This window comes from Prionailurus bengalensis, chromosome B1 (genome assembly GCF_016509475.1).
Source record: "Prionailurus bengalensis isolate Pbe53 chromosome B1, Fcat_Pben_1.1_paternal_pri, whole genome shotgun sequence".
In the NCBI taxonomy this organism is placed as follows: Eukaryota; Metazoa; Chordata; class Mammalia; order Carnivora; family Felidae; genus Prionailurus; species Prionailurus bengalensis.
Window position 1 is genome coordinate 37,972,674 of NC_057344.1, and position 72,089 is coordinate 38,044,762.

The window sequence follows — 72,089 nt, forward strand, 5'->3', positions numbered from 1 at the left end:
GATGATTAGTGGTGTTCATCTTTTCATGTGTCTGTTGGCCATATGTATGTCTTCCAAGTTTATTCTTGTGGCTGCTGAGAAGAGGTGTTAGTCTTTCACTACAATAGGCTTCTCCATAGGGACACTCACAACATGGTTTCCTCCAGAGTGAGTGACCCAAGAGCAGAGACAGCACGAGAGAACAACCAAAACAGAGCTTGTGCTTTTATAGCCATCACTTTTAGAAATAACGTACCTTTTCCAACTGTTACTGTTCACATAGGTCAACGTGGGAGGTGACTACCCAAGGATGGGAATATCAAAGCATGGGAATTTTGAGGGCCAATTTAATGGCCAATTGCTACACTATTCCAGTTGTTCTATATATGTGTTTGATCTGCAGACACATAGTTCTATGCGTACAATACTGTGATAACAAAATTAAGAATTGAGGTGTAATTAACTACTGGTATCCATGGTAGAGAGTGTACTTAGTGGGAAGCTTCACCATTACATGCATGCTGTGTCAATAGTCACAAAAGGTGTGATGGGATTAATGTAAATCCATCTTATCCTAGTAGAAGTCCCAGAATGTATCTTCTAATGGTGAATTAACTGTGCTCTGTATATGAGGCAAATTTAAACCTAAGCACATATTTTTAATGTATTTGGGAGGCCAGATAATGTAAACATAAGTTATTAACCAGTAAAAATCCATTCTAGTTTCATGTGTGTATACTTGCAGTATAACATCAGGCAAATCACTTAACCTCTCTGAGCTGATTATATCAACTAAAAAATGAGAATATTGTATTAAGTGATTTCTAAAAAGATGCTACTTGTAAAAATGTGTGTTTGATGACATTCTAAATATAGGAAATTCCCAATAAGATTCATTTAGAGGATGGTTATCTTTATGATAGCATTTCTACAGTATGATCAATGCATCATAAATGGGCCCATTTATGTCTAACTGAATCAGGGCTAAAATAAAACATCTTTAATAGAACAAGGATATGGCAGTGTTTACTTATAACAAACTGCCATGTGTTGGGCCTTTGGATAAACAAGGCTGGTGTTAGAGGATACTAGATAAACACTGCAGATTCCTTCTGTAAGGGCAAGAGGGGAGTGCCCCTAAATTATAATTTTCATAGGTTATATATGTAAAGTGGTTGTGTCTATCCCCACAGTTCTATGCATATACATTTTTAAGACCTTTATTGAGGCATGCTATAAAAGTCACCTACTTTAAGTGTATAATATAATATTTTTTAGTGAAGTACAGAGTTGTGCACTCATCACCACCATCTAATTTTCATCATCCCCAAAAAGATCCTTTATATCCATTTGTAGTCAATTGTTTTTCTAACTCCCATTCCCAAGCAACAGCTAAATCTACTTTTTGTCTCTATAAATTTGCCTTTTCTGGATTTCATACAAATGAAATCATACAATATGGAGTCTTTCATATCTGGTCCTTTCATACAGCAAAAGTGTTTGAGATGCACCCAATTTGTAGCAGATATCAGCAGTTTGTTCTTTTACTTTTCAACAATATTCCTTTGTATGAACATACCACATTTTCTTTATGTCTTCACCCATTGATGGATGTTTGGGTTCCTTCCCATTTGGAGCTCTTATGAATAATGCTGCTATGAATATTTTGTGTAAAGCTTTGTGGAGATATGGTTCACTCCTCTTGGGTGTATACCTAGTAGTGGGATCAGTGGGTCATATGGGTTAAACTCTATAATTAATTTTTCAAAACACTGCCAAACTATTTTCCACATCGGCCACACCACTTTACATCCCCCTCAGCAATATATGCAGGCTTACATTTCTCCGCAGCCTCACCAACTCCTGTTATTATTTTTCTTTTTGGTTATATCAATATGCATTAATGGGCTGTGAGCAAAATTTAAACTGGAGAGTCTCTTCCTGTCAGGGAGACCCCAGTCCAGAAGGTCTTATGCCTAACTAACCATGAAATTTTGGGTCAGTGGCCAATGAAACAATTGTTTTCTAGATTAAATTCTTCCTGATTGTACTAAGAAGCAATCCCTACGTAGATGCATATATGGCTGTATGTTATTCTTTTCCCCAAAAAAAGTTTATAAAAAATTCACCTTCCAATATCAAATAGTTGATTTTATCACACAAACTCACTTTGTAGGTAATAATTAGACCTCAGAAATAAAAATAATTCATTCTAGAAAATGGTCAAAAATTTTTTAATTAATCTAATATTTTACTACTTAAAAAGTAAGTGTAGACAAGTAAAATTCATGTATTTTATTTAGGGAAAAAATCTGTATTCTTTTCTTTTATAGTTGGTTTAAAGGATCTCTAAGGCTTTGTACAAATGTAAATATAAAAATAAAACACAATGTGCACTGTAATTCTTAGAAGCTATATTTTTTTCACCAAGCATAATAATTTTACTCAGCAAATTTTACTCAGTAAAAAATATGCTGAATGAATCTGTCCTAAGAATAAATATCTATTTAGGGGACTAAAACAATACAAAATAATCACTTAGTGTTAAAATAACATTTTGTCAATTTTATTAAAAGCAGATTCCATTTCTGAGCATAGTTAATTAAGTTTCCTTAAAGAAAAAAGAAGCCTACTTTATGGTATTATTTCATCAGAGTAAGTTGGCTCATTGAGACTATCACTGATAAAGACATGTACAAAAGTTAGCACCACCTGTCTATAAATGCAGATAGCCACAGCCATTCCAATATATATAATCTCCCTTTACTTATACACACATATATTTACAGCTAATAAATAACATTTAAAGCCAAAGCATTGTTAATATACATATATAGTGAAGTCTGCAAAAGTCAGAGTTCCTAGGCCCATACACTGATTTGATCCATATTTTCTCAAGTTTATGTATCCTTGTTCAAAACCCAAATCCAGGAAATTAATGAATTAGCAATAAAGGGGGAAGACAACAACAAATCTCCAACATTTTATTTTTAGAGAAAATTCATTCCAAGTTGGCTGACATTAATCACAGTGTTTGTATTACTTTATATAGGCATAACTATATTTCTCAAAAGAAAGGCTGAAGTTTTGGCATTTCTGGAATAATTTCTACTCCAATATGTCCCAATACTATATCTCTTGATTTTTTACTTTCCAAGCTATGCTGAATAATAAACACATATGCAGGGCTTCATATGTGAATATATGTTAAGATATCCACACACGTTTACAGTTTGGATTCCCAGCAAGAGCCTTTGAGATATTTTACTCATATTAATATAGAGAAAATCATTCTGAAAGTATGATACCTAATTTATAAATAACTGTTCACTCACTATTGACTAGTTGTTAAAAACAATAACTCTCATGGCATTTCATGTAACTATGGTGATTGAGGATTCTTTTAATTGCCCACAATGGTTTTAACCACTGTTTATGGAAATATACTTTTTCATCTCCTAACTTAGTAAAAATGGTCCTTGTCTAAAACTTGCATGATTCAAAATTTGATCTTGAACACATATTTTCTTATCAAAACCAGGGAAGAAAGAGACATCCTCAAAGTATGACTAAAGCATGACTGAGATAAACCTAAAATTGAATAGGGCTTATAAGATATTAAATGACCCCAAACTGATGAAAACAATTTCAGAAATCTGATAATGAAATTGTGGTATCATTTTCTTTCCCCGTGTTTAAAATTATGTGTGAGCTGGCAATAGCAGGCTCATAGAAGATGCTGTTAAAATACAATCTTGAGACAAAGGAGGGGGAAAGATTAAACTATAAAGCCTATTAAGACTGAATTGGTCTAAATTTTATATTTCTTTTAATTAGTAACTTAGAAATGATGCAACCAACTGCAGGGATGTTTTAAAGTTTCAGTGATTTATCAACTTCATCTTCTATTCCTCTCTCCAAGTCACTAGTCCCTGGCTAAATCTGGGAAAACACAGAAACCAAAACAAACAAACAAAAAAAAACATATTTTGCACTAATGGGTGCAACTCATGCCACCAAAAAAAAATCATTTTCTATATTCAGACTTGGAGAAAACTTTGAGAAGGTATCAGTCCAGAAAATGCAGAATTTCAAATAAAATATGAAATTCTACTCAACTTTAGGCTATTGACTAAACTTACTATATAAAGAAGGTTTATTATTTTACCATGGGCCCAAATGGCTCTCAATTCTTTCTCAAAGGACAAAACAGTGATTTTCAAATCTGCTATCTTTTGATGTTGGAGGATGTGCTATTTGGCCACTATACCCTTCAAATTGAATTAGTCACTTTTTTGTGTGTGTGTATTTTAGATTATATCCTAAAATAACAAAGCAGAGCTGGGATTAATACTCAGGGAACTTGTCTTTGAAACAGCCAAAGCACTGGGCATCTGATGTAAAAGTTACTCCATTCTTCATGGAATTCGTGTTCTGTTCTTCCTTCTGTAGATTTGCCCAGTTTCTGAGAAAAAGCAGAAGAGGAGGAGCAATTTATTACCTCTTTAGTGTTCTACAATCATCCCTCCTCCCACCTTCATGATATAAAAGCATTCAACTGGAAGATCAGAACAAAGGTTGTGAATATATACCCAGGAAAGATGTAGACGATGGATCACATGTCCACATGTCCACTCTAATACCTACTTAGCTATATCCCAATAAGGACTATCATTTTCAGAGGACTGAACCAAATGATTTCAAACAAGATATGATTTAAGATTTCTTAATTCTAAAACTTGCCAAATGAAATGACTGATTATTTTCTTTTCTTGAGGAATGAGACTTCTGAAGAGTTTTATCAGAAGAAAAGAGACAGAGAACTTTTGATTAATATAGTCACAGAAGAGAAAAACTGCAGAATGTTACAAGCCTTGTTCATAATTACTTCCGCATAAAGTTCAAATGTATAAAAACAGCTGCCTAAATATCTGTGGTCTCAGTAATCTTATTATCAGATAAGGAATGTACCCTTAGATTTTCTCAGATATATTATTGTGACTTATATAAATAGTATGACCAGAAATACTTTTAAAATAGCTGGAGATATTTCCTAATCTTTCAGGTTTTGCTTTTACATTTACACAGAGATTTAAAGTTGTATTTGATTTGGGGAGAACATACAAGTACATGTGATTTTGTGTATGTTTGTATGTGACATAAATGCATGTTTAAAGCTTCATATAGGATTCCTTTTCTAAAAGTTAAAGTAAATGTGAAATTGTCTCAGATTTTTGATGAGGGAAAACAAAGCAATGAGCCTCTGAGTAGAACAGTCTCCACTTAGGTATTCAGTTATTCTGCCTGGCTGAATACCATTAACTAACTACTCTATTTCAAATTTATCTTGAGTGCTCTTACTAAGGTTAATGTTTTTCATGAAGTGGCTTCATCTTATCGTTCAAAGTATGTCATAATTCTATTTTTGTAAAAAATGAAAAAAATATATAAATATTATATATACATAGAGAAGGTCTAAAACAATATACATTTAATGTTAATTGGGAGTTGTCCCTGGAGGAGAGAGTCAGAGTGATTGTATTTTCTTTTTGCCTATTTTTTCCTAATCTATATATAATCCATAATTACCCATGGATAAATTACATCATAAAATAGAAATTTACAATAATAGAGATATTCCCTATAGGGTTTTTAATATGATTTTCTGATTAGGAAATTCTTATTCTGTACTTTTGTCTATAAATGTAACTGAGAGAAGACAAACCAGAAGTAAGTGTTTTTCTTACATCAGGATTATGTTGTGCCTAGCCTTTCCTCTCTTTTCTTGTGCCACTGGTTTGTATGACATGATCAAAGTTTTCCTCCCCTTTTACTTTAACCCATTAGTACTCAGAATCTGGCAGGAGAATGAGCAGAGAAATTAAAGTAGGATAATGTGAGAATTCAGGAGGGGCTGGGAAAGGTCACATGTGAATCTCCACTTAATATTACACTCTAGAAAGATTCGGCTGACAACTGTCATGTGGATTAGTCTTAAAGATCATGTAGGTAAGGGCCAGGGGATTGTTTTGAAATAGAAAAGAGAATCGTCTCCTGAATCCTGAATTCTAACTCCATTAGCTCCCCATCTTTGGTGATTTTGAGATGGGTACTTGATGGCTGCCCTTTTGGCTCTCTGTCCTAGAGTCTGCTGCCACTTGGAGCATCAAGAAGGACTATGTGAGGGCACCTGGGTGGCTCAGTTGACTAAGCATCTGATTCTTGATTTCGGCTCAGGTCATGATCTCAGGGTTTGTGAGTTGAAGCCCCACATGGGGCTCCATGCTAACAGCATATGGAGCTCTGTGTTGTCAGCACAGAGATTCTCTCTCTCCCTCTGTCTCTGACCCTCCCCCACTTTTTCTTGCATGTGCGTGCATGCGCATACTCTCTCTCTCTCTCACTCTCTCTCTCTCAAAATAAAAATAAATAAACTTAAAAAAAGAAGGACTATGTATTGCAGCTGATGTTTTGCTCCCCTGGGTACATCTGGGGAGGGGCTACACCCTCAGCCATGATTGTGTCATATGCTCTGTATACGGGATCCATAAAGTTAGCAGAGATACAATACAGAAAATGCAGCAGTGAAGATTTTGTGGCAGCCCAAAAAGTAAAATAAAAGAACAGAAAGAGGAAGAAAAAAGAGGAAGTATTGAGAAAAGTAAATGGGTAAGTCTGATGTGTAAATATGGAAGGGCTAAGAAAGACCACCTGAAGATTCTAACAAGAATCAGTGCAAGTCTTTAGTCATAAGATGAAGAGCAATGTATGAAGCAGTGTCTCTCAGAGGGCAAGCTCAGGATATCCAGAGAGCTTTAGTCCATAATGCTCACCAGCCAGACTTTTTATTCAGGGACTTGTCATGGCATTTCACAAATACCACAGATGCCTTTCCTTTCTGCAGATGAGATACTTTCTCCCTGGAACAGAAGATTACCCTGTAGAATAAAATGGATGTAAACATATAAGGGAAAATAGAAACAACTGTTCACAAATATATGGTTTGGTCAAGGATCTTTAAATCCTACATGATCAGTCTGATTAATTGTTTTGATATTTCTAATAGCTCACTGTTTAAAGTTAGGTCATTCTGGTCAGCAATACATCTGAATCATAGGGTTATTTGAGGGCCTAATCACAGTTCAGCAATAAAGGTAGTCAATCTGGATAGCTTGGAGCAACCTTAAAATCACAAGGCTTTCACCATGAGATAATACAAGATCCACTTTACCACTTCTTTGTATCTACATTAAGGAATTCACAAATCATCCTTCAACTGGCCCTGTTAGAGAAACAAATGCTCTGCAGAGCCTCTCCATCCACAACCTCCTTTTTGTTTGTTTTGTTTTGTTTGTTATAAAAGAAAATGACCAGAGGGAAATAATTTATCAATCCTAATTTAAAGAGTCATTTTTATATGAAATTTATTGTCAAATTGGTTACCATACAACACCCAGTGCTCATCCCAACAGGTGTTTCCTCAATGCCCATCAGCCACTTTCCCCTCTCTCCCACCCCCCCATCAACCCTCAGTTTATTCTCAGTTTTGAAGAGTCTCTTATGCTTTGGCTCCCTCCCTCGCTAACTTTTTTTTTTCTTCCCCTCCCCATGGTTTCTGTTAAGTTTCTCAGGATCCACATAAGAGTGAAAACATATGGTATCTGTCTTTCTCTGTATGACTTATTTCACTAAGAGTCATTTTTATTACCAATAATGGAACACTTATAGTTTGCAAAAATCCCTATAAATTTAGTGTACAAGTTTTAAAATCCCTGGGGCTCTCTATTCAATTTCTCTATAGATATATGTGAGGTGGGGTTGGGGAGATGGATGAAGATGCCTTGGAATCTCATTCTTCTTGAAGATGTTGGTTTTAATCTTTGAATGTCAAAGTAACATCTCTGAGGTTCTTTCCACAACTGTTCTGTACTTGCAAGAAACAGTGCTAAAATAGGGACATTTGTACCCCAATGTTTATAGCAGCACTCTCAATAATAGCCAAATTATGGAAAGAGCCTAAATGTCCATCAACTGATGAATGCATAAAGAAATTGTGGTTTATATACACAATGGAGTACTATGTGGCAATGAGAAAGAATGAAATATGGCCCTTTGTAGCAACGTGGATGGAACTGGAGAGTGTTATGCTAAGTTAAATAAGCCACACAGAGAAAGACAGATACCATATGTTTTCACTCTTTTGTGGATCCTGAGAAACTTAACAGAAACCCATGGGGGAGGGGAAGGAAAAAAAAAGAGGTTAGAGTGGGAGAGAGCCAAAGCATAAGAGACTCTTAAAAACTGAGAATAAACTGAGGGTTGATTGGGGGTGGGAGGGAGGGAGGGTGGGTGATGGGTATTGAGGAGGGCACCTTTTGGGATGAGCACTGGGTGTTGTATGGAAACCAATTTGACAATAAATTTCATATATTGAAAAAAAGAAACAGTGCTAAAATAGAAGCTGAGATCCTCATCTCAGCTCTCGGTCAATAATCGTGACCAGTTCAGGGCTTATGTTTTCTTTCATGAAATTCAGAAATACTATTACTTCCCTAGTAATGATAATAAAAGAACACTCCTCCCCCAAATTATAGGTGTAATTATCTAGATGATATAGTTTTAAATACAAAGCTTACTAAAGTTCCACCTGAACGTTGAAGGCTCCAAGAGTACCCTCCCAAGGTAATGACAGGGTAAGCCTAACGTGAATGGAAAGAAATTGATTTAATTACTTTTTTTGAGTCTCTCCTGCTTTTACTCTGATCTTCTCAATAGTAAACCCAGGGCTGCTCCACCAGTCTGACCAGCTGAAGTATGAATCGCTCTTCCATTTGAGTTTCAACATTAGCAGTTCCCCAATATCCACCTCCGTGTAAATTAGAAAGGAGTATGTCTTATTCGCAGAAATTTCAGGCCTGAATAAAAAATCAGCATATTTGGTTAGTTCTGTGTGGTTTTTTTTTTGGGGGGGGGGGGTTGGTTTTTTGTTTTGTTTTTTTTTGTTGTTTTTTTGGGTTTTTTTGCTTTTTTTTTCCATTTTTCTTCCTCCCAAGGCATAAATAGCTTTGTTGTTTGGGAGATATCTTAAAAATACAAAAAGTGTCCAAAAAAATATTCCAGATGAAGATCAATGGCATTTAGTGACTTTTAAAAGACATCTACACCCTTTTAATCTATTCTAACTTTTACACTAAAAGTGTGAACTATTTAATACAATTCTTAAGAAAAAATCCATAAATGAATCATTCAGAAACATTATATTCATTTTCATATATCCCCTTTCAATCTGTACGGCTATGTGAACATTTTTACTTTGTTACAATCATAGCATACATACAATTCTCTATTCTTTCTTTGTTTACTTCATATTTTACCTTCCATTTTTCACCATGTTTTACCTGTTTTTCTATAATTATAGGTTTTAGAAACTAGATAGATTTTAGTGACTTATTAAACCACAATTCATTTAACCATTGCCTCAATGTTGGGTACTTATTTATTTCTAATTTATGCTATTGTATGCACAATGTGAGTATCTTTTGTCATAAAGTATTTTTTTAAATTTTTTAATGTTTATTTTATTTTTGAGAGAGAGACAGAACATGAGTAGGGGAGGGGCAGACACACAGAATCTGAAGCAGGCTCCAGGCTCTGAGCTATCAGCACAGAGCCCAACACAGGGCTCGAACTCACGAACCGCGAGATCATGACCTGAGCCGAAGGCAGACGCTTAACCGAATGAGCCACCCAGGTGTCTCCATAAAGCTTTTTTTTTAAAAAAAATTCTGTTGTGGGGCCCTTGGGTGGTTTAGTTGGTTAAGCATCTGACTTTTGATTTTGGCTCAGGTCATGATCTCACAGTTTGTGAGATTGAGCCCTGTGTCAGGTTCTGTACTGGCAGCGCATAGCCTGCTTGGGATTCTCTCTCTCCTTCTCTCTCTGTCTCTCCCCTGCTTATGCTCTTTCTCTCTCTCAAATTGCATAAATAAAACACTTTTTAAAAATTCTGTTGAATATCTCTTTTTCTACTCTTCTTCTAGGGACCAAAGGCAGTTAGCAGTGCCATGATAAACCCACATGCTGGAGGTAATGCCAAATAGTTACTCACAGGGTGAAAGGAATGTTCTCACTCTCAGCCACAGTGCCATACAGAGAAATCTCAAAGACCTGGTTGGTCTGTGTATCACTCTCAGTCCCAGAAAAATGTATCTTTACTTGGTAATGGAAGACTATAAGGAAAAAATTGGAACAAGTGCTAATCAGTTTTTATGGAAACATCACAGCCCCCAAATAAGCAGGCAATTCAGAACCACAGACTACCTCACTAGTGATTAAATAAGAAGTGCTCACACACAACCATCACTGTGGCTTGGAAAGATTTCTTCACATCTGCACAGTGTTTGTTACTCAAATTTTCAGACCTTGAATTCCACTCCTTTTTAGAAAAGTGTGATTTCAGTGCATAGGAAGAATCTAGGTATATCTGAATTGTCAAGCAGCCCTAGATTGTAGTCATCTTTGATTGGGTACAAGGGAAATCAAATCAAGAAACCAAACTACACATGATTCTTTCTTCACGAACTATACCCTTCCTTGGCCATCTTGTCCCTGAATATCTGTATAAAGCATATTTGGCATTTGTTAATGGAACACTGTGATTGTGTTTTTTCATGCTTTATGAGTATGTCTGACACTCTACCCTATGTGTAAATTCCTTCAGGTCAGAGGATCATGTTTATCCTCTTTATCCCCCCATCATCTAGCACAGAGTAGGTATTATAGCAGGCTCACAATAAAACTTATTCATTGAATCATCAGTGAGGCTATAAAGACTGCCAGTTCTTAAAGTGTTTGGGAGAGCTTCTGGAAGCAAGTACTTGAACTTCTACATCTTCTCCTCCCTGTTCTCTCTATCTCTACTAAAACCCCTGTGTAGATGGAATGGAGGGAAGTTAAGGAGATAAGAAACACAGCAGGCTTAACACACAGCTACTAACGAGTAGAAGAGAAACTGTTTCTCTTCAGTGGAGCCCTTGCAGGACTCACCATAGACCAGAGCAGGAGAAGTTGATACTGCTGCAGTGACCCCAAGAACAGTGATGGAGCACTGCATGGCACTGAGCAAGATGCCTGGGGATGAGTAATACCCACCAGGTCTCCAAAAGATTCCACCCTCCTTTCTACCTCACACACATTTTCTCATTCTGAAAAGTCAAGGAAACTAAGGGTTTCCTCGTTGCTTAAAAGGTTTCCTTGAACTATTGCTGCTCTAAACCTCTGGGCAACCAAATGCACCTCTACAGAAGTTCTAACACACTTTACAAGTGGGTGCCTCTATCAGATACATTTTTACCTTGGAAAACTGTATTTCAGTATCATCCCTTCCCCTGGACTTCTCCCTGGACTCCACATAAATTAGCTTTTCTGGATTAGTTCCTCTTGCTAGATTTACCTAATTATCTCCTTTCTTGTCTCCCCTCAATCTGTATAAATCTTGCTCTAAATAAGCTGCCAAGTTTGAAATTCACCTGGGAACAAATTAATGACAAAATGGAAATATCTTACAGGTTTGGCATATTCTCTCTCCCAGGAATAGTTGAATTTTAAAATACAGATAGCTCTTGCCTAAAGCAAACTTTAGGAGTTGGCAAACCTTTTCTGTGAGGGGCCAGATGGTAAATAATTTAGGCTTTGTGGGCCATACAGTCTCTGTCCCAATTACTTAACTGTGGTAGCACAAAATCACCCTTAGTCAATTAAAAACAAAAAATGAATGTGTGTAGTTGTGTTCTAATAAAACTTTATTTACAAAAGCAGGTAAGGGGCTAGATTTGGCCTCCTGGGCCTTGGTTTTCTGGCCCTGGATAGATAGATGGTTTCAAATGAGCTCTGAGCCTGGTTCTAATGGGCTAGCCCATGCTAATGGTCACAATTACAGAGAAGGGTGGCAAGCAAGACTATTACAGAGGTTAATGCAGGTTGTACCCTGGGCCTTACTGGCAATGTGAATTGAGAGCTTCAGTAAAATGGACCAGTACAACTCCCTCTCTAGCAACAGAAATACAGTGAGGGTTCAGGGTTTAATAAAATCATTGCACTACTTCTGTTGTAATGGACAGACTCAGTACATGTGATGCAATGAGTGTGATAAAAAAATATGATCAAACTGATTTTCCTCATTTACAACATTCTCCAGCCTACCTTTGTAAGGCATCTGAGACCGAGTCTTCAGGTACATTTTGCTGCTTCTTTTGGCTCTGACCTTATTGATCTCATAACCCAAATTGTTGCAACGGTTTTTTCTACAACTCAGGCAAAGCCCTTTCTCAAAGGCTTCCTTTGAATTGCACCGGTAGGCCTTACTCGGGTTTTCTTCATTCAACAGAGAATCAATAAAGAGATGAATGGAGCGCTCATGGGAACACTTCACTAGCTGGTCCACATCTGGAGAACAAGAGACAAAAAGAAAATTTAATTCCATGAAAGTCCACAATGAGTGTTTCATCTCACATGTCTAAACTAGTTAAATGTGGTGTCAGAATAAAATTACCTAAGAATCTAGTCCTATGACTCCTTGATGTAAGTCCTATTCAAGGAGGTACTCTTGATGGGAGTTTCTTACCTATCTCTAAGAGTGTTAAAATTGCAAATTTGCAGAGAACTTTTGACTTTTCTGCTGTCTTATATTTGTATGTTTATGAGGATCTAAGTAAGAGACATTCAAGGCAGAAGTTGACTTCCCCCAGTTTGTCACATCCTTCTCTTATATTGAAAACATAAAATACTTCTACATGGACCTAGAAACAATATCACAAAAGGCAGAATTATTAAATGAATAGTATTTTAACATAGATACTATGTATAATTGGAGGTTGTGTCACTACTGATTTTTGCATTAAATGAATCACAGAAATAATCAGTAATGTAATAAAAGTGTATCTATTACCATAAGCTTCTATAACAATTAAAAATAGTAGCATTATGCTGTAAGTCCTATAACATGTGCACAAAAGACCTATAGTCAATATCTACAGGTAAGTTTAATTGCCCACAAAGGATGCAAAGATCCCTTAAAACAAATTATAAATTTAACACAAACATGATTATTGAAGTAAATATTAAGACAATATTAAATCATATTTTCTTCTTTAAATTTTGGAATATTTATTTTTAGAGAATGGCGATTTGTTTCTTATTTTTACTTTCTCTCTAAAAGGCTAACAAAATTAATTTGGACTAATTAACATGCCCTTTATTTTCAATCAATTCAAAATAAACCTTATGGTTTCAAAACTATATTCAGAATATAACAACATGTGCCAGAAGTCATTTTATGCTGCTATTATCCAAGGCAATGGAGTTTTCTTGTATAGATCTCACCTTTCTTTTCTTTTATCTCTGGAAGCTAGGTACTCACTCACTCAGTATTGTAGTCTATAATATAACACATAAAAGAAAAAAAATGTTTGTCTATCTGATCAAAGGAAGTACTAAGGTATAAAGGCGATTATGCTGAATATGATAGCTTCTTCAGAAATTATCTTGGCTAAATGTGTATACTTTAATATACACATTTGCATACACATTGCATACTTATGGGTAATGGGTAGAAGACTGGGTCAATAAGAATTAAGAACAACACTTATGTTTAATTAACTTCTAAATCATATTTACCTCCAAGGCCTCTCTCTGCAATCACACGGATAGCTTCCCCAATGTTACATCCTGGTTGAAAAGTGCCTCCATTAGGATAAATGTCAACATGTCCTACTGGTTTCTGGATTCCAATACTTCGGCCAGGTGACCCTCTGGTGAATGTGTGTAAGACATCTACAAAATCTGCATCATCAGGAGAAAGGCGACTTGGAGCTTCTGCATATTCAAAGTTAGGTCCAGCTGGATCTAGTCCTTAATGAGGGGGAAAAAAAAAGACCTCACATATTTTTTAATTCCCATTAATTTTAGTCTCCATTAGCATTAGACAATGCTAATGTCACCCTGGCATTCGATTGTTCATCATTTGAATGTAACTGGCAGCCACATAGATATTTATTAGCTCCTTATCCTAGTGATTGGATCATTAAGTTACTGAGAGTCATAGAAGTAGGCTTAGCTCTTTCTGAAAGGAATTTGAGTCTCTGAAACTTGCTATTAAATAGCAATTTCATTCAGAACAGCTAGATCTCCTTTTGTAAATTATTTTTGAACCTGTTGAGAAGGACTTCAAAGAGTGGTAAGTTCGTTCTTTTTCTTTATGCATGCCAAATCATCTACTACCTTTGCCCTGGTTGACTGTCTTCTTTTTTCCAAACAGGCTCTGGTGTTGGTCCTTTTTCATTTATCCCAGTACTGATGTGAAATGTGACATACATAACACCAAAGCACAGAGCCCGGGAGGATGGAAATGAGCTTCCCAGAGACCACTGGGCTTTTTGTGCTTAACTCTGCTCTATCTTTCTTCTGACAGTAGGTGGTATGTCTAGGACAGCTAGTGCCCATATTCTCTCCTTCTCCAGAAAAAAAGTGCTCCCATAATATAATCAAATGGCTTGGCAAGCAGAGAGGAACACCACACACATATAGATATATTTGACAAACATTTTTATTCTATTTCCAAATGACAGGCATCTCGACTCTTCTGTGATAGACTACTGGCACTGCTTTCTTACCAGTAATTCTATTGACCTTCTTATTGGTCAGACTTCCTGCAATGCCAGCAGCATGGGCTCCAAGGCTGTATCCCAAGAGATGGACATTGTCCAGAGGATAGTGAAATTCCTCCTTTGGAAGAGAAAAAGAAAAAAGGGGTTCTTACAGTTCTGTACAAAAGATCAAAACTAAATGAAAAATATTGTTTTGGAAATGCAGGCTATACTGAAAATTAATTCTACTTATTTAAATTTTGTGGTATAGATCAAAGAAACACTTTAGTGTTGAGATTTTCTCTTTCTTTAACAACATATTTAAGTTACAAACTTTTTCCATACATCTGATATTGAAATGTATGGAAATGTGAATTTTCATTTATCTGAAAATATATGTATGCATGTACATGTGTATGTATAGCTGTATATTTATATGTAGATATATGTATATGTGTGTGTATATGTAGATACACACATATATTAAATATATACTTAACTTTAAGCCAGTATTCCCTACTCTAAATACCCTACATCACTTTATTCTTTAAGTTAGCCAGGAAATGTCTTAAAACCAGAAAGTATTATAGCAGGAATGGATCGCAGACACATATAGTCCATCCTCTTTATTCAATAGATAATAAGCTTGAGGTCGAGGCAGGTGATCTGATTTTCCCAGGTTCACTTTCTTGATAGGGTTAGAGTCAAGAAAAGAGCTTTAATCTTTTTTTTTTCTTTAGTTTTAGAGACAGGGAGTGTGCTTAAGTTGGGGAGAGGGGGAGAGAGAGAGAGAGGGAGAGAATCTCTAGCAGGCTCCACACTCAGGGCAAGAGCCCAATGCGGGGCTCAATCCCACAACCCTGGGCCCATGACCTGAGCTACAATCAAGAGTTGGATACTCAACCGACTGAACCACACAGGTACCCCAAGAACTTTTATCTTCTAACAGTCAGTCCAATAAACACAGCTTATTTTTTACCTCCACATATCTGGCTTAAATATTTTGGCCCTGTCAGAGTATTAGCTTCCTTTCAACCAATGCCAAGATACATTTCAAAGATAATTTTCAGAGGATGACCTCAGGAAAAAAGTGAATAAAAGTGGCAGCTAAGTCAGAAGTCCTGACCCTTAGCCATCTCATATCTACAGACTTTTCTTGCCAGTTTCTTCCCATCTCAAATCCATCACTCCCCTAACCCTCAACAAAAATCTGGATCTTTAATCTACACTAAGCAATAGGTATTATTAATACTTTCATGAAAGATATTGGTATTCTAATGGGTCAAAGCCAAGATAACATTTCCATGTGCCAGTCAACTGGTAAGGAAGGATTTGGCTGAACCTGACATCTTCCCTTTGCCCTGAAATAACAAGCTTTTGTCTGTTTTGCCCAGTCACTTCTTGGTCTCACCAGATCTATTCACTATGAGAATATCGATAGGGAAGGGCAGGACTATGCTTTGGCTTTACAGTTTTATCATTCTTATCATAATACTGTTTTCTGGCTGAAAAATAACCATGCTTATTCTGAAGATTTGAATTGCCCCAGATGAAAAGTAACCAAGACCAGCCATTTGTCCCACTCTGGCCAAGAGATCTGTTTTGGACATGTAAGGCTTCTTCCCCCAATCTTACCGCCATCCAGTTGATAAACTTGGCCACATCCTTTCCCACCAGCTTGGTGTATCCCGCAGACACCGGATAATGCTGCTGGGCCCGTGACAGCCAGTCCACCACAATGACATTGGAATCTGGTTCCCTCTTGTACAGGGCAGCCACAAGTTTTGGCACCCAACTCTCATACATTCCTGTCACCTGAAAAGGATGATGCAAGTTTTCTTAAAATACCCACATACAACTTGTTATAGATACGACAGCCTAATATACTTACGCTGAATGGAAAGAAAACAAACAAATCTGAAAGGTTGTCCATTAACTCAGGAAGAAAACTCAAACTATGCAAAACAGTGTTCAGAGACTTGTGACTCCCCTTTATGAGGCAAATTTGAGTATGCCAAAGAAGGGTGTTGAGGTGAGGAATGGCAGACTAGGGTTTACACCACCAATTTTTAAAAGCTTGGTTTATGAATTCTGTAAAACCAGTAATTTATATGAAAGATCAATCTGAATAAGTTAAAATTTTGCACTGGAGCTATAGACTATTTTATAATAATTTAATTCAATTACTTTCAACTAGGCTAATAACTTATTCCCAACAAAATTAGTTTGGAGGATGTGAATGCACTCTTTTTTTCTTAAGAGTCGTTTATTTACATACATTTGATGTGCTGATGAAAAAAAGTTTTAAGCATGCTAATTCTAACAGAAGGTAAATTTATTTATCAATCTGTTTGTTAATACATAAAAAAATGATCAGTTTCAGTTCAGATTTTTTTTTTACAGTTCTCTCAAATTCTTAATTTTCAGAGTGGAAATTAATGAGGTTTAATAGTCACATTTCTCAAATTAGATTGGCTCTGTTTGGAGATAAGGAGACTGCCAACTGTAATTCTTTACCTCTTGTTTAAGAAAGCCCCAAAATTCAAAGTCAAAAGAACTATAGAGTTCTCACATTAACTTTTTTTATGTAATATTTTAATTTATGCTTTCAGAGAGGACATCAGACACTTCTGCAAAGATGCACACTTTAAAATAATCAAAACACATTTTTAAAAAAGCACATTATAAAATTCTCCACCATCGTTCCATGAGCCTGCATGTAGCAGTAACTTGATTCAAATCCCCAAATCTCCGCACCTCTACCATGACCTGATAGAAATCATATTGTAGCCATAGTAAAAGTTACTCAAATACGTACTCAACAAAGAAGGTTCTGAAATATATGTTTAAGGCAGCTTTTGAAGGGAGATCTATAAAACCTATATTCTTCTTAGAATAATTCCAAAAGCAAACATAGGAGTCTTGAATTCCCAAACCAGTGGGCTTCATTTGGAACTTTGATCTTATATGGTGGATTCTTTCAGATTTATGCTTCCATTTTGTTTACTTTATTCTCTAGACTAAAACTATCAAAACCTGAGTTCTTGTTTCACTCCTGACACTAACAACTGCACAATTTTTCACCTCATTGCTGTGGTAGGAAAAAGCAAGCCTGAAACTCAGGAGATCTTGGTTCCAGTCCCAGCTCTTCCAATAATTACTTCTATGAATGTAGGCACTGTTTTAACCTTTTAGGACACCTACAAAACAAAGGAGTTGGATTCAGATGATCTTGAAGTTACCCACCACCTCATAAATGTCTTCTTGCAACCATTCTGACTTCCAGTCTACTTGCAGTGATATAATTAAAGCTATTGCCATTTCAAGCATAAAGAGAAAAAGAAAAAAAAAAGAAAAAAAGGTACAAAGGTGACGTTGGCTCATTAGAAACTCATTTAATAAACCTTCTTTGAACATGTTTCGGTGAGGCTGCTTTAAGTCTAAGCACAGTCTGGGTCTTTGAGGAAACAGGCTAGAACACCGACCTAGCCTCAAATTCCTGTGAATTGGTCCTGTCTTCTCTTCTCCTCTCTTAGTGGTTGGGGGTTTGCCACACTTTTCAACTGCCTTTCAAGAGAGGATGATGTCAGTTCTTCAGAATGAAACATTAACCACTCCTCCTTTCAGCTGGCGTGAGGGCCTCCTACCACAATGAGAACTCTGTGCTTAGTGCACTGGTCTATGAAACCTAAGCAGGTGGCAAAGCTCCAGGACAGCTGTGTCTAAACAGCTTTCTGGGATGTGCCCTAAGCATACTACATGCTAAGCATTCTTTTGGATTTTCCATGGCAAAACTAAAGAATTTACCCATTTCCCTTAGTCTTATGACCTTGAGTTGCTGAACAGCTTACCTCAGATAAGGCAGAAAAATCTTGCTTGCTCTAAGCTCCTATTATAAGTTTTTCCGTACTATCAATGTTTCCAAGTTAAGCAATCTATCAAAGAGCAAAAAACCCAACTTATTTCTATAGTGACTGATACTTTTATTAACTGTCTAAAAATGAATCTACTCCTTTCTCTTTTTTTAATCATAGGAAGAACTTTATTTTTTGTATTATTTTATTTTATTTATTTATTTTTTAATAAGAGATTTATTGTCAAATTGGTTTCCATACAACACTCAGTGCTCATCCCAACAGATACTCCTTTCTTTTTTAATTCAACATAAAATACTGCTGTAAGTACCCCTGAACAAAGGGGTGTAAAAGAAACCTACTTTAACTCTAAAAAGTTTTTCTAGGGTTTTTTCTAAGGTTCCTTAAATCAGCACAAAATTTTTAAATCTTTGATTCTCAGATTCACAGTTGAACTGAAGCCTTTCTATGGCTAGATTCGTTACTGAATAGACCAACCAGCTAGCTTTTTATGATGAAAGTCAGTCCCACAGCCAATGGCCTAGCCTCTGAGCTCAGGCACTCAAAATGTCAGGACACATGATATGAAGAATATGGTGGGTTTAGTGGGCAGAAGGACCCATAATAGAAATTGGCACTATATACTGATACTGGGTTAGTTATGTCATCTTTGCATGAGAAGGAACTATGCTTTTTAAAAATTCTTAAAGCATCAAGTTCTCTCAGGGGATAAGAATGTGAGGTCTGAGACATTCAATTTATTGTGCCATATAAAATGTTTATTAAGCTTATTATACTTTTTACAAAGGTATTTAAACTCTATATACAATCAAAACATCTCTAAAACTACCAACAATTACTTTTTCTTATTGAATCTATTAAATATAAAAAGATCCATGTTAATAATTTGAATATATAATTTTATCATAAGATATGTAATTTATGTTAACTTAGTAAATAGATGTTTAAAAAATAAACATCCATCTAAATTCTGTTAGTAGTTGCCTTCATCTCCATAAAGTTATAGCAATTATCCTATATTGTTAATAAGAATGGTACTTAAGTTACACAGGAAAATAAGTCAAGACTAGAAGTCTATCAATCCTTCTCTAATTCATCTCATTAGGATATATTTAGTATCTTTACTATATTCACAAGCTCCGACATAATGGAAAGATAATTTCTCTTTAACGTCCCATTTTATATAACTCCTTTTTATATAAAAGATGAAATCTGCTAACTGGGGTTTTAAAATATTAAAAACCAACTGAAGTAGTTAAGTAAGAACTGAACCATGTAAAGTGACGGCCACATATTTAGAGAGTACTACTTTATTCACATTCTTTATTTTGTTGTTGTTGTTTTCTTTTTTTTAAGCTTTAATTTAATTTCCAGTTACTTAACATACAGTGTAATATTAGTTTCATGTGTAAAATTTAGTGATTCAACATTTCCATACAACATCTTGTGCTCATCACAAGTGCACTCCTTAATCCACATCACCTATTCACATTCTTTAAATGTAACCACAGTTTTCACCTTTTCTAATCATTTTGCATGACACTTCCCTGGCTAGCCCTCTGTCATCTATAAAAAAGTTCCCTAAAGTTTACAATTGGAGAATGTTGGAAGTAGAGGGACAACTAGTCTAACCTCTTTGTCTTACACATCAGTCAACTGAGGCCCAGAGATAAGAAGTAGCATCAGTCACTTCACAGAGCTGGAGAATGGCAAAGCCAGAGCCAGAATCAATACTTCCTCACTCCACTCTAACCCTCTCCTCCCTCTGACAGGTTGTTTCCCTTAGGAAAGCATGTGCCTTGGCAATGTGCTACATGAATCAGGATCATACCAGGTGTGTACTGGTTTACTAAACTGAAAATGTACATTCTGCTCTGTAGGTGAGCAAAGCCTTGTTTTCCCAACTCACAAGAATGGCTGATTCAAGGGCACCAACTAGGGACTGTAGTAAAATGAAGGTAGGCACTATCTGGGGGAAAATACTCATGAACCTGTGATTTTAGATTCCATAATCCCACCCTGAGCCAGAATTGCCTGTACTCAAGTTTAAAGTAAAGCCATAGGAGGGGCGCTTGGGTGGCTCAGGTCATGATCTCATGGTCCATGGGTTTGAGCCCCGCACCAGGCTCTGTGCTAACAGCCCAGAGCCTGGAGCCTGCTTTGGATTCTGTGTCTCCCTCTCCCTCTGCCCCTCCCCCACTCATGCTCTGTCTCTCAAAAAGTGAATAAACATTAAAAAAAAATTTTTTAAATAAAAATGAAGTAAGGCCATAGGAAAGCAAGCAGAAGTACAGGATATATGAAGACTCATCACGGGGTTCCCAACAACTCATCACGGGGTCAAGATGCCTGGGTCACCCCAATCTCTTTTCTAAAAAGACTGTCTTACCGTCCAGCCATGGATCACCACAAAGGTTTTGCTGGTGTGGTTGAAGTGGCAGTTAGCTACAGATTCTGTCACTCCAGGAATGAGGTGGCAAGTATCTTCAGCTATGTCTTCAGGGGTCCTTAGAGCAAATTTACTTTCGATATCTATAAAATCTCTTCCTCCTGTAATTCCTGAAAAGGAAAAATTGGATAGGTGGCTAATTGGAGGGTTGTTTGTTTTATTTGTTGTTATGGTATGTTTTAGGTTTGTAAGCAACTACCACCAATGATATTTTTATTTCTATTTTTTTTAATAAATGTAGATTGAAAGAGAATGACTTGGGGTGCCTGGGTGGCTCAGTCAGTTAAGCAAGAGAATGACTAATTCTCCATTAGTAATAGAAGTTGACAGAGACCAGAATCCAGGTCTCTTGGTTACAATTCAAAACTCATTCTTCTAAAGAACATTGGTTCATGGCTCTTGCATTGTAAAATTCATATATTATTTTTCACCCTCTTTCAATATTGGATTATATCAACATAATGCTTTTCCCAAAATGTATAATAGGCTTGAGAAAAGGTTGTTTCCTTTGCAATAACATAACTTTAAAAAATAGTAGCAGTAAGAAAATTTGGAAGCTTGAGGAAGTTTTTATATGAAGTTGTTCCCACCCCCATAGCAAGGTACCTCAGTTAAAAATATTTTTGAAAAATCATTTAGTGGGTTGTTCAAAAATGCATATACTATGTGTGAACTGGTTAATACTTTACCCAAATATTTTTTTCTATTATTTCTTATGTCTTTACTGTCTTTTAAACAAAGTCATAGCTTATAGCTTTGTAATTACAAAACTACAGCAGAGCAGGTTTGGGAAAGAATCCACTTTGATTCTTCATAGTCAATCCCAAAGTGAATAAGGAGAGAAATAAGCTTCAGCCTACCATTTGAATCTCTTGACAATAACTCTAAATTTTGATAAAACTTCATCTAATACCACAGTGAATGCTTGAAATAAATTTTGCTGCAAATAAAATCAAACTCTTCTACAAAGCAAACACAATCAAAGGGAAGTTATATTAGGGGAAATTATTTACTTTCTTGTCAAGAAAAAAATTAAAAATTATTTACTATAAAATGGTAATAATTTGTAGATTTTAGATTCCTCTACTTAAAACTCAGATGGTAAATAATTGGTACTTCTAATTTCTTAATCTAAATTTACTCTTTTCACAATTCAAATGCTGAAAATCTGTAATTTCAAATAACATTGCAAAATCCAGGCCAAAATAAAAACAAGAATGATATGGTATAATGAATATACAGGTATTCATGTAGCTAGCTGAGTACTGGTCAACTTTTTCCTTTTTAATTATTTTCTAAAATTCCTAAAGCAATATTGTGGCTACTTGCTAAGTCATTCATTATAGGTGACAAGTTGATCTCTCTCTCTCTCTCTCTCTCTCTCTCATCTCTAGCACCTGAACATTCTAAGATAATTTATTCAAATAAGAGAGTGTGGTAAACTATTGCTATTTAAGGTTTTTTTAATTTACAGATAGTAAAATTGCACTTGAAAGCCATTCACCCATCAAAAATACACTTGGCCTTCCATCTTATTTGAAGATGCAGGTCTTCCTTTTCCTTCCTAACCAGGTAGTACTCTGATGGCCTTATTATTTGCCTGATAGTAGAAAAAAATGTAGATTTTTAAATCTTATTCTGCTCTAAATACCCAAGAATGTTTTTTTTAATTGTTAGGAAGCACTTTAGAAAATTTCAAACTAAATTAGTTTCACCTTGTCTCATCTCTCCACATCAAATAACTCATCCCTCCTCAATAATCTTATTTTAACATATTTGATTATCAATCTTTTCAAAGTAGAAATCATCCAAGTGACCTGGCAGACATATCCCACCCACCACCTATTTGTTAAACTGTTATTTAAGACTACTGCTTTACATAGCTCCAGAGGATGCCACTCACTTTGGTCTATTTTCCCCTAGAGTTATGCAACATGATGGCCCTAGAGTTGCTGGTGGTTTTGAAATAACTAAGGATATTCTCAGAAATTATTAAGGCTAGCTTTGTGAATTTCCATGAAAAAAAGTCTATTAAATTCATAGATTCTATACAGATTATCTGCATAGCCCATTGAGAGGTCCAATTTTCCACTACCAACATTTCCTGTTTGGTACATAACTTCTACATTTAAAAAAAAAAAAAAAAAAGGAAATTCATACATTCTCAAACAAATTTGTATTTGGAGACTTTTATTTCACTTCTCAAGGAGATTAGTTTTTATTTTAAGTTACAGAAAGCATAATGAAGCATTTGACAGGAAGATTGCACCACTCTATATGCTATGTGCTGTTTTCAATTCTATGTCAGTTCTATACATGATCATAAATGGTATTAGTGTTTAGTCAGTTTTTCTTTCTCTTTGGCATTCTGACAGAAATTTTCACACTGCTGGTGTTTGCAAGAGTGTCTCAGCATCCTAAAGATGAATGTACTTTCCAAGCCTATCTTTTCACACAATTGATATGGGCCAGCTGTTACTTTTAGTTGTTCCAATATACACTAGAATTGCTCTTGCCAGACAGATGAAGTGATTTGACTCAATTGTTACTAAGGGAATTACTGATTTCCATACATGAAAATGATATTAATGACTGCACTTATCTTTCTAAGGGGATAAAGATCTTTTTTATCAGATCCCCTTAGAAATTAAAGCTACCTTAGGGTAGTCGGAAGGGGGCTGCCTAAGGTATATTCCTTTATAAGTGCTTCCATCCTGAATTCAACTTACCATAGCAACGTAACCACTCTGACTTGTTCCCATCAGATGGCCTTATTCAGCACTAAGGTAGGACTTGGATACCAGGCAAGGTACAAGTTAATGTATTTCTTGACTATGTAATCTTTATTTCTAAATTCTTAAATAGCTAAAATTCTAAGTGTATAAACAAAGACAAGGTATTTACTTAACATGGATAATAACTCACAGAGATGAAATTAGATTGAGAGGTGAAAGCGCTTTAAAGGTAAATTTATGGAGGGTATGTTATTGTTCCTAGGAAAGAAGAAATATTGAGCATCACAGAAAAGATATTCTTTTTTCTTTAATTCTATTTTTTTAATTTACATCCAAATTAGCTTATACTGTAACAATGATTTCAGGAGTAGATTCCTTAATGTCCCTTACCCATTTAGCCCATCCCCCTTCCAACAACCCCTCGAGTAACCCTCTGTTTGTTCTCCATATTTAAGAGTATCTATGTTTTGTCCCCCTACCCTGTTCTTATATTATTTTTACTTCCCTTTCCTTGTGTTCATCTGTTCTGTGTCTTAAAGCCCTCATATGAGTGAAGTCATATGATATTTGTCTTTCTCTGACTGACTAATTTCACTTAGCATAATCCACTTTAGTTCCATCCACCAGCATTCTTCACAGAGCTAGAACAAACAATCCTAAAACTTGTATGGAACCAGAAAATACCCCAAATAGCCAAAGCAGTCTTGAAAAAGAAAACCAAAGCAGGAGGCATCACAATCCCAGACTTCAAGCTGTAATACAAAAGTGTAATCATCAAGACAGTATGGTACAGGCATAAAAACAGATACTCAGATCAATGGAACAGAATAGAGACTCAAGAATTGGACCCACAAATGTATGGCCAATTAATCTTTGACAAAGCAGGAAAGAATATCCAATGGAATAAAGACAGTTTCTTCAGCAAGTGGTGCTGGGAAAACTGGACAGCGACATGCAGAAGAATGAAACTGGAGACCACTTTCTTATACAATACACAAAAATAAACACAAAATGGATGAAAGACCTAAATGTAAGACAGAAAGCCTCAAAATCCTCAAGGATAAAGCAGGCAAAAACCTCTTTGATCTTGGCCACAGCAACTTCTAACTCAACACGTCTCCAGAGGCAAGGGAAACAAAAACAAAAATAAACTACTGGGACCTCATCAAAATAAAAAGCTTCTGCACAGCGAAGGAAACAATCAGCACAACTAAAAGGCAATGAGAGAGGATATTTACAAATCCTCTCATTACAAAAAGGAATGAGAGAAGATATTTACAAATGACATATCAGATAAAGGGTTAGTATCCAAAATATAAAGAACTTACCAAACTCGACACCCAAAAAACAAAGAATCCGGTGAAGAAATGGGCAAAAGACATGAATAGACACTTCTCCAGAAAAGATATTCTAAAGGCAGTTCACAGTTACCAGATGGATAGGATAAGCGTGCATTTGAAGATGAGGTACAAGAGTTCAATTACAATGCAATTCCCTTTAAGTTTCTAATCACCCCCCCACCCTCAACACACACACACACACACACACATGCCTAAAGGACTTCATCGGTAATTCACCTTCTCTCTGAAACTGATAGTCATACTTACTGACTCAGGCAGCTTCTGCAGAGTGCCAAAAACCAAATTGAACGGGTAAAAAAAAAAAAAAAAAGTTTGGTGAGGGGAAAAAAAGTCAACATCCTATTTGACGGAATTGATTAGTCTTTTCCAATGTAGACACCTAACAGATTTGCTTTTCATTTGTATGGAAAAGATGTTTGTGAAAACAGAAGCAGTAAACTAGATAGCCCAATTTCTCCTCCCAAAATAAAGCAAAGAAGGAAGGCTAAGCTAAAAGTACACTGCCTGAAAGAAAGTGAAAATTTCCCATTGTTAACTCTTCCCCTGTGTCTCACTCCCACCTTTCAATACTACTATTCATCCATCCCTCCAGTGCTGAACTCTACTCTATGTGGAATCTGCTATTTTGCTGTCATCACCCATCACATTTAATTCACATGTTAGCCTGGAAATTCACTATGGCAGGTCAAATAGAAGTGCAGTTACTGAGCACTGACCCATATGCTCCTTGCTTAGCTCTTCAAGTTTCCTAATGAGGCTCTGCAGAGACTGAGGTGGCTCCAAGAACAAAGTGCCTGAGGGCAGTGCCTCATATCCTTACTTTCATCTTAGAAAAACATCAAGAATAAGTAAAGTCAGAGCCCAGAGAAGGTGCTGCTTACCATTCTCTCACACTTGTATCCTTTGGCTATGAAATTCTTACATTCCTAGATGAATTCATTTGGAGGAGAAAAGGGGTGGAAATTTGCTGTGATGGGAGAGGCATAATATAAAGGGTGGGGGGTGGTGGAGTGAGAGTGGGAGGGAAGGATAGAAGGGATTAATTTCAAGTGTACTTAAAAATGATTCTTCCCTTAATACATTTACAGCCAGGAAAAGCACGTGTTGGTTAAAATCCAATTTAATTCATCAATCACAAAGTGTCTACTTAAATCAAAGAGTATGAATTAGAGGCACTTACAAGAATTTTTTTTCAAGATTTTATTTATTTTCTTGTGATCTCTACACATAATGTGGGGCTCAAACTCACAACCCAGAGATCAAGATCAAGAGTTGCATGTTCCATCGGCTGAGCCAGCCAGGCACCCCAGCCTAAGAGAATTTTGAGTGCAGTCTGAACTCCTCATTTTAGAGTTGAGGAATCTAAAAACCAGAGAGGTGACACTGACTAGACCAGGAATTTAGGGTCATGAATTGCTAAGGAGCCAGCAAAAACAAACTGTGGACAACACATATTCGGGTGTTTATGGTAAAAGGAACATCACACCATGGTGTATTTTCTTAAATAAGAATTTGGAGTTTGTTCCTACCATTTTCTTGGAACTATGAAGGGAACATGACACTATATAAGATATTTAAGACTTTCTAATTGAACCTCCAATATTCTTAAACTGATATGACAGAAAAGATACTTTTTTTATTCAATCATATTAATGAAATCTACTTTTTTTTAAATAACCCTAACAAAAATGTTCTATCACAACACACTGCTGAAATAAACTTTCAACTGAAAAGTCATGGACAAACAACTATAATTTGAATGTCTGTGGACATGCTACCTGAGAGCACATCCAAGTGACACTGACCTAACTGCAATTTTACCAGGGAAGAGAGAAAAAAATGTTGCCTCCTTTTATAACTTGCTTCAGTTGGTTTTTGGTTGTTGTTGTATATTAGATGAACCAAAGTTCAAGGGCAGGCCTGCTGCCTCCATAGTGGAAGGGTCTGGAGCTGGGCCTGTGTGTTCCCTACAATAAAGAAATTCACATCTCTCCTGTAGCACCTTAACCCTAGCACGCCAGGGACTCCAGGGTGGTGACTGAGGTTCAAGGGTAAACTCCCTGAAGCCCCACTGCTAGCAGCTGCTTCTCAGGTCAGAGCAGGACTGAGTTCCCAGGACATTAAGGATAGCCAATTGCAAAACCCGTAACCTCCAAGTCAGTGGCGACAGACAGCTAGTCCCTGCGACACGTTATCAGGAGGGTCAACTCTTCCCTAGGTTTTCTGGGTGCTAAGAAAAGTTGCATCTGCAAGAACGGAAGCTAGGGAGGGGTGCCTGGGTGTCTCAGTCCCCTCAGGTCATGATCTCAAAGTTCCTGAGTTCAGCCCAGCGTGGGGCTCTAAGCTGAAAGGGACTTGCTTGGGATTCTTGCCCCTCCCCGACTCATGCACGCTCTCTCCCTCTTCAATAAAAGAAAGAAGAAAGAAAGAAAGAGGAAGAGAAAGAAAGAAAGAAAGAAAGAAAGGAAACTGGCGAGCTTCCTAGCTCCGGAAGGGGTGCAGGGTGCTGGCACAGCAGGACTCGCTGCCACCTACGCGACTCAGTCCCCCACTACGCTGTCAAGGCAGAGAGCTGGTGCCCGGTGCTTTTAAGATACCCACAACGCTTCTTCCCCTCCTCTTCGTGGCCTTCTCTTACAGAAGCCGCCACTCTGTCGGTGCTCACGAAGGCCGGAGCCCGGGTCGCGGCTGCGCCAGGGTCACCTTGACCCGCGCGCCTTTCATTCCAGAGCCCGCATGCGAGAGAGTTATGGATCTCCACCATTTAAGTCCTTCCTCCGACCTCTCTTTGTCCGCCCCTCATGCTACCCGCTACTCTTCGTCTCTGAGCCTACGTACCCGGAAATATGGCCTCAGCCAGATCGGAAGGATCAACGAGGGAAAGACTCCAGCAAGACTCTAGCAAGATCCGAGGGAGAATTCCCTCCCTGCCCCTCCCGGATCCCAGCCCAGTGACTCTTCTCCCGGCCTGGCGCTCTGGCTAGGAAAGTTTCCAGGGTGCCTCTGCAACCCCTTTCAGTTTCCTCCTTCCCATCCTTGTAACTTGTGGAAGTGGCCACAGAGTGAAGTCTGCAGGTGGAGGGGAGTGTACACGCAAAACTTACTGTCGTCGGCAGCCACCCATCCACGGGTGGTGGTCAGACACTGGAGCCATATGCCCAGAGCCATCAGGAACAGGGTTTTGCTCTCCATCTCCGGGCAGGGCTCTCTGTAGGAGCTACAGGGCTCTGGCAGGAGCGCGAACAGTGTTGGACCAGCTGAGCCTGAGACGGGAGCAGGCTGGAGGCGCGGTTCAGCGTGAGGCAAGTTGCTCTTTAAAACGGAGGGCAGGGCAGTTAGAAGTGGCAGGTTCCCTCTGAGGAGAAGAAGGGAGAATGGAGTCTGACAGTGTTTCCACTGCACGGCTGCTTATGTGACTGGAAATATGCAAATAAACCTCATCATCTATTGGCTTTAAAATCAGAAGTTGGGGGGAGGGCTCTAAATTCTCTTCCAAGTATTTGAGCAAACTGTAATGAGTATCAACCCTGCCAGAGAAAAGAGGGGGAAAGGGCAGAAGGGAGAATTTACTTTCTCTGTAAAGTTCCTATTTGCTTTTCCTAAGGATTCTAGCTCAGAAAGGCCCCCTATCCACGAAACACAAATTTATATGGATTTATGTTAAATACTCTGCAATCACCAGTTTTCCAAAGATGGGAAATTAAACTGTTAAACTACATTTCATAAGTATTTAAACTACACTTGTCTTTTAATGGATCCTGTTTGTGACTTGCAGTGTTTTTGTTGTTGTTTGTTTTCCCCCAAAATTCTCCTGGACAATGTCAATTTAGGGATCCATGGACACACATTGTTCCGTGGCTCATGCTTGCACAATCTTGTATATTAACATTGGCAAAATGGATTAACATACCTGGCGCAGAAAAGCCCTCTTGCTTTAACCAGTTTTTAAGTTTTCTGTCATGAAAATTATACCCAATCCTCAAACTCATAAAAGAATTCAAGGATGACATTTTATCCTCACAGACAGAATATTGAGGTCAAACAACTTAAAACTAGATTGTCGTGTGAACTGAAAGAAGCCCATTTTAAAAAAAAAGAAAAACACATATTGTATGTGTTTATAGAAAACACATTTATATAAAATATCCACAATAGACAAATCTTAGAAACAAAGTAGATTAGTGTTTGCCTGGAGATGGGGAAGAGTGGAGGAGTTTGGGGGGAAGGTGATAAATAATATTCTAAAATTACATTATGGTTTTAGTTAAATATACTAAAAACATTGACTTGTTTATGTACCTAAATTTATGGTACCTAAATTACATCTTAATAAAACTATTTAAAATGTTCTATTGGGGCACCTGGGTGGCTTAGTCAGTTAAGCATCCCACTTGTGCTCAGGTCATGATCCCCATGGTTCCAGAGTTCCAACCCCACGTTTGGGGCTGACAGCTCAGAGCCTGGAGCCTGATTTAGATTCTGTGTTCTCCCTCTCTGTCTGCCCATCCCCCCCCCCCCGAAAAATAAATAGACATTTAAAAAAATGTTGTATTGAGGTATGCAAGTAAAATAAGAATAATGAAATCACATTGCATATTTTTTTCACCAAAATGTTCATAATACTTTCAAATATCTTTCTATATGTAAAGAATTTGCATTAGCATATGGGTCAGTGCTCAGTAGCTGCACTTCTATTTGACCTGCCATAGTGAATTTCCAGGCTAACATGTGAATTAAATGTGATGGGTGATGACAGCAAAATAGATTCCACATAAATAGAGTAGAGCTCAGCACTGGAGGGATGGATGAATAGTAGTATTGAAAGGTGGGAGTGAGACACAGGGGAAGAGTTAACAATGGGAAATTTTCACTTTCTTTCAGGCAGTGTACTTTTAGCTTAGCCTTCCTTCTTTGCTTTATTTTGGGAGGAGAAATTGGGCTATCTAGTTACTGCTTCTGTTTTCACAAACATCTTTTCCATACAAATGAAAAGCAAATCTGTTAGGTGTCTACATTGGAAAAGACTAATCAATTCCATCAAATAGGATGTTGACTTTTTTTCCCCTCACCAAACTTTTTTTTTTTTTTTACCCATTCAATTTGGTTTTTGGCACTCTGCAGAAGCTGCCTGAGTCAGTAAGTATGACTATCAGTTTCAGAGAGAAGGTGAATTACTGATGAAGTCCTTTAGGCATGTGTGTGTGTGTGTGTGTGTGTGTTGAGGGTGGGGGGGGGTGGTTAGAAACTTAAAGGGAATTGCATTGTAATTGAACTCTTGTACCTCATCTTCAGATGCACGCTTATCCTATCCATCTGGTAACTGTGAACTGCCTTTAGAATATCTTTCCTGGGATGCTCAATATTTCTCCTTTCCTAGGAACAATAACATACCCTCCATAAATTTACCTTTAAAGCGAAATAAGTCATACAGAGAAAGACAGATACCATATGTTTTCACTCTTATGTGGATCCTGAGAAACTTACCAGAAGACCATGGGGGAGGGGAAGGAAAAAAAATAAAAAGGAAAGAATAAAGAAATGAAGTGCTTTCACCTCTCAATCTATGCTTTAAAAAAAATAAGTAAATAAAATAATAAAATAAAATAAAATAAAATAAACATGACACCAGATTTGGAGCGGCCTGTGCTGTTATGCTGCATGTCTACAAGAGTTGCAGAGATTTCCAGGAAGAATGAACTCATAGCAATTCAGCCTGGTAAAAAAGGAGACAGTTGGCTCCAATTAGTGGACAAGCAGTGGACAGGTGGGTGTGGTGGCAACGCGCTCTCCTGATTGGCTGTTCTCAAGGCCTGAGTTGTTCTGAGGAGGCCCAAGTTGGTCTCCACATGTTAGCAAAGTGCCTCAGTGAAATGCCTAGTCCAAACGTCAGCAAAGTTATTTGATTACCCATAGCATGACGCATGACTGTTTCCATAATTGGCATTTCCTTTATAACAGATTTTAAAAGCTTCAGATTAAAAAAGCTAAACTTTTTATAAACGTTTGACAAACCAGCACTCAACAGCACGACGCTTGCTCCTAGTATAAGTTTAAAATAATGTAAATAAAAAGTTCAATGGGCATACCTAAAAAAAGGACCAGAAACTCCAGTAGTGAAGTTCTGTCTGCATATCCTCTATTATTTAGATTAAGGGACTGCTATTTGCACACACTGAGCATTTTACAACCCTTTCTGTGTTTAATCACTACAAAAAAATACCCTGGACTTAATAATATTCCCATTGCACAGTTGAGGGAAGATGAAACTCAAGGAAGAATAAATAACAGTAACCACAAGTCACAAAATACGTTTTTTTCTTTGGCAATCCCAAGAAAGAAAAAAATGTATTTGATGGTTATATGCTAATCATGCTGCAATTATAAGCTAGGAAAGGCTGAGAAGCAGATGTTTGTTGTACATGCATAATTTAAGGCATATATTTTTTGTTACATTAAAATATGATGGAATGTCTAGGGTCTAAAAGAACATCTATACTGAAGTAGATCTGGTCTCTATCACAAAAATTACATTTAATGTAGAAAAGAACTTGGTTAATGAAAATAAATATATATAAATATATTTAAATAAATATATATATATAAATATAAACTTATAAATACAAAAAGTACTTGAAGTCTACTGACTTTTAATAAAAAAAAATAAAACCAAAATGTTAACCAAAAATGGTCATAAAAGACTTTTCCAGTGCCACTTAACCATTAAATTGTTGACAGGGAGGAGTACAAGTTGCATCTGTCAAGGATGGTGATGTGACAGTGAGAGTGAGGATGAAGTTGAGATCATAGGTCTGGGATGTGGTGCCTGAGACTGGAGTTGTCCTACTGGGCAGTTGTTAAGTGGGGATGCTGGTCTTGTAGACTTCTTTTATTTATTACCTAGCAAAGCTATTTTGAAGAAATTCCAAGTAGCAGTTCAAAAGATGGCTAAATTCAGAGAGTATAGCTCTCCATTGGTAAAGTGGATGTTGTATTTTCAAAAATATAAATTACAAATAAATATTATATTTAGCCAATTTGCTACTGTCTCCTTCCTTTACCAGGTTTGAATAAAGGAACCAGTGTTACTTTCTTTGCTTTGGGGTGAAGGAATTGTGGAGTGTGGAAAGAATTGCTTCAAACAATAGAAGTATGGTGTTAAATAATCCAGACACAGTTTAAGGATTTTAGTTTTCTTGAGTTGGGGATATTCTACCCGTCCCTTATTCTAAAAACAAAAGAAAGCAAACAAACAAACAAAAAATAAATAAAAATAAATAAATCATTAAAATCATTAATGTTTTAACATTAGCATTAAAAGATTTTTCTAAATAAAGTTCAGGAGAGAAATAAAAGATAATTTTTAAAAGAAAGAGAGAATAACAATAACAAAAGCCAATGCGTTTCAATGGCATGTCTTGGAACAAGGCCTTATGTTGAGGGAGACACATCAGAACATACCAGATAGATGCTGTCACAGCAGAACTGTGACTGGCTGAAGGGGAGAAGGATGTAAGTCTTTTCTAGAAGACAGGTCATAAAAACAAAAAAGGAATGTCCCCACAAATAACCTACTGGACTTATAATCCATGTTCATTTATAAGTAGTTTTATTTTAAATTTTTTTCAAAAAAAGAAAACTTAAAATTTAAATCCATGTAGGAAATAAAAGAACACTTTTTTTGAGACTTAGTTCATGACTTGAATATGTAAGACCACCAGTGTTTTCCGCTTAGGGCTTCACATTCTGAGGTAACTTCAGACAAAACATCAAAGCCCTAAGCTGAAAGTGAGCTAAGTCAGACTCAGCACAAGATATGTTTGAAGTGCCCCCTGCTGACTTCCTGGTGACACTAACATCTCCAAAAAGCTTTTTCAAGGGCCTTCAGACAGAATTGACTTGAGTAATCATTAGGCTCTTTTATTACTTGAGGTTTTCTTGTTTATTTTGTTAAATTATATGTAACATGAAGGAAAGTATTGTTCTTGTTACCTCTGTGGTACTTCCCACAGCACCAAACTGCGCTGGGAAGTTAAGAGGTTCTTGGTCAATAGTTGTTGGGTGAATTAATAACACTGAGTAAAAGATAATACAGTGCTAAATGGGGGAGACAACAAGATTTTTTTTATTTTTAATTTTTACTGAATTTTGTAGTTATGAAATTTGTTGTCATAATCTAGTCTAGTTAAGCCAAATTATTTGCGTTAGAGAAATGAAGGACAACTTTTTTCTGACTGGAGCTTTCTGCTGGCCTCATATATTTTGGTTCTTCCTTTTAATTAGCCTTTTATTTAAAAATGTAATATATTCTTGACCAAAATAAAACCACAAAAGACAAAAAATTTAAAGCAGTCCAAAAGTGTGTGCAATCAAACAAAAGTCTTTCTCTGACCTCATACTTTCAGTCTTCTAGTCTTTGTGTAGAAGCAACTACCCATAGCAGTTCCCTTTCTTGTTTACCTTTCTAGAAAAGTCTATGCATTTACAAGCATAAATGTGTACATATGTATGTTTTATTCATCTACAAAGTCACATCTTTTTACCGTAATGTGAGTACACCATTACCACTGTTTTGCAATTTTTTTTATTTAATATGTGACTTATAGATGAGCTTATGAAGAAGAGTTCCCTGTTTGAAAATTTTTATGGCCATATAAGTTTTTCTTACATAGTTGTACCATCATTTATTAAACCAGGCATTGTTCACAGTTATTTAGATCTTTTGATAATATAAGCTAGGCTACAATGAAAAAAGACAAATTCTTCAAAATTATTGAGTAAAAAAGTATGAATATTTATCATCTTAATAAGTAAAGCAACTTGTCCTTTAATGAAACTGCACAAACTTATATTCCTACCTACAGTGTAGGAGAGTTGAGTGATTGTGGAAATTCCGGCCGTCACTATGTATTACTGAATTACTTAATCTCTAGCAACCTGGAATATGAAAAATTGTTTCTCATTTTAATTTTTATTTTAAATAATAACAGCTAGTTCTCATGTAGCACTTGCTATATGTGCCATTATAAGAGCTTTTCATATATGACTAATGTAATATAAAATACCTTTATTAAGATATGTCATGTGTCATCCAATGTATCCATTTAGAACATACAATTAAATTGTTTTTAGTATGTTCACAGAGTTGTGTGAACATGACCTATTTTAGAACATTTTATTCATGTCCAAATAAGGTCTGTACCAATTAACTGCCATTCCCCTCTTCTCCCTCCCCCAGTCCCAACCCTAAGCTACTTTCTGTGTCTATAGTTTTACCTATTCTAAATATTTTATAAAAATGAAATCACACAATATGTGGTTTTTGTGGCTGGCTTTTTTCATTTAGTATAATATTTTCAAGGTTCATTCATGTTGAAACATGAGTGAGTACTTCATTTCTTTTCATTAGCAAATAATATTGTATGCATATAACATATGTTATTTATCCATGTATCAATTAATGAATATTTGGGTTATTCACACTTTTTGGCCATCATGAGTAATGCTGCTAATACACATTCATGTACAAGTTTTTGTGTAAGCAGTATGTCTTTAATTCTCTTGGGTATACATGGAGGAGTAGAATTGCTGAGTAATAATGGTAACTAACTCTATTTCTAAGCCTTTGAAGGATGCCAGATTATTAAGTAGCTCTTTATTTACAGAGTCTCCCAGATTTCCCTCTGAGAGTTTGTCATGACCTCCTTTGCTGCAAAATAGTATTCGTTTATTGATTATTATACATATAATATGATGTTATTTAGTGTCTATTAATTGCATGAGATTATGCCCTCACAAAGTTGAGGATGAAATCTCATAGCTTCTGTTTCCTTAGCACTAAACATAGAGTTGGGTACCATCATAGGTAATCAAGCATTTATACGAACAAATGATTGAATAGAGAAAGAAAGGAAAGAAAAGTTTAAAAGACAAAAATCAGTACATACTGCAAGGCATTCATATTTATCTTAAAATTTATTTTCTAGTTTCTTTAGCAAAATAGTTCAGTAAAAAATCCATAATTAAAAGGATAAATTAAACTTATGGATTACTGAACATGACAGTGTAATGCCATTCACAAATGAAGTAAAGGGAAATGCAAATCAGAACCAAATCAAGAGGATCTATCTGAGCTTGCACTGTCATAAATATTTGCAATTATATGGTAGTGCTTTCTACTTTTATTACATGACTTAGATACGTTATAGCAACCAATATAATTTTATAAGTGATTTTTTTTCTCCTACTTCTATTGATATTTTAGTATAAAACTAACCTTAAAAAAAACTAACCTTGCCATTTTTATGATTTTTTTTGTCATCACTAGTAGAGTTAGAGTACTATTTTATCAAAGATTATGTATATGTTTTCCAGTACATACTAGGCATTTATCCAAAGAATACAAAAATGCTGATTCAAAAATGGCACATGCACCCAGTTTTTATAGCGACACTATCAACAATAGCCAAATTATGTAAACAGCCCAAATGTCCATCAACTGACCAATGGATAAAGAAGGTGTATTGTGTGTGTGTGTGTGTGTGTGTGTGTGTGTACACTCACACACACACATGCACACACCTATATATAATGAAATATTACTCAGCAATCAAAAAGAATGAAATCTTGTCATTTGCAACAATGTAGATGGCACTAGAATGTATTATGCTAAGTGAAATAAGTCAGTCAGAGAAAGACAGGTATCATATGATTTCACTCATGTGGAATTTAAGAAACAGATAAACATAGGAGGAGGACACTTGGGATGAGCATTGGGTGTTATATGTAATTGATGAATCACTAAATTCTACTGCTGGAAACCATTATCACACTATATGTTAATTAACCTAGATTTAAATTTTAAAAATTAATTTGAAAAATAAAAAGACCAATAAAAAGACTATAATATAGGGGCATCTGACTGACTCAGAAGAGCATGTGATTCTTGATTTTGGGGTTGTGAGTTTGGGCCCCATGTTAGGTATAGAGATTACTTTAAAAATAACTTTAAAGAAAGGACTATAATATAATTTATCAGCTATTATTCTATTAGTCTTTAGCTTAGAGTTCCCTTGTTTGTGAAGCTAAAATTACATAAAATTGGGGTAAAAGATATGTATATGTTGTTCAGTATCAATTCTAATACTTTTTGTTCAAGATATGTAAACAATTTAATAATACATTGTGAGAAATGTGAACAGTCTTCACTATTATAAAGGCTAAGTCATCATAGTCAGAATTGAGAATTTGCTTAGATCTGGGCAATTCTCAAAGAACCACCAGGAAAGTCAGCACGCAAATTGATCTTTGGAATTATTTCTAAAAGCTTTATTCTCTGACTTCACACACCAATTGCCATATGTCCTCTCACTACATAGAGATTTAATTGACCCTTGCACAAAATTCTGCACAACCATCCCAAACCAGTGCACATACCCTACTCTAGATGCACTTTTTGGACTATTTCATGCTACAGGTCAACCCAGTTGACTTATTACCTAATAGCATTGAAAGAGGGGTATAAATCTGCCAGGACCTTGAGTCCACATTATTAAGGGCTTTCTCTAGAGGCCATGAACCCAGTTTGTCTGCTTGACTGGCCAGGAGAAAATAGGCAATCTCATCATCTCAATCCTGCCTGAATGCAGACTTTTCCATCTTGGACTTAGCTGTAGTAGATTTAGTGAAAAATTCCAAGGAAAGCAAATCTCATTGGATCTTGATAAAGAAGATTGAGACTAGGTGGCGAAGTCCACAGTGAAAGGAGAGGAGATCACAAAAGTGGGAACTCTGGGCCTATTCCTGGTTGCTAGGATCCTGGCACAGGGATCATTGTCATCAGCAGTCTCAGCTGGAATGCTCTATTCACTCAAGAACTGTGAATCCTTATCTGTAATGTGCTGAAACAGACTTATATCAGCTTGCTAAAGCTGATTGTTAAACCTTTAGGAATTATGTAAGTAGGTTGATGACATTTGTAGCTTTAAATAAGCCACTAAGGGAGTATTTACACCACAGAAATTGCCAAATAGTACAAAGTTTTTTTGTTTTTTTTGTTTTTTTCACCAAGAGGGTAGGCTAAATATTTACCAGTACAGCATTTATTCCTACCCTTTAAAGCCATGTAATGCACAGGTTCTCTGGGTGCCCGAGTGGCTCAGTCAGTTAAGCCTCAGACTTGGGCTCAGGTCATGGTCTCTGAATTCAATCTCCCAGTAGGGCTCTGTGCTGACAGTTTAGAGCCTGGAACCTGCTTCAGATTCTGTGTCTCCTTTCCTCTCTGCCCTCCCCCCCCACTCGCTGTCTCTCACTCTCTCAAAAATAAATAAACATTAAAAAAAAAAAAATAGGTTCTCAACCAAGAGTGATTTTGGCCCACAGGCAACATTTGGTAATGTATGGGGACATTTTTGTCAAGAAAGCTGGCTGGGGCGGTGTTACTGCCATCTAGTGGGTAGAAGCCAGAAATGCTGCTAAACATCTTTATACAACTCAACATAGCAAAGAATTATCCAGCCCAAAATGTCAATAATTTTGACACTGAGAAACCTGGTGTAAACCTTAAGAAAATAGAGCTTCCAGATATAATATGCTCATCATCATGCTCATTAAGACTCTACCCAGTGGTAGAACAGACTAGGATATTCCTGTATTCTCTCCTTTCTCATTTAAAGTCTCATGGGTCCACCTTCAATCATTGCTAGTGCTGGTTAAGTTTAAAATTTAAACTTGCAGGTGCTTCACACCTGAAATGTTGTCTTTTCTGCATCATTCATACCTACCGTATGGCAGCCCTGCCCACCTCCCAATGACTTGTATCTCATTGCTTTTTTCTACCTATCCTGGTAACGTTCTGCTACCTGTAACCACCCTTCCTACTATCTTAAAAAAAAAAGACACAGCTTTTTTGAGATATAATTTACATACCACGCAATGTACCTATTTAAAGTAATAATTGAATGTCTTTTAGTATATTCACAGAGTTCCATGACTATTACCACAATCAGTTTTAGAACATTTCCATCATCTAAAACCCAAACCTCAAACCTATAAGCAGTCAATCCCAATTTCCCCCAAGCTCCTCATCCCTCGGCAGTCACAAATATACTTTTGATTTCTATAGATTCTCCTATTCTCAGTATTTAATATGAATGGAATGATATAACATATGGTTTTGTCATCATGTTGAATCATGTGTCAGTACTTCATTCCTTTTTTATGGCAGATAATATTCCATTGTGTGGATATACCACATTTTATCCATTTTTCAGTTAATGGGTACTTGGATTGTTCCAACTTTTTTTGGCTATTTTGAATAATGCTGCTATAGACATCCATGGATACATGTTTTTGTATGGGCATGCATGTGTTTTTACCTAGGAGTAGAATTGTTGAGTCAAATGGTAACCCTGTGTTTAATTAGTTGAGGAATTGCCAGATAACTTCCTAAAGTAACTGTACCATTGTACATTCCTACCAGCTGTGTATAAGGGTTCTAATTTCTCTATATCCTCACAAACACTCATTATTATCTGTTTTTTTATTATAGACATCTAAGTTAGTGTGAAGTGTTATTGTAGTTTTGATTTACATGTACCTAATAGCTAATGATGTTGAGGATCATTTTGCGTGCGTACTAGCCATCTGTATATCTTCTTTGGAGAAATGTGCATTCAGATCTATTGCCCATTTTTCAGTTGGATCATTTGTCTTTTATTATTGAGGTATAAGAGTTTTTTCATGTATTCTACATATAAATTCTTTATCACATATATAATTTGTGATTTTTTTCCCAGTTCTGCGGATTGTCTCCTCACATTCCTGACGGTGTCCTTTGAAGCACATATTTTTGTTGTTGTTGTTTTTAATATTGATGAAGTCCAATTTATGTATTTTTTATCTTCTATAATGTGTGCTTTTGTTGTCATATCTAAGAAACCGTTGTCTACTCCAAGTTTGCAAGAATTTATCCCTGTTTTTTTCTAAGAGTTTTATTGTTTTAGCTCTTACATTTTGATCTGTAATCGATTTTGAATTAATTTTTATGTATGCTGTCATATAGAGGCCCCAGCTTATTGTTTTGACCATGGATATCCCATGCTCCACAACATTTGTTGGAAAGACTATTCTTTCCCCAAACCTATTTAAAAATATCATTTGACCACAAATGTGAAGATTTATTTCTGGACTCTTGATTCTATTTCACTGATTATATCTCTGTCTTCTAGTCTGTACTATATTGTCTTGATTGTTATGGTTTTGCAGTAAGTTTGAAAGCAGGAAATGTGAATCATCTAACTTTATTCTGTATTTTAACCTTGGTATGGTTATTCTAGGTTCTTTGAATTTCCATATGTTATTTATTTCTAACTTCATCCCACTGTGGTCAGAGAACATACTTTGTATAATTTAAATTCTTTTAAATTTACTGAGACTTATTTTATGGTGTAGCATATGGGATATCCTATTCCATGTTCACTTAAGGAGAATGAATATTCTGCCACTGCTAAGTGAAATGTTCAGTAAGTGTCTGTATCATATATATTTTTAATTTTCTGTGTATTATGATGTTTGGGCATCTTAATATTTCTGGCTGAGGAGAGACTGCCCCTCACTGGGATAGCCAATTCTTAGAAATAGCAAAAGACCCAGCTGGGGACATGCCTTTGATAATGCAAACTAACCAATGTAGAGCCATATTTCCTCCATATAGCCTGGTACCCAGAAGGCAATATTCCTCTGTCTTAATCATTCCCAGGCCATACACTAGGCAACTAGAGATCATGCTTAAAGCTCAAAGCCCACCAAAATTACTCAATGAGTTTTTTTAATTGTGGTGAAATACATATAACATGAAATTCACAGTTATAAGCATTGTAAAGTGTACAATCCAGTGGTATTAAGTACATTCACATTGTTGTGCAATCTTCACCACTAAGAATCTCCAGAGCTTTTTCATCATCCCAAATCAAAACTTTGTACTCATTAAATTATAACTCTCAATTTATTCTTCTCCCCCGCCCCTGGTAACCACTACTATAATTTATTTCTCTGTGATTTTAACTATTGTTGGTCCTTCATATTAGTGGAATCATATAATATTTATCTTTTTATGGCTTATTTCTTTTAACACAATGCTTTCAAGGTTCATCCATGCTGTAGCATGTGTCAGAATTTCTGTCCTTTTTAAGGCTGGATAATATTCCATTGTATGCATATACAACATTTTTTTCATGCATATTTCCATCAATGAACATTTGGGTTGTTTCAGCTTGTTGGTGTATAAATATCTATTTGAGTCCTTACCTTCAATTCTTCTGAATATATACATACCTTTAAGTAGAATTGCTAAATAACACAGTAGTCCTATAATTTTTTTTGAAGAACTGTCATGCTGTTTTCACAGAAACTGCATCATTTTACATTCCCACCAACAATGCACAAGGTACTGATTTCTCATACCCTCACCAAGTCGTGTTATTTTCTGTTTGGGATTAGTTTAGTTTAATTTTAGTTTATAATAGCCATCGTAATAGGTATCAAGTCTTACCTCATATTTTCTTCTTGGATGTTCTATTGTTGTGCATTTATCCATAATCCCTTTCCCCAGGTGTCTGTGAGTCTTAGTCTTCCTAAAACATTACTGACGCTTGTCCCTACCTGAGATTTGAGTTAGGAGAAACTGAAACTAGTCCTTCGTGAAACCCTCTGGTTAGAATATAACAAGATCTTCTCTGCTTCCTTTGGTTCAAAGGAGGGATTGGGAACTGGGCTGCTGCATTCAGTGGTCTACCATATGTCTTCATCTGTAATCTCTTGCCCCAGGCATCTGGGTTTAAGTCTCCCATTAGTTTTCCTGAGCCTTCTGCCTGAGATATGAGTGAAGAAAAAGAGATTAGTTCTTCAGACTGCCCCCATATAGGTTAGAATCTTCCAAATATGGTCTGCTTTACTCCTTTCACTTCAAGGGAGTAAACTGGGAATTGGACTGCTTCCTCCTCTACACCAAGCCTATCCACATGGAACGTGTGGAAGAGGAGATAGGGAAAAGGCAAGCAAAACATCACAAAATTTCCTACTAATTTAAATGTGTCTTTTTTCTTGAGTATTCACTTGGTTGCTATAGACTTGTAACTATTTTTCAGAGCTCCTATTAGTTTCTTTCAGCAAGGTTTTGATTGTATCTTGATGTCTTCATGGAAGTACAAGGACTCAGAGTTTCCTCCTGTGCCATTTTGCTGATGTCACTCCTCTCCAATAGGTTTTGACCACCCTAATCAAGATATAGAATATTTTTATCACAGCAGAGAGTTGTCTCAAACGTTGTACAATTTTATATAAAGGAAATCAGAGTATACACTCTATCATGTCTTTTTCTTTCAAACTAATATTTTTGAGATTCATGCATATTATTTTGTATATGAGTAGTTTGTTCCTTGTTATTGCTGAGTAATATTTCACTGTAGAAATATGAATTCATGTTTATCTAATCACCTGTTGGTAGATATTTGGATTATTTCCATGGTTTTGCTATTACACACAAGGCTTTTATGAATATTTATATATGTTCATATATATATATATACATATATATATACATATATATATATATACATATATATTCTCTTGGGTATATAACTAGTAAATAACTAGATCATAGGGAAGTTTGTTTAAGAAACTGTCAAACTGTTTTCCAATGTAGTTGTACCATTTTGGACTGCCAGCAGCTAGTTATGAGAATTCCAATTCCTCCATATTCTCATGCTTTATGTATTTGGTCTTTTAAGCTTTAGACATTCAAGTGTACAGAGTGATGTGACATAGTTGTATTCTACATTCTCTGATAATTAATGATTTTGAGCATGTTTTTCATGTGCTTATTGACAATTGGTTATCCTTTGTTCATGCATTTTGCCTAATTTAAAATTGTGTTGATCTTTTTTATTATTGAATTAAATTGATATATTCTGACTAGGTTTTTATCAGATATACTTACTACAAATATTTTCTCTCAGTTTGTGGTGTGCCTTTTTATATTCTTTACAGTCTTTTTTTTTTTTTTGAAGAGCAGAAGGTTTTAACTTTAATGGATTCCAATTTATCTTTCTTTTTCCTTATTTAGTTTTTTTTTTTCTTGAGGAACTCTTTGCCAACTGGAAGTTTACAAAGATATTTTACTATGTAGTTTCATAGAAGGTTCATAGTTTTCACTTTTTTATTAATGTCTATAATCTATAATTTTATAAGATAAATATATAGTTTTATTATTTTCCATGTGCATATTAAATTATTGTATCATTTCTTAAATTGTTGCATCATTTGTTAAAAGACTATTCTATCCCCTTTGGCACCTTTTCTGAAAATCAACTGATCTGGTATGTCTGGTTTCTACAAATTGTTTAATTTATTTGTCTACACTTATTCCAAGACTACACTGCTTTTATTGTAAAATTACAGTAAGCTTTGAACTCATGCCACTTAAGAACTCTCTTTTTTTTCCTGGTAATACTGCTGACTTTCTTGTCAAGTTTATCTCAAAAACTATATTTCAAATGCAACTGATTACAAAAACATTAATAATGATAAATAAAAATTATTTTTACTCTAATTTAATTATTTTATTTTATTTTTAATTTTTATTTTTATTTTTTATTTTTATTTTTTTTTGAAATGACAAATACAATTTTTATTCTTTTTCTTTTTGTAATATGAATTTGTTGTCAAACTGGTTTCCATACAACACCCAGTGCTCATCCCAACAGATGCCCTCCTCAATGCCCATCACCCACTTTCCCTGCCCTCCTACCCCCGATCAACCCTCAGTGTATTCTCAGTTTTTAAGAGTCTCTTATGGTTTGCCTCCCTCCCTCTCTAACTTTTTTTTTCCCTTCCCCTCCCCCATGGTCTTCTGTTAAGTTTCTCAAGTTCCACAAATGAGTGAAAACATATGGTATCTTTCTCTGTATGACTTATTTCACTTAGCATAATACCTTCCAGTTCCATCCACGTTGCTGCAATAGCATGATTTCATTCTTTCTCACTGCCAAATAGTATTCCATTGTGTATATAAACCACAATTTCTTTATCCATTCATCAGCTGATGGACATTTAGGCTCTTTCCATAACTTGGCTATTGTTGAAAGTGCTGCTATAAACATGCATCAGCCCCTATGCATCAGCACTCCTGTATCCCTTTAGTGGAGATAAAGCAATTGCAAGTTGGGAGTAGGTAAAGGATTGATAAAGAGCCAAGAAGAACAAGGAGGATGGCCAAGCTGAAGGAGTAATGGTGCTCCTGGATGCATTTTTGTAAGTCTTCCAAGAATTTGACTAGATCTCAAAATAATATACTTTTTTAAATTAAAAAAATATTCCTAGGAATATAAAAAAATATTAGAAATTCCTAGGAATTTACACAAGGGGTATTTTTTAATTTTTAAAAAAGTTAATATTAACTTTTTTTAAATTAAAAAATATTCCTAGGAATATAAAAAATATATTAAAAATTCCTAGGATTTTACCCAAGGGATATTTTTTAATTTTTAAAAAAAGTGTATTATTTTGAGATCTAGTCAAATTCTTGGAAGACTTACAAAAATGCATCCAGGAGCACCATTACTCCTTCAACTTGGCCATCCTCCTTGTTCTTCTTGGCTCTTTATCAATCCTTTACTTACTCCCAACTTGCAATTGCTTTATCTCCACATAAGAAACCATGCACTTCTATATGTTACACTCCTCATCCCTAATGCTGAACTTAGAAATGACCCAAAGTTTATCTTGACCAATTATAGAAACTGACAGCCAGTTATAGAAAATGACCCTCTAGATATAGGAATATACACAGTATAATGACAGAACAGTGCCAGAAATATTAAATCATATGTTCAACTCTACCAGTGTGTCTGCATATACCACCACACGATATAATCGGCAAATGGCATCTGTGAGCATTTTCTTGAGATGCTTTTCAAACATCATCTAAATATCAACTAAAAAAATAAGCTCAGTGAACTCCAAACACTAAAGTCATATGTATATTCTTAAATTTTTACTTTATTCTGTTTTACTTCTTTGAATTTTTGGTGTTGAAAGGATTATAAGAGATTGATATCCTGTCTTATTTTTTGAATGAGAAAACCAAGCCATCAGTGTCCTGCCTGTTGTCACCAAACTTATTCATATCAGAACTACAACTCAAAAGCCCAATTCTTTGCTAATTTTTATTTTTTATTTTTATTTTCAGCAGAAAGTCTCCTTTATTCCTCTTATAAGACATGGTATTTTTAATTTTTAAATAAGCTTATAAGTTTTGTATATCTAAGACCCAATTTTTCCAAATCTTTTTTCTTCAACATTTTTCTCTGTTTGCTAATACACTTGGTATTTTCAGCCTTGTAATTCCCCAGAGCCCCCTACTCCCACCCCACCTCACACTTGATTTTTATTCCCTCTGGTTCCATCTCTCTCTCTCTCTCTCTCTCTCTCTCTATCATCAATTCAATTTCAAGAATTCATTTATGTCTTTTTTCCTTCCTCAGCATTTTCTTGTCTCATTCCTATTTTCTCTTTATTCTTTTAAAACTATCTTCACAACCTCGACCTCTTCCTCAGCATTCCTATTCATCTTGTCACAATCCTTATTTTTTCTTCTTTTTTCTAAAAAAATGTTTATTTTGAGAAAGAGAGAGAGAGAAAGAGAGAGAAGCAGAGAGAGAGGGAGAGAGAGATCTCACAACCATGAGATCTCACAAACCATGAGATCATGACCTGACCTGAAATCAAGAGTTAGGTGTTTAACCAACTGAATCACCCAGGCACCCCAGCTGACTTTCCTCCTTTAATTCTGTTTGTATAAGATCATTTTTAGCCCTTTCTTTATATTTTTAATTGAGATATAATTGACTTATAGTATTATATTAGTGTGAAGTATACAACATAAGGATTCGATATTTGTATGTATTATGAGATGGTCACCACAATAAGTCTAGTTAACATCCATAACCACACATAGTTACTAATTTTTTTTCTCATGGTAAGAATTTTAAAATTTATTCTCTTAACAACTTCCAAATAGACAATACAGTATTATTAAGTATAGTCACCACGTTGTACATTATATCCCCAGGACTTATTTATTTTTCATAATTGGAAGTTGGCCGCCTTCTGTTCTTTGTATTTATGAATTTAATTTTTTGGTTTATATAAAACCATGCAATATTTGCATTTCTGTTTGATTTATTTCACTTAGCATGATGCCCTCAAGTTTCATTCGTTTTGTTGCAAATGACAAGATTTCTTTCACTGTATAGCTGAATAATATTCTGTGTGTATATGAATGTATATATATATATATTTGTTAATTATTCATCAGTGGACACTTAAGTTGATTTTATGTCTTGACTATTGTAAATAATGCTGCAATGAACATGAGTGTATACACCTTTCTGAGTTAATACTTTTGTTTCCTTTAAATAAATACACATAAGTAAAATTGCTGGATCATATATGGTAAATATTTTTAATTTTTCTAGGAACTTACACCCTGTTTACCATAATGGCTGTATCAAGGCACAGAGGTTCCCTTTTCTCCACATGCTCACCAACATTTGTTATCTCTTGTCTTTTTGATAATAACTATATTAACAGATGTGAGATGATAGCTCATTGTGGTTTTGATTTACATTTACCTGATGATTAGTGATGGTGAACATATTTTCATGCACCTGTTGGTCATCTTTATACCTTCTTTGTTTATTCAGGTCCCCTGCTCATTTTTAATTGGATTGCTTGCTTTTTTATAATTGTATGAGTTCTCTATATATTTTGTTTATTAATGCCATAATAAACATGTGATTTATAAATACTTTTTTCCGTTCTATAGACTGCTTTTTCATTTTGAAATGTCTTTTTGGCTCTGCAGATGGTTTTATTTTGATGTAGTCTCACTTGTTTATTTGCTTTTATTGTCTTTTTTTAAATTTTTTTTTTAGTTTCAGGTGTTGAATTTCGTGATTCATCATTTACATACAACCCCAAGTGCTCATCACAACAAATGTCCATCTTAATACCCACCGCCTATTTAACCCACCAACCTCCCCCTCCAGTAACCCTCAGTTTGTTTCTCATAGTTAAAAGTCTGTTTCTTACAGTTCCCCTTCTTAGAGTGCATTTGGAAGAAGTGTCACTGGCCTCTCCGGGGACAAAAAGTTGGCAGGTGCCAACATGCTACCCTGTTCATTAGCATATGGCAGCAAACCTTGGTGCAGCTTTTTGCTGTGCTTTACCATAAACTCCAAATCACTACATGGTCATTCAACTGCTTTTCTGGGACAAACTGGAGTAAAACACAGCGTGGCAAGACCAAAGGATCATTGCAGGTCTACATTATGTTGGGTCTCTAAAATTTAGAGTTTTGAAACCCAGCCACACGCCTGAGATAAAACACAGGAGAACTGTGCTGCCTGGAAGGCAAACAACTTGGACACTGATAGGGTGAAGCCAGGGATCCAATGGAAGCTGGGAACAAAAAAGTGGAGATTGTTTGCTCTTCTGTGATGGCTTCCTGAAAAATTACAGGTGTGAACTCTCTACTCCAGGGGGGAGCAAGTGGGTCCATGCCATTTTCTTCCCACGCACCAGCACTAACTGACCTTAGTGAGCAGCACAGCATCCCCAAAGAGGGGGCACATCTTTCTTAGACAATTCTGCCTGAAACAAGCACAGTAGGCCCCTCCCCTAGAACACCAGCACAAACCCCTCACATACACCAAGTCTACCGATCATAGAGTGCTGCAAAGCTTCAGCTCTAGGGGAAATGGCATATAGCCTCTTTTAACAAGCAGACCAAAACTCACATAGTTAAAACTTGCCACATGGTGAACAAAGTCCAAACACTTCCCACTGCAGGCAAGGAGAAACTGCAGAGGACTGACCTGAGGGAAGGAGTAGCCAAAACACAACAGCAGAGTGCACACTTTGAAACACTTCTTAAAGCACCATGTTCAAGACAGTATTGGGTCATAGCCATTATTCTCTAAAGCAGGAAACACAACAGATTTACCTACCACAGGTCTAGGCAAAATATCAAGACAGAGTAATTTATCAAAAAAAAAAAAAAAAAAGAACTGGAAGATGCCATGACCAGGGATCTAATCAGAACAGAAGTAGTATGTCTGAACCAGAATTTAAAACAACAATAAGGACACGAGCTAGATTGAGAAAGGCAAAGAAGACAGTAGAGAATCACTTTCTGCATAGATAAAAAGACTAAAAACAAGTCAAGCTGAAATTTTAAATGCTATAACCAAGAAGCAAAACTGACTGGATGCAATGACAATGAAGATGGAAAAAACAGAGAAGGAGTCAATGATATATAACATAAAATTATGGAAAATAATGAAGCTGAAAAGAGAGAAGAAAAGTATTGGATTAAAATGTAAACTAAGGAAACTCAGCCACTCCATAAAGCCCAATAACATTCCTATTGTAGGAATCCAGGAAGAAGAGAGGGAAAAAGTAGAAAAGGGTTTATTTGACCAAATTATAGCTGAAAACTTCTCTTATCTGGGGAAAGAAGCAGACATCCAAATCCAGGAAGCACAGGAACTCCCATCAAATTCAACAAAAGCTGACCAAACTAAGGTATATCATAGTACAATTTACAAAATATAGAGATAAGGAAAAAATCCTGAAGCCATTTCTTTTAGGGAAAAGAAATCCCTAACCTACAAGGGAAGACAAATCAGTTTAGCAGTATATCTCTCCACAGAAACCTGGCAGACCAGAAGGGAGTGGTATGATGTATTCAACATGCTGTAGGGGAAAAATATGTAGCCAAGAATACTCTATCCACAAGGTCGTCATTCAGAATAGAAGAGAGATAAAGTTTCCCAGACAGACAAAACTAAAGGAGTTAGTGACCACTAAACCATCCCTGCAAGAAGTATTAAAGAGGACCCTTTAAATGTGGAAGAAAGACCACAAGCAACAAAGGCTAGAAAGAAATACATAAAATACCCTTTGTATTTAAGAGTCTCTTATGGTTTGCCTCCCTCCCTCTTTTTGTAACTATTTTTTCCCCTTCTTCTCCTCCATGGTCTTCTGTTAAGTTTCTCAAGTTCCACAAATGAGTGAAAACATATGATATCTGTCTTTCTCTGACTAACTTATTTCACTTAGCATAATACCTTCTAGTTCCATCCACGTTGCTGCAATGGCATGATTTCATTCTTTCTCACTGCCAAGTAGTATTCTGTTGTGTATATAAACTACATTTTCCTTATCCATTCATCAGTTGATGGACATTTAAGCTCTTTCCATAACTTGGCTATTATTGAAAGTGCTGCTATAAACATTGGAGTACATGTGCCCCTATGCATCAGCACTCCTGTATCCTTTGGATAAATTCCTAATAGTGTTATTGTTGGGCTGTAGGGTAGCTCTATTTTTAATTTTTTGAGGTACCTCCACACTATTTTCCAGAGCAGCTGCACCAGTTTGCATTCCCACCAAAGTTGCAAGAAGGTTCTCATTTCTCCACATCCTCACCAGCATTTGTTTCCTGATTTGTTAATTTAACCATTCTGACCCGTGTGAGGTGGTATCTCAGTGTGGTTTTGATTGGTAATTCCCTGATGATGAGTGATGTTGAGCATTTCATGTGTCTGTTGGCCATCTGGATGTCTTCTTGGAAAAGTGTCTATTCATGTCATCTGCCCATTTCCTCACTGGATTATTCGTTTTTTCAGGTGTTGAGTTTGGTAAGTTCTTTATAAATTTTGGATACTAACCCTTTATTTGACATGTCATTTGCAAATATATTTTCCCATTCTGCTGGTTACCTCTTAGTTTTGTTAATTGTTTCCTTTGCAGAAGTTTTTTATCTTTGTGAGGTCCCAAAAGTTCATTTTTGCTTTTAATTCCCTTGGCTTTGGAGATGTGTCTAGCAAGAAATTGCTGCGGCTGAGGTCAAAGAGATTGTTGCTATTTCTTCCTCTAGGATTTTGATGGTTTCCTGCCTCACATTTAGGTCCTTCATCCATTTTGAGTTTATTTTTGTGTATGGTGTAAGAAAGTGGTCTAGTTTCATTCTTCTGCATGTTGCTGACCAGTTCTCTCAGCACCATTTGCTAAAGAGACTGTCTTTTTTCCATTAGATGCTCTTTCCTCCTTTGTCAAAGATTAATTAGCCATACATTTGTGGGCCCAATTCTGGGTTCTTTATTCTATTCCATTGTCTATGTGTCTGTTTTTGTGTCAATACCATACTGTCTTGATGATTACAACTTGGTAGTAGAGGCTAAAATCTGGGATTGTGATGCCTCCCACTTTGGTTGTCTTCTTCAATATTACTTTGGTTATTCGGGGTCTTTTGTGTTTCCATACAAATTTTAGGATTGTTTGTTCTAGCTTTGAGAAGAATGCTGGTGCAATTTTGATAGGGATTTCATTGAATGTGTAGATTGCTTTGGGTAGTACTGACATTTTAACAACATTTATTCTTCCAATCCATGAGCATGGAATGTTTTTCCATTTTTTTGTGTCTTCTTCAATTTCCCTCATAAGCTTTCTATAGTTTTCAGCATACATATCTTTTATATCTTTGGTTAGGTTTATTCCTAGGTATTTTATGGGTTTTGGTGTAATTGTAAATGGGACCAGTTTCTTTATTTCTCTTTCTGTTACTTCATTATGGGTGTATAAAAATGCAGCCAATTTTTCTACATTGATTTTGTACCCTGAATTTGCTGAATTCATGTATCAGTTATAGCAGTCTTTTGGTGGAGTCTTTCAGGTTTTCCATATAGAGTATCATGTCATCTGCTAAATGGAAAGTTTGACATCTTCTTTGCCAATTTTGATGCTTTTATTTCATTTTGTTGCCTGATTGCTGATGCTAGGACTTCCAACACTATGGTAAACAACAGTGGTGAGAGTAGACATCCTCGTCATGTTCCTAATTTCAAGGGGACAGTTCTCAGTTTTTCCCCATTGAGGATAATATTAGCTCTCAGCTTTTCATATATGGCTTTTATGATGTTTAGGTATGTTTCTTCTATCCTGACTTTCTTGAGCGTTTTTATTAAGAAAGTATGCTGTATTTTGTCAAATGTTTTTCTACACCTATTGACAGGATCATATGGTTCTGATCTTTTCTTTTATAAATGTGATGTATCACATTGATTGATATACAAATATTAAGCCAGCCCTGCAGCCCAGGAGTGAATCCCACTTGATTATGGTGAATAATTCTTCTTATATTCTGTTGAATTCAAGTTGCAGTATCTTGTTGAGAATTGTTTCATCCATGTTAATCAGGGATATTGGCCTGTAATTCCCTTTTTGTGGGGTTTCTGTCTGGTGTGGGAATCAAGGTAATGCTGGCTTCATAAAATGAGTCTGGAAGCTTTCCTTCCATTTCTATTTTTTGGAACAGCTTGAGAAGGATAGGTATTAATTCTGCTTTAAATGTCTAGTAGGATTCCCCTGGGAAGCCATCTGGTCCAGGACTTTTATTTGTTGGGAGATTTTTGATAACTGATTCAATTTCTTCACGAGTTATGGGTCTGTTCAAATTTTCTGTTTCTTCCTGTTTGAGTTTTGGTAGTAAGTGGGTGTCTAGGAATTTGTCCATTTCTTCCAGGTTGTCCAGTTTGTTGGCAAATATTTTTTCTTTTGTCCAGATACAGTCCTATGCTTCCCGAGCCTCTCTTTCTCTTCCCTTTGTCTCTTTGCAGAAGGGGCTTCCTCCTCTCGTTCATTTTATCTCTCCTAGTTTGCAATCACACACTTTTGGCCTGTCAGGTTGTCCTTATGGGTCCCTGAAAGTACTCTGTGTCTTTGCCTCCTGGACTCTTGGAGTTCAAAGTCCTTTGGCCCCAACGCTGCTTTGCTTGAGAGACAAAGGAGCTTCGGATCTTCCTATTTCTCCACCATGTTGGCTCCACCAACAATTTAATTTTTAATTAAAAATTGAAATAGAAATGGTTTCAAAAAGATTTCTAAATTTGTAACTGCTTTCAAATGCAAACAGAGCTAAAGGCTAGGAAGGGGATTTTATTGCCAACAACTTACTCTATTGTTCAGAACCTAAGAATCTTTAAGTCCCTGCCACTGACATTAATAACAAGTGAAGTGTTAAACTATTGCTAACCCCCAGAAAGAATCATTTACAAGTACTAACTTAGATGTGTTTAAGAACACCAAATAAGAAAAAGACATTTGGATTAGAGAGGGCAGGGCAAAGAGAGGTGACAGCTAAAGAGTACAGAGTTTCTTTTTGAGTCAATAAATATATTCTAAAATTGACTGTAGTGATGGTTGCAATATCTGTGAATATACAAAATACCATTAAAATTTGCATTTTAAGTGTGTGAATGGTATGGTTTGTGTTATATCTCAATAAAGACAAGAAAGCAGAACAGAAAGTGGTCAGATTAGCTGACCAAGAAGCTGTCTCTATCAGCATAGCAGGGAGTCCTTGCTATTCCCGTCAAGCAGTTCATATGAAGTCAAACACAGGATAACTCCACCATTTTTCCTATTATTCTTTTCCAAATGTAAATTGTCACTGAAGGTTTTTTTTCCTTGCATAGATTAGGTATATTAGTGTGTGTGTGTGTGTGTGTGTGCGTGTGTGTGTATGTGTGTGTGTGTGTGTCTGTTGAGGAGGAAGCAGGATGAGTGAAGATAATCAAATTTATTTTTAGTCACTAGTCGCCAGACCTTGAAGACATATCTGGACATAACAACAATAAAAATCCCTATCATCCAGAGAAGCTAAGCTTGGAGCTGGTCACAAAGAGGCAAGACCCTGGGATCTCCCATGGAAGGAAAGTGAAGTACCTTTTCTGTTGCATTGTTTTAAGTGCAATTGTTTTCACTCTTTTTTACTTTCAAAATCCCTCCATATCCCAACTGATTTCTCACCCTTAACTTTCTTCATTTTAGTGCCTTTTTTTTAAGATTGTTGAGCATACTTGTCCTCCAGATAAGAGTCCATACTTACATTTACCAACTTCAGAGGTTGAGAAACTAAATGAATTTCCTAAAGACATTTATTGGGTGGACCTGGTACTACCATCTGTCTCTCTTGCCTGGAAGCCCAGAGTTCTTCTCATTAGAACAATATCCACAGTGAAGAACAGAGGATTCAAAATAGTAGTTTTATTTTTTTCCTTTGATCTTGGATCTCTCTAGTTCTTTCTTCTAAATCTTTAATCTTTCTGTAAAATGACAAAATATCTAGAAAAAGTGAAAGATCCAGTTGCCTGTGTGTTTCACCTACATATCTTGATGCATATAAATGTATCAAACATTATACATACTTTTATATATATGAATATTTAATGTTACATAAGTAAAATGGAAAATTTCAGCTTGTTATCTTAAACATTTATTATCCCATTACTGACCACATCACAAACCTCAATAAAAATTCTGTTGATAATAGCTTTTCTGTGCAATATTTTAATGAGAATTGAAGGGAAATTATAATTTTCCTGCACTAAATAAAGTCTAAAATTAGTTGTGGATTAAGAGAACCAAAAGAAAAGCTAACAGAGGTCAAGTATAAAGGCTTTATTATTTTTAAAATTGTTATTATTGTTATACTACTACTATTACTACTACTACTATTGCTATTCCTATTATTATTATTTAAGGAAAGTGAGATACAATGATCATTGATATTCCATGCTGCTAAGGGGGTAAATTTCAAGTTCTTATTTTTCTACTTACATTATGAACTAGAGGCTGACAACTTACCTAAACAGTATGAGACTCTCAGTTTCTCAATCTGTAAAAACGAGATAACAGTACCTATCCTACCCCCTTCATAGGGGTGATTTGAAGTCAAATGGGGTCATTTTTAAAGGACTTTGTAAAATGAAGAGTGCTATATATGTGTTGAGTTTAGGGATTATTTGCAGCTTCTTGATGTTCCTTCCTTCTAAAGTATAACATAGTAGTATTTTGAAATGTTATGTTGCACCTCAAAAGTAAACTTTCAAAGCTAATAATTAAAAGTAATAACAAGAAATAAGTTTCACATTATGTTTATTCAAATTGATGGTGTCTCTGAAACTGTACTGACATCTTAGTGAAAAGCAAACTCAGAATTGTTCTGGCCTAGTTTATACTATGGCAACATGTAAGAACTTTCCCTAATGTTCAGAACTTTACCTTTCAAAAGTCATAGCTCTAAGAAGTGCACCAGAACATGAATTCAGAATCTAGATCCCAAGGCCACTTCTCTGCACAGGAATTTACCAATGAAAATGAAGGAACAATGCATTATGTTGTTTGTTAGTCACCCCAGAGTTCTCACATTTCTTCTTCTTCTTCTTCTGCCACTTCTTCTGTTTCTTCTTCTTCTTCTTCTTTCTTCTTCTTCTTCTTCTTCTTCTCCTCCTCCTTCTTCTTCCTCTTCTTCTTTTTGGACACGCACATGCTATTTTATTACTTTTTTGTGTGATTTGCTTTATTTTATTTTTTAATTTACATCCAAGTTAGCATATACTGCAACAATAATTTCAGGAGTAGATGCCTTAATGCCCTTTACCCATTTAGTCCATCCCCCCTCCCACAACCTCTCCAGTAACTCTCTGCTTGTTCTCCATATTTAAGAGTCTTTGATGTTTTGTCCCCCTCCCTATTTTTATATGATTTTTGCTTCCTTTCCCTTATGTTCATGTTTTTTATCTTACATTTCTGTGTTTGTGAATTTCCTGAAGCCTGAAGTTTTATAGGAGAGCTATTCCTTTTGATCTAATACTTTTGTGTTACTTTAGAAGAGTCAATCAGGAAACAATCTTTATTGATGTTTGGCTTCCTACTTATATTTTCTTTAAGATGCTCTGAAGGGCATATGCTTAGATGTTATTTGAAAATGTGAAGACTATAGAATTATTTGACAACCAGTTTGTAACCTCTGTCTCTTTATTGCTTTGGAATATCAACTTCTCTTTTTTTGTTTGTTTTGTTTTTGTTTGTTTGTTTGTTTATTGTGAGGGAGAGAAAGAGAGAGAGAGAGAGAGCATAAGCAGGGGAGGGACAGAGGGAAAGGGAGAGAATCCCAAGCAGGCTCCATGCAGGGCTCAATTTCATGACTGTGAGATCATGACCTGAAATGATATCAAGAGTTGAATGTTTGATGGAGCCACTCAGGTGCTCCTGGCAGCTCAAATTGTAATGTCCAGTGGTCTGGATTTAAGTGACAGGTGGCATTCCCTGGATTGAATCCTATACCAGGACATTGTAGGCATATATCATGTGGCTGAACATGTTTCAGCATTGCTATTTCTCCCTCCTTTGTTGTTTTTTTTTTTGAAAAGTAACTAGTGAATACAAATAATCAAAACCTCAAATTTCTAGAATAAACTCAAGTAGGATAGCACAGCTAAGAGGATTTCCTAGAAAGTGGGAATGTACTCTATTCCCAAATCTATTTTTTTTCTTCTCAACGTCATCTATACTTGCTGGGTGCTTATTTAGCTTCTAAGATTAAACATCTCAATTATTTTAAATAAGACAGAGAAAGAAAATTGTTTGGAATTTTAATGTTTTTCTCCATTAGAAATATGGCATCATTTTTTAAAGTTTTTATTTAAATTCCAGTTAGTTAACATACAGTGTAATATTAGTTTCAGTTATACAATATAGTGATTCAATACTTCCATACAACACCTGGTACTCATCACAACAAGTGCACTCCTTAATTCCCATCACCTATTTCACCCATCCCTGCAGCCAACTTCCTTCTGGGAGCCATCAGTTTGTTCTCTATTGTTAAGGGCCTGTTTCTTGGTTTCCCTTTCTCTCTATATTTTCCATATGCTCATTTGTTTTGTTTATTAAATTCCACATAAGAATGAACTCATATGGTATCTGTGTTTCTTTGATTTCTTTCAGTTAGCATTATACTCTCTAGCTCCATCTGCAACATTGCAAATGGCAAGATTTCATCCCATTTATAGCTAAGTAATATTCCATTCTATATTCCATTGTTTATCCATTCATAATATGGGCTGTCTCCATAGTTTGGCTATTGTAGATAATGCTGCTATAAACATTGGGGTGCATGTAGCCCTTTGAGTTACTATTTTTTAATTCTTGGGTAAATACCTACTAGTGCAATTGATGGATTGAATGATAGTTCTATTTTTAACATTTTGAGGAACCACCATACTGTCTTCCAGAGTGGCTGCACCAGTTTGCATTCCCACTAATAGTGTACAAGGACTCTCCTTTCCCCACATCCTTACCAACACTTGTTTCTTGTGTTGTTGATTTTAGAATATAGCATCATTTTTAAGAAGTGAAGACTATGTTATATGCGAATAATGTGGTCTCAATTTTTTGTGTCTTTGCTTTTTTAGTTTGAGGTAAGCAGAGTTTGCACTCCATGTACATTTATGGATTTGTTTAAACAGACAGTAAGATTGTTTAGTTGTTTTAGGTTTAGGTTTTGGTTTTACATTCTTTGAGCTTTACAAAGAGCACTCATATTTTATTGCTGTTTTGCTATGCCTATGAAATTATTCTATGCTTAAAATTTTTTATTATAAAAATGTTTGCCCTTGGAGATGTAATCAAATAGGATTCATTTTCCTAAATGTTACAAATTTGGGTTGATTTTTTTAATGGTCAAAATTTTAATCTAAAAATTCCACTAACAGTACTTTGGCTTAAGATAGGGAACTGGATAAATGATCTTGTGAAGTCTCTATAATTTGCTACATCTCAGTGGGGATCAGCCCATGTTTTGGGAAGACATATTATAGAAAGATGTAAAAAGAACCTGTTTTTGTGTAATATATTTCACTGCCTGGGTATCTATAAGAAAATCTATTATTTTTGTGCTATTGGTTTGTTTTGTAGTTGGGAGACAAATAACTCTTCAGTAACATAGCACCTCATGTTTCTAATTTGTTTACATTACAAGAGTTTATAGAAGTTATTCAGATAAGTTGTCTACATAACATTAAATATCTGGATATTTGCAAATCTACCAATAGCTTAGTAATTTCTTTCTAGTTTTTAGCCTATACATGTGGTGTTGTGTATGAACCTAATATAACAATCTTGCTAGAGGTGCCTGGTTGACTCAGTTGGTTAAGCATCAGATTCCCACTCAGGTCAGGATCTCACGGCTCACGAGTTTGAGCCCTACCTTGCTCTGTGCTGACAGCTCAGAGCCAGGAGCCTGCCTCAGATTCAGTGTCTCCCTTTCTCTCTGCCCCTCCCCCACTAGTACTCTGTCTCAAAAATAAATAAAAACATTTTTAAAAAAGAATCTTACTATATGATGAATCACTGCACAAAACAAATATGGCATCACACATCTTTAATTTCATATGAATTGAATCCTAGATACTATGTTTCCTTTATACATTTAACACCATTTACATTACCATTACACAGTTGCCACTATCATCTATCTGTCTATACATCTATCTATCTATCTAATCTATCTATCTATATAAAATCAGTGGTGCTGGGACACAGAATATAAGCCATGGTATTTTCATATTTTTTTTTTAACATTTATTTATTTTTGAGACAGAGAGAGACAGAGCATGAACGGGGGAGGGGCAGAGAGAGAGGGAGACACAGAATCGGAAACAGGCTCCAGGCTCTGAGCCATCAGCCCAGAGCCCGACACGGGGCTCAAACTCACGGACCGCGAGATCGTGACCTGGCTGAAGTCGGATGCTTAACCGACTGCGCCACCCAGGCGCCCCAAAGTTTAAGAGTAAGTATCATATACAGTCACAGCTCGAGCCAGACAGCAAAAGTCACCAAGCACATGCACTCTACATAGTGAACACCAAACACAAGACCATTCTTTCAAGTTTAAGAGAACATATCAATTCCTTAATCCTTAGAAGCAAACACAGGAAGTCAAACAAAAGGGGAGACATAGAAATATGCTCCAAAAGAAAGAACATGAAAAAAATCTCAGGAAAAGAACTAAATGAAACAGAGATAAGCTGTTAGATAAATCTATCTTTTTGAGACTGTCAATAAAGAGATAGAAAATAGTAAAAAGAACCAATCAAAATTAAAGAGTACAATAACTAGAATAAAAAACACACTAGCAGGAATCAATAATAGATTAAAGGATGCAGAAAAATTTATCAGTATTCTAAAAAACAGGGTAATGGAAAGTACACATGGTGAACAGCAAAAATAAAAAAGAACTTTAAAAATGAGAATAATTGGGGTGTCTGGGTGGCTCAGTCAGTTGAGTGCCTGACTCTTGATCAGCTTAGGTTATGATCTCAGAGTTGTGGGATCAAGCCCTGTGACAGGCTGTGCACTGATACAGAGCCTGCTTAAGATTCTATCTCTCCATCTACCCCTCCCCAACTTTGGCATGTGCTCTCTCTCTCTCTCTTTCTCTCTCTCTCTCTGTCTCTTTCAAATAAATAAAAATAAAATATTAAAAATGAGGATGGTTAAGAGACCTCTTGGACAACATCATGTGAACAAACATTTGAATTATAGGGGCCTCAGAAGAAACGAGAAAGTTGTAGAAAACTTATCTGAAGAAATAACTGAAACCTTTTATAAAATAGGGAGGAATATTGGCATCCAAGTAAAAGAAGCACTGAGTTCCAAACAAGATGAACCCAAGGAGGTCCACACCATGGCACATAATAATTAAAACGTCAAAGATTAAGGATAAATACAGAGACTTAAAAGCAACAGGAAAGAAATAAAGTGACGGGTGTGGATATCTTGTCTTGTTCCAGACCTTAAGAGAAAAGATCTCAGTTTTTCACAATTGAGTATGATGTAGGCTATGGGTTTTTTATACACGATCTTTATTATGTTGAGGTATGTTCCCTTTAAACCTACTTTGCAGAGGGTTTTTATCATGAATCAATGTTGTACTTTTTCAAATTTTTTTTTCTGAATCTATTAAAAGAATCCTATGGTTTTTATCCTTTCTTATATTGATGGGACAGATCACATTGTTTTGCTAATATTGAACAACCTTGCATTTTAGGAATAAAACCCACTTATCATGGTGAATGATTTTTTAAATGTACTGTTGAACTCAGTTTGCTAGTATTTTGTTGAATATTTTGCATCTATGTTAATCATAGGTCTTGGCCTGTAGTTCTCTTTTTCAGGGTGTCTTTATCTGGTTCTGATATCAGGGTAATACTGGCCTCATAGAATGAATTTGGACGTTTTCTTTCCTTGTTAATTTTTGAAAAGGAATAGTCTTAGAATAATAGGTATTAATTCCTCTTTAAATGTTTTGTAGAATTCACCTGTGAAGCCATCTGGTCCTGAACTTTTTGTTTGTTAAAAGGTTTTTCTTTACTGATTCCATTTCTTTGCTGGCAATTGGTCTGTTTCAATTTTCTACTTCTTCCTGCTTCAATTTTGTTAAGTTAAATGTTTCTAAGGAATTTATCCATTTTTCTAAGTTGTCTAATTTGTTGGCATGTAGGTTTTCTTAATATTCTGTTACATCTGTTTGTATTTCTGTGGTGTTGGTTGTTATTTTTCCTCTTTCATTAGTGATTTCTTTACTTGATTCTCTCCTTTTTTTAACTTTTTATGAGTCTGCCTAGAAGTTATCAATTTTGTTGATTTTCTCAAAGAAACAGCTCCTGGTATTATGAATCTGTTCTACTATATTTTTAGTTTCAATATCATTTATTTCTGCTCTAAACTTTATATCTTCCTTCATTTCACTGAGTTTTTATTTTGTTTGTTTTTCTTTCTCTAGCTTCGTTAGCTGGAACGTTTGGTTGTTTGAGCTTTTTCTTGCTTCATGAGGTAGGCTTGTATTTCTATAAACTTCCATTTTTTAACTACAGTCCAAAGATTTTGCACTGTTGTGTTTTCATTTTCATTAGTTTCCATGTAATTTTTATTTCTTCCATGATTTCTGGGTTGACCCATTTATTGTTTAGTAGCATGTTATTTAACCTCCAGGTATTTGTGGTGTTTATAGATTTTTTTCTTGCGGTTAATTTCTAGGTCCATACTGTTGTGTTTGGAAAAGATGCATGCTATGACTTTGATTTTTTGTTTTTTATTGGTTGAGACTTGTTTTCTTGCTTAATATGTGATCTATTTTGCAGAATGTTCCATGTGCACTTGACAAGAATGTGTATTCTGGTGTTTTAGGATGGAATGTTTAGAATATGTCTGTAAAATCCATCTGGTCCAGTGTGTCATTCAAAGCCACTATTTCCTTGTTGATTTTCTCTTTGGATGATCTGACCACGGATTTAAGTGGGGTGTTAAAGTCTTCTACTATTATTATATTACTATTCATAATTTTCATTATATTTGTTGTAAACTGTTTTAGTGTTGTAATGTTTAGTGCATAAATATTTACAATTTTTATATTTTCTTGTCTGGCTGTCCAATTTATTATTATATAGCATCCTGATAAATGAATTTAGTGAAGTCGCAGGAGACAAAATCAATGTGCAAGTTTGTTGTAGTAAGTGCATAAGTAGCAAAAAGTGAAATTAAGAAAACAATCATATTTGCAACTGCACCAAAACCAATAAAATATCTAGGAATAAACTTACCAAGGAGGTGAAAGACCAGCAGTCTGAAAACCATAAAACACTGTAAAAAGAAATCCAAGATGACACAAAGAAATAAAAAGCATTCCATACTCATGGGTGAAATAAATATTCTTAAAATGTCTATATGACCCAATGCAATCACATATTCAATGCAATCCCTATCAAAATACAACAGCACGTTTCACAGAACTGGAACAAACTATCCTAAAATTTTTGTGGAAATAAAAAAGACCCATTAAAGTCAAAACAATCTTGAAAACGGAAAACAAAGCTGGAAGCACCACAATTCCAGACTTTAAGTCATATTACAATGCTGTAGTGATCAAAACAGTATGGTACTGCCACAAAAATAGATACATAAATGAATGGAACAGAATAGAAAACCCAGAAATAAACCCATAACGATATGGTCAATTAATCTCCAACAATGGGGGAATGAGTATACAATGGGGGAAAAACTGCTTCTTCAACAAATGGTGCTGGGAAAACTGGACAGCTATATGCAAAGGAATGAAACTGGGCCACTTTCTTTGACCATACAGAAAAATAAATTCAAGGTGGGTTAAAAACCAAATATGAGACCTAAAAGTATGAAAATTCTAGAAAAAGATAGGTAGTAAATTTTTTTTGCATCAACCTTAGCAACATTTTAAAAAATATGTCTCCTGAGGCAAAGGAAACAAAGCAAAATAAACCATTGGGGCTACATCAAAGTTAAAAGCTTCTACACAACAAAAGAAGCAACGAACAAAACTAAAAGACAACCTACTGAATGTGAGAAGATATTTGCAAATGACATATCTGATAAAGGGTTAGTGTCCAAAATATATAATTAACCAATACAACTAAAAACCCCAAAGAGAAATAATATGATTAAACGGGAAGAAGACATGAACAGTCATCTCTCCAAAGAAGACATTGACCTTGCCAGTAGACACATGAAAAGATGCTCAACATAACTCATTATCACGAAAATGCAAATCAAAACTAGAATGAGATATCACCTACACCTGTCAGAATGGCCAAAATCAAAAATACAAAACAATGGAGAAAAAGGAACACTCTTGCACTGTTGGTGGGAATGCAAACAAGTGCAAACACTGGAAAACCATGTGGAGGTTCCTCAAGAAATTAAAAACAGCAGATCCAGTAATCACAAATCCTGGGTATTTATCCAAAAAATACAGAAACATGACTTCAGAGGGATACATGCACTGCTATGTGCATTATTTACAAAAGCCAAACAATTGAAACAACTCCACTCTCCATCAATGGATAAATGGATAAAGAAAAAGTGGTATGGATATATAATAAATATTATTCAGCATTAAAAAGAATTAAATCTTGGGGCACCTGGGTGGCTCAGTTGGTTGAGTATCCCACTTTGGCTCAGGTCATGATCTCACAGTCCATGAGTTTGAGCCCCATGTCAGTCTCTGTGTTCAGCTCAGAGCCTGCAGTCTGCTTCGGATTCTGTGTCTCCCTCTGTCTCTGTTCCTCCCCCACTCGCGCTTCTGTCTCTCTCAAAAGTAAATAAACATTTTTTAAAAATTAAAAAGAATGAGGGGCACCTGGGTGGTGCAGTCGGTTAAGCGTCCGACTTCAGCCAGGTCACGATCTCGCGGTCCGTGAGTTCGAGCCCCGCGTCGGGCTCTGGGCTGATGGCTCAGAGCCTGGAGCCTGTTTCCGATTCTGTGTCTCCCTCTCTCTCTGCCCCTCCCCCGTTCATGCTCTGCCTCTCTCTGTCCCAAAAATAAATAAACGTTGAAAAAAAAATTTTTTTTAAGTACACTTATCATAATAAAAAAAAAGTAAAGAAAATGACAGAGAGGGTAGAAGATGATCTAATCAAGTAATCAATCTGCCAAATGTTCAAAATTATATGTGAGTTTCTTGGAAAAAAAGAAAAGAAAGATATAATGGCAAGCTTTTTATTAACATGGAAAAATATAAAGGTGTAAAATATCAATTTATAATAACAAGTGTGACACCTGCTATTCAAATACATTTTAAAGTCTTACACTGAGAACTATAATATTGGCAAATAACAATATATGTCAAATTTTCAAAAAAAAAATTAGGATATTTTCTCGTGTAAAAATTTAGTGTTATATATCCTGCTATGCCTCCCTAGCCACTGAAATTATGTTTGACCATGACTAAATCATATAATACTCTCTATGTTTCCCCTAGAGAAATGTACTTGTTTCCAGGGCAGGCAGGTGTTGATGGTTTGAGAATTAAAAGGTAAACCATAAGGTCAAAGCATTATTCTTACTTTAAAGTGTTCAACAACAAAAAAGTCAATTAGAAAAACAAATTAACAAAAGGCAGCAAGAGAGAAATAAAGTTACCTACAAGGAAAAGCCTATAAGGCAATCAACTGATTTTTCAGCAGAAACTTTGCCAGCCAGAAAGGAGTGGAATGATATAGTCAAAGTACTTAAAAGATTACAAGAATATTCTAACCCTCAAGATTATCATTCAGATTTAAAGGTGAGAGAAAAGGTTTCCCAGACAAACAAAAGATAAAAGACTTTGCCACCACTAAACCAGCATTACATGAAATGTAAAGAGGGATAATTTAAGTGGAAAAGAAATGCCCACTATTAGACATAAAAAATATAACAATGATGTAAAGTATGACAATTTATACATATAATGTGGAGAAGAGTGAAAAGGGAAGAAAAGAGGAAAAGGAAAAGTTTTTTTTTTCTGTTCCTGTTTTATTCCTTTTTCTTTTGAAAACGTTTGTAGAATGTGTTTAAACCTAAATAACCTTCAGATTAATGTAGACTTCTATTTACTTAGGATGTTATATACAAAGCTTATGGCAACCACATACCCAAAACTTATAGATACAGAAAATATATAGAGAAAGAAAGCCAAACATAACATAACATTTCTATAATCACAAAAAGAAAGCAATAGAAGAAGAAAAGGGAGTGGGGGGAAGAACCATAAAAACGAGAAAACATTTTTTCTATAATGACAATAAGTACATACTTATCAATAATTAAATGTAAATGGCCTAAAAACTCCAATGAAAAGACACAGAGAGAGGAGTAGAAGATGGCAGTGCAGTAGGCAGACCCTAGGCTCACCTTGCCCTATGAATACAAATGGTGACTGTCTAATCATCCCAAATTCCCCAGAAATCAACCTGAAGATTGACAAACAAACTCTACAACTGCAAGTAGAGAAGAGGCCACATTGAAGAGGGTCAGAAGTGTGGAGACACAGTTTGGGAAATAAATGAATCATGGCCACTGTGGTGGGGAGGAAGCTGCAGTCGTGGAGTATGAAAGAGTGGCATACAAAGAAGTGCACAGAATAGATGATTATCCATAGAAATTGGCTTGGAAAGTAAAAGGGGCCAAAGTTTGTGAGTTCTGGCAGATAGCAGAGGTTAAAGCCTGGAGTCTTAAAGGTCAGTAAGCTTGGCTCAGAGAGGGCCTGGAGGACATTGCTCTGAGAGAGAAAGCAGGGAAAACAGCCTGGGAACACACAGCCTAGAGACAGCAATTTCAAGAGCAGCTGAGACACACAGTAGGGAGGTTATTTGTTGCTCTCAGTTCATCTCCCAGAGAGGCAGAATTCACAGAGAGAGCCCTCCAGAAACAAAGGAACTGGTGGGCACCATTTGCCTCCCCCACCCCTCAGCATAAACACAGAGCCACCTGTGGGAAACAGCACAACTATTTCACTAGCTACCTAACATGCTTAGAGCAAGCCCTCCCCTCCCCCACTCTCTGCTTTTGTGAAACTGCCTTTCCCAGTCATACCTTTCTCAGTCCCAGTACAAGCAAGCCCCCTCCCTCAGAAGATCAGCCCAAACCCCTGCCCACACTCCCAAGGGAGTTTTGCAGAACTTTGCTTCCAGTGGTGGCGGCAACAGGTCTCATTTCACAAGCAGAAAAGAGCACACCTAGTTAAAACTTACTACATCCAGGCCAAGTACAAAACACTGCCCACAACAGGCAAAAAGAGCCTCTTCAGATCACTTGCCTGGAGGATAAAGCAGACAGGACACAATAGGCAGAGCACATGCAGTGTATATTGGAGACACTCACTGAAGCACCACTGCAGGACACTACAAGATCTATCCAACAAGGCTAACATTCAGAATAGGAGGGATAAAGACTTTCTCAGACAAGCAAAAACTAAAGGAGTTCATGACAACTAAACCAATCCTGTAAGAAAAACTAAAGGGAATGCTTCAAGTGGAAGGAAGAGTGACAGTTTGAAAGTAGGCAATACCAAAGGACTAAAAATGAATTTTTCTGTAAAAAATCAGTCAAGGAACTCACAAAATAAATGTAAAATTTGACACCATATACCTAAAATGTGGGGAGGGGAGAAGTGAAGAATGTGTTCATATTTAAACTCACATCAATATAGACTGCTATACACTGAAGAGGTTGTATACAAACCTAATGTTAACCACAAATCAAAGCCACTAATAATATGTAAAGAGTAAAGAGAATGAAATCCAAATATATCACTAAAGAAATTGTCAAACCATGAAAGACAAAAAAGCATCAGAGAAAATCTTCAGAAACAACCACAAAACAAGTAACAAGTGACAATAAATACATTTCTATCAATAATTACCTTGAATGTAAATAAATGCTTCTAGGATTTTGATGGTTTCCTGTTCCACATTTAGTTCTTTAATCCCTTTTGAATTTAATTTTGAATATGGTGTAGGAAAGTGATTCAGTTTCATTCTTTTGTATGTTGCGGTCCAGTTTTCCCAGCACCATTTGTTGAGGAGAATTTTTCCCATTGGATATTCTTGAATGCTTTGTTGAAGATCTATTGAAATATAGCTGTGGGTTCATTCTGGGTTTTCTATTCTGTTCCATTGATCTGTGTTTGCTTTTGTGCCAGTATCATACCTCTTGATCACTACAGATTTGTAATATAACCTGAGGTCCAGAATTGTGATGCCTCTAGGTTTGGTTTTTCTATTTCAAGATTGCTTTGGCTATTCCAGGGTCTTTTGTAGTTCCATACAAGTTTTAGAATTGTTTTTTCTAGTTCTGTGAAAAATGCTGCTGGTATTTTGATAGTAATTGCATTAAATTTGTAGACGGCTTTGGGAAGTATAGACATTTTAAAATATATTTGTTCTCCCGTCCATGAGCGTAGAATGTCTTTGAATTTCTCTGTGTTGTCTTCAATTTCTTTCATCACTATTTTATAGTTTTCAGATTACAGACTACAAGTCTTTAACTGCTTTGTTTAGGTTAATTTCTAGATATCTTATTGTTTTTGGTGCAATTGTAAATGGGATGGATTCCTTAATTTCTCTTTCTGCTGTTTCATTATTGCTGTATGGAAATGAAACAGATTTATGTACATTGATTATGTATTCTTCAATTTTGCTGAATCCCTTTATCAGTTTTAGCAGTTTTTGGTGGAGTCTTTCAGGTTCTGTATATAGAATATCATGTCATCTTCAAATAGTGAAAGTTTGGCTTTTTCCTTGCTGATTTGGATGCCTTTTTTTCCTTTGGTTGTCTGATTGCTGAGGTTTGGATTTCTAGGACTATGTTAAATAACAATGGTGAGAGTGGACATCCTGTCTTGTTCCTGACTATACAGGAAAAGGTCTCAGTTGTTAACCATTGAGGATGATATTAGCTATAGATTTTTGCATATGATTATTATGTTGAGGTATGTTCCCTCTATCCCTACTTTGTTGAGGGTTTTATCATAGATGGATAGTATACTTTTCCAAATGCTTTTCCATAAGAAGTTCATATGGTTTTTCTCCTTTCTTTTATTTATTGGTGTAGATTTGCAAATGTTGAATCACCCTTGCATTTCAGGAATAAATCCCACTCAATTGTGGTGAATGATTCTTTTAATGCACTGTTGAATTTGATTTGATAGTATTTTGTTGATAATTTTTGCATCCTTGTTTATCATGGATATTGGTCTATAGTTTTCTTTTTTAGTGGAGTTTTTGGTTTTGGAATCAGGGCAATGCTGTCTTCAAAGAATGTTTGGAAATTTTCTTTTCATTTCTATTTTTTAGAATAGTTTGAAAAGAATAGGTATTAACTCTTTTTTAAATGTTTGGTAGAATTCCCTGGAAAGACATCTGGCCATGGACTTTGGTTTGTTGGGAGGTTTTTATCTTAAGTTTATTTATTTTGAGAGAGAGGTAACAAAGGAGGGGCTGAGGGAGGAGAAATAGAATCCCAAGAAGACTCTGCACTGTCTGCACAGAGCCCAATGCAGAGCTGTAACTCACAAACCATGAGATCATGAACTGAGCTGAAGTCAAGAGTCAGATGCTTAACCAACTGAACCACCCAAGCACCCCTGTTGGGAGATTTTTTCATTACTGATTCAGTTTTTTCACTTGTTATTGGTGTGATCAAATTTTCTATTACTTCCTGTTGCATTTTTGGTAGTTTATATGCTTCTAAGAATTTATCCATTTCTTCCCAATTGTCTAACCTTTGGCATATAATTTTTTATAATACTCTCTGTATTTTGCTGCTGTTGGTTGTTATTTCTCTTCTCTCATTTGTGATTTTATTTATTTGGGTTCCTTTTCTTTTCTTCTTGATAAGTATGGCTAAAGGTTTGTTAATTTTAATTTTTTCAAAGAACCAGCTCCTGGTTTCATTGATATAGTATATATATATTTTTTATGTATCATTTATTTCTATATCATTTATTTCTGCTCTAATTTTTATTTACTTTTTCTTGCTGTCTTTAAACTTTATTTGTTGTTCTTTTGCTAACTCCTTTAGATGCAAGGTTAGGTTGTTTCTTTGAGACTTTTTTTTTTCTTTTTGAGGTAGACCTGTATTGCTATATACTTTCCTCTTAGGGCTGCCTTTGCTATATCTTGAAGGTTTTGGACCGTTGTGTTTTCATCCTCATTGACTTCCATTTACTTTTTAAAATTTCTTCTTTAATTTCTTGGTTGGCCCATTCATTCCTTAGTAGGATGTCTTTAACATACATGTATTTGTTTCCTTTCAATTTTTTTCTTGTGGTTGACTTCAAGTTTCATAGCATTGTCATCAGAAAATATGAATGGTATGATCTCAATCTTTTTGTACTTGTTGAGGCCTGATTTGTGACATGGTATGTAATCTATTCTGTATAATGTTTCATGTGCACTTGAAAAGAATGTGTATTTTTTTGCTTTGGGATGAGATGTTCTGAATATATCTGTTAAGTTTATCTCGTCCAGTGTGCTCTTTAAAGTCATTATTTCCTTGTGTATTTTCTGCTTAGATGATCTTTCCATTGATGTAAGTGAGGTGTTAAAATTCCCTACTAGTATTGTATTATTATCAATGAGAGCCTTTATGTTTGTTATTGTTTTACAAATTTGGGTATTTCAAGTTGGGGGCATAAATATCTACAATTATTAAATCTTATTGGATAATCCCCTTTATTATAATGATAGTATTCTTTATCTCTTGTTATATTTGGTTTAAAATCTAGTTTCTCTGATAGACAAATTAGATTTAGTAAAAACTGGCTTTCCTTCTCCTTTATTTTAATGTCCATTTGTATGATAAATGTTTCTCCATTCCCTCATTTTCAGTCTGTGGGTGTCTTTAGGTCTAATGAGTGTCTTATAGACAGCATATAAAATGACAACTTATATATTTTGATCATAGCAATTAGTCCATTTACATTGAGTCATTATTGACAAGTATTTAGTGTCATTTATTACTTGTTTCCGGAGATTTTTCTCTGCTCCTTTCTAGTATTTTTCAGTTTTGGTCTTTCTTCCTAACTCAAAGAGTCCTCTTTAATACTTCTTTCAGGGCTGGTGTAGTGGTCATGAACTCCTTCAGTTTTTGTTTGGTAAACTTTATCACTCCTCTATTCTGACTGAGCCTTGCTTAGAGTATTCTTGGCTGCACATGTTTCTCATTCAGCATTTTGAATATACCATGCCACTACCTTCGAGCTTGCCAAGTTTCTGTGGAGAGATCTGCTGCTAACCATATCGGTTTCTTTTAAGTTAGAGATTTCTTTTTTCTCTCTGCTTTTCAGATTTTTTCTTTATGTCTATATTTTTCAAATTTAACGACATTGGTGTTGGCCTGCTGTTGATTTTGATGGGAGTTCTCTGTGCCTCCTGGGTTTTGATGTCTGTTTCCTTCCCCAGAGTAAGGAACTTTTCAGCTATATTTTCCTCAAATAAACTTTCTGCCCCTATTTCTCTCTTTTTCTCCTTCTGGGGTTCCTATGATATGAATGTTGTTATGTTTGATGGATTCACTGTATCTCCTAAGTCTACTTTCATTACCAAGACTTGTCTTTCCCTCTTTTGCTCAGCTTCATTATTTTCCATAAATCTATCTTCTATATTATATATCATTTCTTTGATTCTTCCATCCTTGTGGTCACTACATCCAATCAGTTTCAAATCTTAGTTATAGCACTTTTCATTTCTGGCTGATTGGCTTTCAGCTTTTTTTTAAATCTCTGCAGTAAGGGTCTCACTGATGTCTTCTTTTCTCAAACACAACTAGTATCCTTATGATTATTGCTTTAAATTCTGAATCAGGCATATTACTTATATCTGTTTTGATTAGATCCCTAGACATCATCTTTTCTTGTTCTTTCTTTTGGGATGAATTCTTATGTTTTGGTATTTTGTCTAGGTCTCTGTCTTCTTGTGTGTTAGAAAAGCTTATGTCCCCTGTTCTTAAAAGTTATGGCTTTTTGAGGGAGAGGTCACATAATGTCCAGGGACTGGCACTTCATGAGGTGTTTCTGTTGTGTCCTACTTTTAGTCTACTGTTGTGTTTTTGTTGCTCTATTCTTGACATCAGTTGTCTGCAGAGTTTCTCCTTGCCTGCAGTATAGAGTATTTGGACTTTGGCCAGAGTGTAGCAAGTTTTAACTAGGTGTCTGGTCTACTTATTAAAAGGGACCTGATGTCATTTCCACTACAATTGAAGCTTTGCAGAACTCGATGGTCAGTAAATGTGGGGCATGTGAGGGTTTGTGCTGGTCTTCTGGGGGAGGGCCTCACTGCACTGGTCCTACCGCATACTTGCCCATGAAAACCTCTACCAGTGGAGTTCAGAGGGGCAAGACTTGGTATAAGCAGGTTAGGCAGACATTATTGCCACTGTGCTGTTTACTGAAGTTGGTTTATGCTGAGGGGAGGGGAAGAAACATGGTGCCAGACCCCTCCTTTGTCCCTGGAGAGGGGAATCCATGTCTGTTGCTCTCAGGGAAGCACTTTCAGAGGAGTGAATAATTTCCCCTTGTGCATTCACAGGCATTTTTTAGATTGCTTATTTCACACTGTCTGTCTCTGGGTCACTTGCCTGCTTGAAGCAGCAGAGAAAACCTTGGGCTCTACCCAAGCCATGTGTGCTGACTTTTAAAATTCTAAACTTCAGGGACCTGGTGTGTTGGGAACCTGTGCTGATCATCTGGGAAAGGGTCTCACTGCACTGTCACTGATGCAGGTTTGGCCCAGAAGGGCAGTCACTCTAGAGCACAAAGACATGGAATTTTTAGCAAACAGACTAAACAGTCAGTGTCCCAATCAGCTATCCTCGGGAAATGTCTCTGCTGAGGGGTGGGAGAGGGAAATGGCGCTTGCAACCTCCTTTTTCCCAGAGGGACATTGTCAGTTCCCACAGATTCACTCCAAAAAGAACAGTCTCTTCTGATGCCAATTAGTTGATCCTCAGATCATTCAGTCTGTCCTGGGATTGTTTGCTTGCCTCCACTCCCTGAGTAGGGCAGTGTCCTTAGGTCTCTATCCCAGCCAAACATGGACACCTCTGAAAATCCCATCTTTGAGCCCTGCTGGTTGCAAAAACTCATGAAATTCAGACCCTGTCATTCTCCTAGACAATGGCCCTAGGGAAGTTTTTGTGCTTATCCCTGTGTGCTTCATTCTCTCATCTTTCTTTGCAACCAGGGCTCACTCCCCCCACAGTATCCATGATACATTTATCCCCCAAACCACATCTCCACACTTCCTACCTTCCTAGAAGTGGTCCCTTCTCTCCCTTTAGTGGTGCATTTTGTTCTATCAGTCCTCAGGTTGATTTCTTGAGTATTCAGAATGATTTGACAGTTAGCTGTGTTGGATACTAGAGGCAAGGATAGGTCCCTCCTACTATCATCTTTACTTTTTCAATTATGTAAAGCACAATATTTATTATTTTACAGGTTCATTGAGATATAACTTACATATAATATTGTGTAACATGTACAACATATTGACTTGATACACTTAAGAATTACAGAATTATTCCCACCATAGTCATAGCTAACACCTCCATGATGTTACATAACTACAATTTCTTTTTGCGAATGAGAACTTCCCCTCCTCCTTTTTATTTTTGACAGGAGTTTGTTAATCATTTCAAAAAACTAACTCCTAGGGGCGCCTGGGTGGCGCAGTCGGTTAAGCGTCCGACTTCAGCCAGGTCACGATCTCGCGGTCCGTGAGTTCGAGCCCCGCGTCGGGCTCTGGGCTGATGGCTCAGAGCCTGGAGCCTGTTTCCGATTCTGTGTCTCCCTCTCTCTCTGCTCCACCCCCGTTCATGCTCTGTCTCTCTCTGTCCCAAAAATAAATAAACATTAAAAAAAAAATTAAAAAAAAAAAAACTAACTCCTAGTTTCATTGATCTGTTCTATTGTTGTTGTTTTCTAATTTGGATAACAGTGATTTATGCTCTAATCTTTATTATTTCCTTTATTCTGTTGTTTTTGGGCTTTATTTGCCATTCTTTTTCCAATTCCTTTAGGTGTAAGGTTAGAGTGTATATTTGAGACCTTTCTTCCTTCTTTAGGAATGCTTGGATTGCTATATACCTCCATCTTATGACTGCATTTACTGCATCCCAAAGGTTTTGGACTGTCGTGTTTTCATATTCATTGGCTTCCATGTACTTTTTAATTTTCTCTTTAATTTCTTGGTTAACCCATTCATTCTTTAGTAGGATATTCTATAACCTTCAAGTATTTGTAGTCTTCCCAAATTTTTTCTTGTGGTTGATTTCAAGTTTCATAGCTTTGTGGTCTGAAAATATGCATGGTGTGATCTCAATCCTTTTGTACTTGCTGAGGGCTGATTTGTGATGCAGTATGTGATCTATTGTGGAGGATATTTCATGTACACTCAAAAAGAATGTGTACTCTGTTGTTTTAGAATGAAAGGTTCTGAATATGTCTGTTAAGTCCATGTGGTCCCTTGTATCATTCAAAACCATTGTTTCCTTGTTGATTTAGATCATCTGTCCATTGCTTTAAGTGGGGTGTTAAAGTACCTTACTATTATTGTATTATTATCAGTGAATTTCTTTATATTCATTATTAATTGACATATATTTGGGTGTTTTCAAGTAGGGGCATAAATATTTATAATTGTTTGATCTTCTTGTTGGATAGACCCCTTAATTATGAAACCATACCCTTCTTAATCTTTTGTTATAGCCTTTGTTTTAAAATCTAGTTTGTCTGATATAACTATGGCTACTCCGGCTTACTTTTGAAGTCCATTAGTATGAGACATGGTTCTCCATACCCTCTCCATCCCCCTTGCAATATACTGGTGTCTTTAGGTCTAAACTGAATCTCCTGTAGGCAGCATATAGACGGATCTTGTTTTGATACCCTATGTCTTTTGATTGTAGCATTTAACCCATTTACATTCAGAGTGATTATTGAAAGATATTAATTTAGTACCATTGTGTTGATTGTAGAGTTGGTGTTTATGGTGATGCTCTCTGGTCCTTTCTAGTCTTTGTTGCTTTTGGTTTTGTTTTTTCTCCACTCAAGGAGAAAACATTTCTTATAGGGATGGTTTAGTGGTCACAAATTCCTTTAGTTTTTGTTTGCCTGGGAAAATCATTTTCTCTCCTATGATTAATGACAGCCTTGTTGGACAAACAATTCTGGGCTGTCTACTTTCCCCATTCCACATGTTGCATATGTTCTGCCACTCCCTTCTGGCCTGCCAAGTTTCTGTGGATAGATCTGCTGCAAACCTGATCTGTCTTCCCTTGTATGTTAAAGACGTTTTTTTCCTTGCTGCTTTCAGGATTCTTTCCTTGACTATGTATTTTCTGAATTTGACTATGATATATCTTGGTGATGAACTTTTGTTGAATTTAATGGAAGCTCTCTGTGCTTCTTGGATTTTGATGTGTGTGTTCTTCCTCATATTAGGGAAGTTGTTAGCTATAATTTGCTCATATAAACCTTCTGCCCCCTTTCTCTCTCTTCATCTTCCGGGACTCCAATGATATTAATGTTATTCCTCTTTAATTAGTCGCTGAATTCTCTAAGTCGTGTATTGTCATCTTTTGCCTTTGTTTCCCTCTTTTTTCAGCTTCATTATTTTCTATAATTTTATCTTCTCTATCACTGATTCTCTGCTCTGCTGCATTCATCCTTGCTGCCATGACATCCATTCTAGATTGCATCTCAGTTATGGCATTTTTAATTTCAGCTTGGCTA

General features: G+C 36.0%; 1 protein-coding gene across 2 annotated transcripts; it reads right to left on the bottom strand.

Annotated features, from left to right (window-relative positions):
• Window positions 1-2,949: 2,949 nt before the first annotated feature.
• Window positions 2,950-35,975, bottom strand: LPL (lipoprotein lipase). Of its 2 annotated transcripts, XM_043562480.1 has the most exons (11): window positions 35,965-35,975; window positions 28,146-28,422; window positions 20,886-21,055; window positions 16,257-16,436; window positions 14,649-14,760; window positions 13,654-13,887; window positions 12,181-12,423; window positions 10,088-10,208; window positions 8,712-8,894; window positions 6,813-6,917; window positions 2,950-4,444 (listed from the first exon to the last, which is right to left on the bottom strand). In XM_043562480.1, coding segments are annotated over exons 2-11 (1,437 nt in total). In that variant the 5' UTR covers window positions 28,234-28,422; window positions 35,965-35,975; the 3' UTR covers window positions 2,950-4,443. The 2 variants fall into 2 exon arrangements, with proteins under 2 accessions (XP_043418415.1, XP_043418425.1); XM_043562490.1 differs by lacking the exons at window positions 2,950-4,444; window positions 35,965-35,975 and adding an exon at window positions 7,214-7,215 and having other exon boundaries at window positions 6,827-6,917.
• Window positions 35,976-72,089: the final 36,114 nt, after the last annotated feature.

Excerpts from the sequence above, each read along its gene's own strand:
- LPL (XM_043562480.1), bottom strand. The coding sequence starts at position 28,233 with ATGGAGAGCAAAACCCTGTTCCTGATGGCTCTGGGCATATGGCTCCAG. Across the intron at positions 16,437-20,885 it reads TGGTGATCCATGGCTGGACG|GTGACAGGAATGTATGAGAG; the intron begins GTAAGACAGTCT and ends CATCCTTTTCAG. Across the intron at positions 6,918-8,711 it reads GCAGGAGAGACTCAAAAAAA|GGTAATCTTCTGTTCCAGGG; the intron begins GTAATTAAATCA and ends TTTATTCTACAG.